This window comes from Hemitrygon akajei, chromosome 20 (assembly GCF_048418815.1).
Source record: "Hemitrygon akajei chromosome 20, sHemAka1.3, whole genome shotgun sequence".
NCBI classification, from domain to species: domain Eukaryota; kingdom Metazoa; phylum Chordata; class Chondrichthyes; order Myliobatiformes; family Dasyatidae; genus Hemitrygon; species Hemitrygon akajei.
The window spans coordinates 54,327,685-54,383,169 of NC_133143.1; the positions used below are offsets into that span (position 1 = coordinate 54,327,685).

At 40.1% G+C, this 55,485-nt stretch overlaps 1 protein-coding gene across 2 annotated transcripts; it reads right to left on the bottom strand.

Annotated features, from left to right (window-relative positions):
- Window positions 1–3,330: 3,330 nt before the first annotated feature.
- Window positions 3,331–51,546, bottom strand: slc6a3 (solute carrier family 6 member 3). Of its 2 annotated transcripts, none has more exons than XM_073024353.1 (15): window positions 51,440–51,546; window positions 48,857–49,270; window positions 47,931–48,062; window positions 47,091–47,310; window positions 40,458–40,596; window positions 37,311–37,445; window positions 23,448–23,551; window positions 19,813–19,937; window positions 18,947–19,059; window positions 16,912–17,040; window positions 16,556–16,655; window positions 13,827–13,927; window positions 10,160–10,327; window positions 6,796–6,867; window positions 3,331–6,091 (listed from the first exon to the last, which is right to left on the bottom strand). In XM_073024353.1, the coding sequence occupies exons 2-15, from the start codon at window positions 49,149–49,151 to the stop codon at window positions 6,068–6,070; spliced, it is 1,857 nt and encodes a 618-aa protein (XP_072880454.1). In that variant the 5' UTR covers window positions 49,152–49,270; window positions 51,440–51,546; the 3' UTR covers window positions 3,331–6,067. The 2 variants fall into 2 exon arrangements, with proteins under 2 accessions (XP_072880454.1, XP_072880453.1); XM_073024352.1 differs by lacking the exon at window positions 51,440–51,546 and adding an exon at window positions 50,048–50,152.
- Between the last annotated feature and the right edge of the window lie 3,939 nt (window positions 51,547–55,485).

The window sequence follows — 55,485 nt, forward strand, 5'->3', positions numbered from 1 at the left end:
GAGTGTATTTCCATGTTAAATTGACTGTTCTATTTATTATAAATTATTATAAATTACTGTGATTTCACATTGCACATTTAGATGGAGACATAATGTAAAGATTTTTTGCTCCTAATGTATGTGAAGGATGTAAGAAATAAAGTCAATTCAATTCAAATGGATACTTGGAAGAGGCCTTTTTTAAACATTGCTAAACCATTTTTAGAGAAATTGAAAAAACAGTGTTGTTAATGAGCTGTTGTTTGTCATATCCCATCTCATTATTTATGGTTTAGTACTTTAAAGGAGCTTTGTTTGATAGGAGACCATTATAATGACAATATGGATAATCTCTTCTGCCATTCAAAGTTTCTTCATAAATAACTGTGTCCTTTTTCATTCATTAATGTTCTTAATAGTTTTCTTGTAGGGTAAAATCTGCTGCAGTATACTTTTTAAATACTCCTATGTTCCATTGTTAACCACGAGTATGATAAGTGATTCAAAATTCAGTGGACTCTGGTTAATTGGGCCATTCGTTAATTGTGGCAGCCTCTTGTCTGGGTCAATTCTTAAAGAACAAAAACTAGTCGAGAAAATAGCCAGGATTCTCTTCATTTATTTGGGACACTGTGCCACTTAATTGCGACAGAAGACTGATACCAAACAGTTCCTAACCAGCACCAGTTGCATGTACTTGCGATGGCATTAGACACTTCATTGTGCTTTGAGTGAACAATTTTTAAATAGCGTCATTTGTGTGTGTTTGTGTTCAAATAAGCAGACGGACAATCCAGAACTGTTTTGCTCACGGTGGTTTCAACCATTCAGGCTTGGAGATGTGAGAAACGGCTGGGAGTGAAAATAAAGTGAACTATAAAGAATTTGAAGGTATTGGCAAACATCTTTAATGTTACAATAAAAATGAAGATTTGGAGGATGCAATCATTGAAAAGATTGTATGAAAGTAGTCCACTAGTGTCTGTACTGATGTTGTTTGTTTACCGATCCATCAAAAGAACACAACTGTGTACACTGGTAGAATCCCTATGTTGATAACTATTAGGAACTAATACACAGTTTTATAGTACTGTAGTAGTATTAATAGTATTCTAATTTGTTCTGTATTTCATTTAAATACATAATTTGTTACTTGGTTGAACAGTAGCTTGCCTTTTTTATACCTTTTTACCTATTTCCATAAAACTTCATCTAATTGGTGCAGCCACTTAATTGGGCCAAAATGTATTGGTCCCTGGTGGGTCTATTTGTGTAGGCTTGCATGTAAACTTGGTCTTGTTATTAGATTAGTACTGAAATTTCATTCTTACCATTAACACATAACACACTAAATATCCAAGTCCCTGCAGGCCCTGTTGGCTCAGCTGTCTTCCATCTCACCTTCTTGATAAATGATTATTGTTTCCTTTGTTACTCTATGTCACTTAAAAACGTACAATAAAGGGTATCAGCTGTAGTTTTGTATAGCAAATCCACTAAGTAAAATGGCTTTCCTTCCTCCATTTAGATCACAGCACACAGCCGAATTGACTACTCTTCAGCATTGCAAATTGATTATAATAAGGGTTAATGTAAATTATTTTGAATTAACATTTTGGGAGTTTTGCCAATTTAACTATCAAATATTTGACCAATGATCAGGACTTGTTTATTTTGTCCAAATTTTTTACAATGTGGCATAAAAATGTCATTGAATCCTTTGTAATAAAATACACATTAAAATGTGTAAAGAATATGTCTAGAAATTGGAGATGTATTACTAAAGGATATTGACGATTTGAAATTATACGCTCCTTCATCAGTAAAGCTAAAGTAATTAGTTCAAATGGTCGAACTACTTTTGAAAAATATAAACATGAAGTTTGGACTAGACAAGTACTAGCAATAGAGCTAGTAGAATATAAAACAGAGCAGCAGAATACAATACAATGGCTGGATTGTACACACCTCAGTGCTACAGGAACAGCTTCTTACCCTCTGTCATCTGATTTCCAAATGGACACTGAACCCATGAACACTACCCCACTACTTTTTTATTTGTTCAGATTTTTTTTGCACTATATATTTTTACTTAACTATTTCATATGTATAATTACTAAGTCAATTTTTTTTCTATACAGTATCATGTATTACTGACTCCATGGGGTTTGTGAGTGAACAACCCTTTTCAAGTCCAGCCACACATTCTCAATTGGACTGAGGTCTGGACTCTGAATTGGCCACTCTAGGGCATTAACTTTGTTGTTTTTAAGCCATTCCTGTTTAGCTTTGGCTTTAAGTCTTGTTGGAAAACAAATCTTCTCCCAAGTCACAGTTCCCTTGCAGACTGCATCAGGTATTTTCCCATGATTTTCCTGTATTTTATTGCATTCATTTTACCCTGTACCTTCACAAGCCTTCCTGGGCCTTGGGCAGTGAAGCATCCCCACAGCATGATGCAGCCACCACCATGCTTCACCGAAGGTGATGATGTGCGGTGTTTGGCTCGTGCCAAGTGTAGCACTTAGTCTGATGGCCAAAACGCTCAATTCAATCTAGGAATAATTTTTGTGAACATCGATGAGGAGGCATTTCTTTAGCCAGAGAGCAGTGAATCTGTGCAATTGGTTGCCACATATGGCTGTGGAGGACAAATCTTTATGTATATTTAAGGCAGATGTTGATAGGATCTTGATTGGTCAGGGCATGAAGCGATACAGGAAGAAAGCAGGAGATTGGGGCTGACAGGAAAAATGGATCAGCCATATTGGCCTAATTCTGCTCCAATATCTTATGGAAACGGGCACAACCAGTACATTGCTATCTCACTGCTCCACTAGCCTGGGTTCAAACTGGACCTCTGGTGCTATCTGCAAGGAGTTTGCTCATTCTCCCTGCAAATGCATGGGTTTCCCTGGGTAACTTCGTCGCATGCCCTAAAGAGATGTGATTTAGGAGGTTGATGAGTCACTGTTAATTGCTTCTCGTGTGAGGGTAACTTAAAATCTGGCAGAATTGAGGGGAGTGTGATGATAATAAAATGGGATTGGTGAAAATTAGGGGAAATAGTTCATTGATAGTTGGTCTGGAATCAGTTGGCTGAAGCTCCCTTGGCATAAATTGTCATAAATACAAGAATTGTGCCTGTGGTGAAGACATTTCTACCAATTCAATGAAATTGCATAATCACAACACTTTGGAAATGTTTTCAAGATCATTATTGTTTATTTTGAAGTTGATTTTCAGTATTACAAGACATTGTTCACTACTATTTCATAAATGAGATGTTTAAATTAGATAACAGAACAAAAAAGGAAAGCCGACAGCAAACACTGTACATATTCAAGACACTGAAGTCCATGTCATATCAGAGTAAAAACTAAAAAAAAACTCAGCATAGGATAATTGGATATGTATACAAGTCACACATTAAACCAAAGTTATTTGTAATCCACAATGTCACTCAAGTCTTTTTAGGGCACCATCATTAAGACATTTACCATAAGCAAAAAAGAGGTAAACTTATTTGCACAAGAGATTCTGCAGGTGCTGGAAATCCAGATTAACAAGCACAAAATACCAGAGGAATTTAGCAGGTCAGTCAACATCTATGCAAAGGAATACAGAGTCAACGTTTCAGACTGAGACCATGGGCCTCAGCCCGAAACATCGACTATTTATTCCTCTCCATAGATGCTGTCTGACTGCTGAGTTCCTCCAGCATTTTGTGTTTGTTACTCTAATTATATTTACAGCTGAATTTCGTTTTTTGAATTGACCTCAGAAAACTTGCACCTCAGCTGCTCTTCAGTTTTGTCCTGTTGGTGTCTCCTTGGTTGAGCATGTGAACATGTGTTTGTTTGGGATGTCCCTATACCTGTTGTGTCTGTACTGAAAGACATTGAATAGGGTGGTATTGGAGTCTCTTCATCTTTACAGACAGGCACGATCACCTTAAGGTAAGAATTCTGAAAGCACTTCATTAGGAACAGCAAAGCTTTGTTCATATTTAGTGTGCACAATGAACTTGCTTGAAGATTCAGCAGGGAATTAGATTGGAACTTTACTTGCTCTGGATGGGCAATGGCGGGGCATTGGTTATTGGAAAATTGTGAATGCATTTGATGTGCATTCACATATGTTTCTGAATGGCAGGTTTTTGAGTTCAACAGGGATATCTTGTCTGGGATTCTGTATGCTTTCAGCAATATGAAACGAATACCTCTTTCATCTTTTCAGTTACTTCACAAAGTTGTGTAAATGAAATGGTCTACAATAATATTGTTGAACTTTGATGAGATAATATCCTGATGCACCTGGTAAGGTGCTGTGGATGTGTAGCAGTGGGGTGCCAGTCTCCCGTTGACAATTTCAGGCCTTGAGTGCAACAGTCTTGTCGTTGCTTATTTTGTAAGTGAAATATGTGTCTGTCCATCCTCTGAGGATAGCCTGGGGAAAATGATGGGTACAGACATGAGTGGCTGGACATAATCATAGTGGGGACAGCATTTAGCGACAGGAGAATGGCAGCTGATGCTGTGGTTGGGATGTTAGAGGTGGGAAGTGAACAAGGATGTGGAAGGGGACAAACAGCACTGAGATGGTCTTGGCATTTTCACTGGGGGTTTAAGTTGCAGATCTGGTTTGTGAAAACCAAACTAAATTATTCACTTATCCTGCCTGCATCAGTAAGATCATGTTGGTTCTGTTGTGCTCACAGTTGAGTATGCAGGGCAGCCTGATGCAAGTTCCAAAAGTGCATGGAGAAGGTAATTTCATTTGCCTCAGTCTCTACATGGAAATCAAGGTTGTAGCTGTTGGAGAGACAAACTTACATGGACATGATTGTTATTATATTGGAATATTAAACATATGAAGTATTACGCAAATGGATTTAAAGGCTACTCCCTTTTAGTAGTCTCAAGCACTAAAACTCACAAAGGCTAACTTTTCTAAGTTGATCACTTAGGTGCTTTTGCGCTATCAGTGAAAGAGTTAATTTTTTTTGCTATAATGATTGGTCAGTTATTTCCTATTTAAGAGACTCATTAAAAATGATTTATGATCACTTGTGAAACAGCATGTGAGAAACATTGATTTAACAAATATTTATAAAGCTAACAGTCTTTTTCAGCATCCTGATGCTGATTAAAATAATTCTAAATGTAAATAAAGATGCACTTTCTCTGCTTTTAATGTGTAAATACTAGCTGCCTGGTTAGGATGGTCATGAACTTTGGACGTCTGTGACAGAACAGTTATTGTGCCTTTCATCATAGAATCTCAGTATTTTGAAGCTTGAGGTTGATAAAACATTGAATTAAAAACTAAAACAAAAATTCTTGCATTTATGTAGCACCTTCCTTGACAATTGTTGATAGTCCATGGGCTAATGAAATACTCTTGCAGTGTAGTCATTGTATTAATGTAGCTGCCAATTTGCTCAGAGCAATGGTGAAATTAGCTGGTTTAATGATATTGACTGGCATCCTTCCTCATAATTTATCCTTTAGGGAGAATCTTGCAATGTGGCTGTGGGTTTGGACCTAATCCACTTGAGAAGATGTAGGGCCTTGGTTTAGTATTTTATTTGAGAGAGAGCCATACACAAATAAATCATAATGACTAATAGTTACAGTCTAGAATGGAAGAAGAACCCACAATCTCCTGCTCAAATGTAAGAATGCTGCAAAGAGAGTTCATTAATGATTAAGCTTATACTTTAAGATCTAATATCTGGACTTCCAGTAGACGTACATATGAACTACAAGGAAAGCCAATGGTCGTATTCAATTTGTGGTGGGCAAGTTAAATATAATAATTAATATTCTCAATGCAACAATGGGGTGATGGCCTATGGAAAATGGATCTAAGTTGCAATCTCCTTTGACTGATGCTGTTACCAATGTCAAAGAAATAGAAGAATGCCCCTTTGCACACTATATGTAGCATCACTTACAGAACATGTACCACAGTTTAAGTACAACTTTCTGAGCTATTTTGTCCTAACTCAGTTGTTGAAGGGCGAAGGCTTTCATTCTGCCCCTTTCAGAGTTACTCTTGTGTTGTTAGCCTCTGCCTCAGGCAATCAGACCGTGAGCCAGTGGTGCAGCTGTTGAGAGAGGAGAATTACTCTTAATGCTAGGTAGGGTGACAGCTTTTGAGTGTTGGTAGGAGGAAGGGGAAAGGGACAGAGGGGAAGAAGAGGAGTGGGGAGGGGGAAGGGATGGAGTAGGGATGGGGAGAAGGAAGGGGGAAGAGGAAGGAGAAGAAATGGAGGGGAAGAGGAGGTAGGGGCGGGGAAGAGATGGGTGGGGGAGAGGGTGAGGAATAGAGGAAGGAGAGGAGTAAGAGGGATGGCGGGGGAGAGGAGAAAGAGAAAGTGAAAGGGAGGGGAAGGTACATGGGGGGAAGAAGAAAATGAAAGGAAAGGAACAGGGGAATGGGGAAAGGTGGGAGATGGGGAAAGGCGTAAGAGACAAGGGGAGGATGGAAAAGGCATGGTATGTGAAGAGGGAATAATGGGAAATATGGAAAAAGGAGAAATGGTGGGAAAAGGACAAGGAGGGGGAAAGTTTGGTGGGTGGGGGGAGGAAGAGGATGAGAGGAAGGGGAAGGGGCTGGGGGCGGATGAGGGAATTAGGTACAAGGAGGAGAGATGGAGTGGACGGTAATGGAATAGGGGGTGAGCAGGGGAAGGAATGGGATGAAGGGTGATAGGACAAGTTGGGACAGGGGGATGGTGATGTGAGAAAGAATAAAGTAGGGAATGGGTAGAGAGGTTGTTGACTTTTCTGTGATCCATTTGTTACTCACAGTGAACTGGTGGGCTTCACCATCTTCCACCAGGTGACGGTCCTTCTCAGATGTAATTGCAATTGCTAACTTCTGAAAAGATTAACACATTTTCAAGCGTTACTATTTACATACATCATAGATAATACTAAAAAACATTGTTCATCTACACTGATTACATTACAATGCTTAGGAAATTTATTTTTCAGAATCCTGCTCATTCGTCCAAATTCAGTTGTCCTCTTGCCCACCTACATTCAGGATTTAGTGATAGCGTCTCCACTGATCATACTTTCTATTTTGACGTAGCTTGGCTACTCATAGTGACCTTGAGAAGTTATCTTTATATGCTGAGCCTCTCTAACTAGAATCAGAATCAGGTTTATTATCAATGACATATGTTAAGAAATTGTTTTGTGGCAGCAACAAATATAGTGCGTCACTCTGATCTGCATGATACCCTTATAAACTTCAAAACAAAAAAGTTCTGCAGATGCTGGAAAACCAAGCAACACCGATGAAGGGTTTCAGCCTGAAACGTCGACTGTTTACCCTCCTCCATAGGTGCTGCCTGGCCTGCTGAGTTCCAGCATTTTTTGTGTGTGACCCTTATAAGCTTGTGTACCCTATGCAAGTCTTCCATTTTAATTTTCTACCTTGCAAATAAACAACAGCCCAGTTTGTTTATATCCATTTCTTAAACTGCAATATTTATGTCACTCTCTCTCTCACTGTTACCTTGTGCTCTTTCGTAACTCCTTTGTGCCATCACTCCTGGCTTATGGTCTTTGATTGTTCAAGACCACAAACTCATTTTCCTCAATACCATCAGCAAGCCTATTTATTTTAACAATCATCTTTTCTGTCCAATCTGTGTCCTTGCTATTTGATCTGTGCACCAAACCCAAACTGCTGCAACCCATATCTCTATCTGCACTAAAGCTCTGCATTTCCATTCCCTTCATTTCTTCAGGCTCCTGAAATGACTTCAGATGTCTCCACCAATTCAGCAGTCATCTTTAATCTTCATGCTCTGGTGTGGATCATTCATTCCTTTTTCCCTTTCCCTATATCTTCAACTATCACATTGAATACTGTCACAGGTACTTCCTAAGATAGAAAGATATTCTATCTTTCTCTCTCAAGGTTTTTTTACACTAATCTTTTCTTGCTTGATGACCATTCTTGGTATACTGTCTTGTTAAACAGTTTCAGATATTTCTGTACCAGTAGGGAGTTCTAGTGCAAAATATTCTTCATTTTTCCAATAAAATGCTTACAGTACTTACTAATGTTTAATAAATGCTGGCAATACATATCCGGAATCTGGCAACAAAAGAGGCCAATATCTATGATAAAAGTACTCGAATTTTGTGTGAGTGTGCTAAAGTAAACGTTGTATTCAATTTCGTTTGCATAAGTAAAATTTACAATTCTATAACTTTGTTACACTGAGATAATTTCCTATCACAAATTAAAATGTAGTATGGTAAAATTAAAATGCATTCTCCTTTGTTCTCTTAGATGGATATTACACTTAAACTCTGTCCAGGAAATTGGAAGCTCATCTGAGTCCCTCAGACATACTTTTGAGCTAGGTGCAAAGTAAGGTGTTTGAATGACCTGGAGTTACTTTCCTGTGATTATGTCTTGTTCTCGAGTAGTTCTGGAGGAGTGGTAAGGAAAATGATTTTTTTTTAAAGTGCATGCAGAGTTTTTCTTTACACTTCAGACTCCATAACATTTCCTCACTAAGTGTATTTGTTTAAATTCTTCTTGAACAATTATAGCTGACTGACCCAGTGCATATTTCTACTTTTGTACCAAATAGATCCCAACACCGAAAAGCTGAAAGATAAAATTTACTCCCAGGATCTTCAAGAATAGTTGTAATTTTAATCTAGTCTTATTGTGGGATATATAAGACATTAACTGAGTTTATACAGTTTGATTCATTTTAGTGAAGAGGTGGCCTTTGGTTTGTTAGTGCAAGGAGCCAGAGACAGAGTGGGAGTCTTGGTGTTCTAACCAATGATAACCAGACTTAGAGAAGAAGTAATGTTTAGAGTTAAAAGGATCGACCCCTAGAGGGAGAGAGGGACCAGCAGCTGCACTGAAGTGTTAATGTGTTAGGTAGAGCATATATGGGTCCTATTATCATGCAATTATTCACAACAATATCAAAAGTTCAAAGTGACTTTATTATCAAAGTACACATGTCACCATATACTACCCTGAGGTTAATTTTCAATTTCCATATTAAACCTTACATAATTTCATATAATATCAGAACAGTATAGTGCAGAAACAGGCCCTTTGGCCCATTTAGTTGTGACACAATATTATTCAGCCTAGTCTATTGACTTGAATCTCCATACCACACCCCTCCAATTTTCTCTTAAATGTTGAAATTGAACCTCCATCCATCACTTCTGCTGGCAGCTCATTCCACACCTACACCACCCTCTGAGTCCCTCCTCAAGCTGCACCTCTATTAAATCTCCCCTCATTCTCCTATGCTCCAGAGTATAAATTCCTACCCAATTAAACCTTGTCCTTTGACCCATGTTGTCAAGACCCAGCAACATCTTGTAAATTTTCTCTGTACTTTTTCAATCTTTCCTGTAGGAAGGTGAACAGAACTGCACACAATACTCCAAATTAGGCCTCTCGAATATTTTGTACAACTTCAATGTAACTGTGGTGAACTACATATACCTGTCTGGACACGCCCCCCTCCCCCGCTGACTGCTCCTGTGGCTCCTCCCACAGACCCCAGTATAAAGGCGATTGGGGCCTGAGCCCTGCCTCTCAGTCTCCAGGATGTATCATGGTGGTCAATTGCTGCTTGTTCTTTCTTCCAGTCAATAAAAGCCGATATCTCGCCTCACGTCTCAGTGAGTTATTGATGGTGCATCAGTAACATCCCAACTCCAGAACTTTATGATTTATGAAGGCCAATGTGCCAAATGCTCTCTTCACGATTTTATCGACCTATGATGCAACTTTCAAGGAATTGTGGAACTGTATTCCCAGATTCCTCTGTTCTTCCATATTCCTCAGTTCACTCTGTATGTCCTACCCTGGATTGTCCTCCAACACCTCACACTGGTCTGCATTAAGTTCCATCTGCCATTCTTCAGCCCCTTCTTTGTTGACTGTAGTGCTGTAGTGCTTTTATTTTATCTATAGCATTTGGTGAAGTATCATTAAACTGTTTAAAAGGATTCTGAGTTGCACCACTCTTTCAGCCTTATCTAATTTCCCATACAGATTCAGACAAAGTTTAGGAGAAACCAGCTGCAGAATATATCATTTAAAAACCTACTGTGAGAACAAAAAGTTATTCGCAAACTAATCAATAGTACTTTACAAGTGTACTCACCTCGCGCAGAGATCCACGCAGACTGACACACTTGTACACAGCATAAATGGGTACAAGTGCCATTGAAGATACAGCAATACACCATCCAATTACATTGGCCCAGTCTGGAAAGATGTAATTGTCGTATTCTGGGGCTTTAAATGTTGAAATGCTAATGACCACAACAAACTTGATGTAATAAGCGGCCAGAAAAGAGGGAAAGAGAAAGCAGTTGTCAAACAGACTCTATACCTTTGATAAATACAAGAGATTCTACAGCTGCTGGAAATCTTGAGAGACACACAAGATATTTCTGATCAAGATTTCAACTGTTTATTTCCCTTCATCGACGCTGCTTGATTTGCTGAGTTCATCAAACATCTTGTGAATGTTGCTCCAAAAACTTTTGCGTTATTAATCAAAACCTTTTCTGTCTGTGTTAAAGCCACTAACTACAGTCAATGCTAATATAATGTTTTAATTTTTGACATCTGATCAATAGCCAGCAATTATTGATCAATCTAATCACTGGAGGGAAAGTGACAGAGAACGATCGAGTCCTTCTGTTGAAGATAGTCCTATAATGCTGTTGGGTAGAATTGTGAGATTTGGATCCAGCAGCATTGAAACAATATTAATATATCCCATATTAGTCCCTGCCTCAACCACTTCCTCAGGCAGCTCATTCTGTATATGTAATACCCTTTGAAAAAAAAATGTCTCTCAAATGTCTATTAAATCTTTTCCCTTTCACTTTAAATCTATGCCCTCTAATTCTAGATCATCCAGAACTGGGAAAAAGACCAAGTAAATTCACACTATCTGTGCCCCTCAATTTTATACTTATCTATAAGATCACTTCTAAGCACTCCAAGGAAAATGTCTCTCCCTTTAACCTAGACCCTTGAGTCCTGGCAACGTCCATGCAGTGGACAGTATGTACAGGGTCTTTTCAGGATTTGGGGAGCTTCTGTAAGCTTGAAGGGCACCAAAGACCTGTTATGGATTTGGTCACCCAAGAAACAGAACAGCTGCTCATTACCTTTGCAAATGGCAGTGCAAGGAAGATTTACAGGACAAGAACAATTGTTTGGTTGTCATGACACTGTGCTTACCTATTCTACCTACTGAAAGCATTTGCACTTTTAACATACCCTCTACCCACCAAACCTAATCCGAAAAATCAATGCACTTTAGGCCACATTGAGTTTTTTTTTAAGCTTTTCACAGCTCCACATCTGGTCTCCACTGCAGCAGCTGTTCATTCCAAAGGTGCATCAAGAATAATATTTTGGGAGCAACATTAAAATACTACAAGATATTTTATGAAAAGTACGTGCATAGTTTAGCAATCCTTGTTTTGCAATGTAGGAAGAATTGCCACAATGGCAAATATGGGGCCAGGTGTTAAATTGAAATTTGCTTTTATAGAAATGGGTGCACAGGGTGTTCATAAATACAATGCATTATAAGCACAGCATTAAATTAAATTCAGTGAAAATTAAACTCTGCAAAAAGTATAATTGAAACTTACATTTATTTTAACATCTAGAAATTAAAACCTTGAGTTTTGTAATATATCAATGGCATTTACAGTTGGCAATTGTCTGATGCAGGCACTTATATAACCATATAACCATGTAACAATTACGGCACGGAAACAGGCCATCTCCGTTCTTCTAGTCCATGCCGAACGCTTACTCTCACCTAGTCCCACCTACCTGCACTCAGCCCATAACCCTCCATTCCTTTCCTGTCCATATACCTATCCAATCTTTTTTTTAATGACAAAATCGAACCTGCCTCTACCACTTCTACTGGAAGCTCGTTCCACACAGCTACCACTCTCTGAGTAAAGAAGTTCCCCCTCGTGTTACCCCTAAACTTTTGCCCCTTAACTCTCAACTCATGTCCTCTTGTTTGAATCTCCCCTACTTTCAATGAAAAAAGTCTATCCACGTCAACTCTGTCTATCCCCCTCATAATTTTAAATACCTCTATCAAGTCCCCCCTCAACCTTCTACACTCCAAAGAATAAAGACCTAACTTGTTCAACCTTTCTCTGTAACTTAGGTGCTGAAACCCAGGTAACATTCTAGTAAATCTCCTCTGTACTCTCTCTATTTTGTTGACATCTTTCCTACAATTCGGAGCAGATGTATAAGACACTTTTACCTTATGTGGATCAAAGAGACGTTTAAACATTAACAGTTATTTTCTGGCACATGAGTATAAACTGTGTGAAGTTGAAGGTGCTGAGGAAGGTAATTGAGTGTGCAGGGAAAAGAAGTCATTAATTTTGTGAAGAATATGGCCACTTTATAAGGTACACCTGCTCATCAATACAGATATCTAATCAGCCAGTCATATGGCAGGAAATCAATGCATAAGAGCATGCAGGCATGGTCAAAAGGTTCAGACCAAACACCAGAATGGGGAAGAAATGTGATCTCAGTGACTTTGACCATGGAGTGATTATTGGTGCCAGACAGGGTGGTTTGAGTATCTCAAAAACTGGTGATGTCCTGTTTCACACACAACAGTTCCTAGAGTTTGCAGAGAATGGTGTGAAAAACAAATGAAAAAAAATCCTTTAAAAAGCTGTTTAGTGGGCGAAAACACCTTGTTTTGACCTTGAGGTCAGAGGAGAATGGCCAGACTGGTAATTGTAATAACCACAAAAGGGAGCATGAAAATAAATTTCCAATGGATATCAAATCAATAAAATATGTTTACTGTAATATTGGATCAGGAGCTCTATGGGTACCTTAAACAGTTAACACTAATAACATTATGTAGGGGAATTGTGCATGTGTCTAATAATTAATTTATCAATACTTGCAGTGAAGATAGCAAGCCCAGAATCCCAAAGAATCTCTTATTAAGTTCCAGGTTGGAACATGCCAAAATTCTGGTTTCCATCCCATATTTTTGCTCTATTATATGCTCTCTCTTTGGCTTTTATGTTGGCTTTGATTTCCCTTCTCAGCCATGTTTGCATCATTCTTCTTTGGGACGTCTCTAACCCACGCCTTCCAAATTGCTTCCAGAAATTCCAGCCACTGCTCCTCTGCTGTCATCTCTGCCAATCATTCTAATTAACTTTGGCCAGCTCCTCCCTCGTGCCTCTGTATTTTCCTTTACTCCACTCTTAATACTGATACATCTGACTTTATCTTCTCCCTCTTAAACGGCAGGATGAATCCTTCATATTATGATCACTGCCTCCAAAAGTTCCTTTACCTTAACTAACTGTGGTTCATTACACAACACCCAATCCAGAATAGCTGATTTCCCCCTAGTGGGCTCAACTACAAGCTGCTCTAAACAAAACATCTTGTAGACATTCTACAAATTCTCCCTCTTATATTCCACCTGATTTTCCCAATCTACCTGAATGTTGAAATCCTCCAAGACTATCCTGACCTTGCCCTTTTGACGTGCCTTTTATATCTCCTGTTGTAGTTGGTAGTGCACATCCTGGCTAGAGTTTTGAGGCATGTATCTAACTCCCACCAGGCTTTTTTTTCACCTTTGCAGTTTCTTGGCTCTGCCCACAAGGATTCTACACCTTCCATCCTATGTCAGCTCTTTCTCAGTTTTTGATTTCATTTTTTTTACCAAGAGAGCAATCCCACGCCCTTTGCCTCCCCACCTTCCCCTTCGACACGATTCCTTTTTGACTCACCAGGAGGAAGCAGGGGCTGACAAACTTCCAGCACAGTCTCCAATATAAGCCGGGTCTTGTACCAATCATTTTCTCAATATCATTGCTGAAACGATCAACTCCTGGAAGAGAAACTTATGATCTCTGACACAAGCTTCGGTTTATTCCTCAGGTGTATCTTGTAAAATCCACTGATCATCAGTCTTAAGCTGAACAGGCATTTTCGTTTCAACAAACATCTTGCATTGTAATGGAATATCATAAGGTGATGCCTGTTGTTGAATATTTAAATGCAGCATATGCGGTACATCTTGGCTAAAGCAGAGTGTGATACAGCTGTACTATGAAAAATCTACATTCTACTGTCTAGCTGAAATAAACATCCTGCAGATATTGTCTCCAGTGCAGCTGATGACTGCTTAATGAGCAGTGACAGTGGCCTGGAAATTTTAATATGCGGACTTGACTGCACTATAGTGATGTATCAGAGCCATAAACAGAAGTGTTCAATGCACAGAACATCTTGGTCCAAGTGATGAACATTACTAGTGAATGATTTTCCCCTGCGGATGGGACAGTGACCAGAGTGGAATTGCATTAGTGAGCAATCTGAGACAGGAGTGTTGTGGTTGCAAAGAGGTTAATGATCAGGGTTTCAGAGTTGAGTCTGGAGATGAGAACCTGAGTGTTAAAATGAAAGTGCATGAGGTCGCCATCTTACAACAGTTCAGGTAACAGAACTTCACCCTTATGGATTTCATTAATTATCACCAACAAAAATCTGAGATCTAAAACTCCACTCGTAAAATTTTTGTAAAAACTAAATAAATAATATCTTTTTTTTTAGCTAGCTTTTCTTGATGTATCTGCAGATGATGTGGCAGCACATTACATACCATCACTATGATGGTAATCTGGGAACACCCTACTCCAACACCTTCCCCATCTGTAAGGGATTTACCTCAGTCAGGTTCCAGTCGAGTGTCATGGTACAAAGGCTGAGCTTGTTCAGAAATGCCCAATGGTGATTGGTCCCAGGACAAATGAGCCATTTTTCCTTTGCAATGTGCCATAAAGGATGTTGCACAGGGGATCTTCCTAGGCACAACTGCATAGGAATCGCATTGGACATTCAAGGGTAAATCCCGACCAGAGGAGCGTCAAAGTTGTGTAGCCTAATTCTAAATTTCTCAGCTGTTGTAGACCCAGAAACATTCACAATCATGTTTCACTTTGAGAAAGAAAACCCAAAACTGAGCGTCTGAGTTTCTAAGCCACTGAGTTTCCCCTTCCACGACAATGCATGAGTGTGGAGCATCTACAGCTACAAGCTTCAGTTTTGCTGTCAGTAAGTTCATTGTTATTGTCCTGTGATTTCAATGAAAGCACAGAGTGAGAGATTTTGCAGATGGAGTCACCATTGACATGCCCCTAACTTCTTATGTTAAAGGGATTCTGAGGGGCTGCCAGCCAATTCCAGTTAAGACAAGCACGAAACAAATAATTGATGCAAGATATCTAATCATTGGCTGCACACAATGCCTGGCTGCAAGAACCTATGGATTATGCAACTTAATATATTGGAGAGATCAGTTTTAAAAAGCGCTTAACTCACTTGTTCAGAAACTACAAATATTTTAATTCACTAATATAGGAGCTTTCAGTACGATGCCTTACAAGAGATTACAGGTGAGGAGGGGACATAGCAGAGCTCGGAACGACCTTGCCTTATGCTGTATTGACCAATGGTTGATTTCGGAATCAGAATCAGAGTCAGGTTTAACGCCACCTGCATATGTCATGAAATTTATTAACTTAGCGGCTGCAGTACAATGCAATATATGATAAATACAGAAAATAATGAATTACAGTAAATGTACGTGGGGTTCTCAGTAACAGTAACCGTGGTGTTAACTGTTCAGGCTAACAAAATGGCTTCTCTGTATTGTTATAATGAAATGGCTTCTCTGTAATGCTGTAATGGGATTCTGTGTCTGGGTTTGGGTTATGGCTGCTGATAAGGGGGAACATAACCAATGGAGAAGTGTTATGCTGTCTTGTCTGTGTAAGCTGAGCGGGAGTTGGCAGTCTTTTTCGGGAGGAGAGCGTGGAGGACGGACATGTGTGGAGCGGGCAGCGGTTCCAGAGTGATGGATACTGGACGAAGGCTCGAAAGGTCGTTGTGGAAGGAACCGGAAGTGTGAGCTCCAACGTATTAAAATATGTGCACAAACTGATTATTACTTTGGCGCCTTTAGGTTATCTGTTTCTACTAACCCATCACTAAGAAATAACTATAAAACTGCAATTATTTACTCGCTTTTGGGTATTGTCTGGTATTTATATTGTGAGTGTGTACTGGGGGGATATTACACCTTATTTACACCGAGGTATTGCATTATTGGCGGGGTGACGGTGGTTCACCTTAGGCGAATGGGGGTCAACTGGGAGCACGGAGGCTACATATATATATATATATATATATACAATATTTATGTTGAATTGTTAAATTAAGATAAATCATGCAAAAAAGAGGGGAAAAAACTAGTGAGTTAGCATTCATGGATTGAATGTCCATTTAGGAATTGGCTGGCGGAGGGGAAGAGGATGTTCCTGAATCGCTGAGTGTGTGCCTTTAGGCTTTAATTAAAGATCAACAAACAGTTGTCAGTAAACCACAATTGAAATAGACGAAAATTTCAGCTGTGGTGGCTAAAGTAAAATACATTGGCTGGTCAGAATTAACTTACCATAAAACCAGGCCACTCCAATAGTTTCCATTAGCACTCCAAACAAAATGGACGTCTCTGCTGCAAACTTGTCTAATAAGGTGAACACGTAGATACCACCCTAGAAACGAAAGACATTCCGGGGACAAGTAACAACAGATTATATATACAACGGATAAAAATCACTTAAAAGAAATATCAACAAAGGATCACTATCAAATCATGTAAAGTTTAAAACCACAGTGGTATCATTCACCTAAGCTGTCGCATTCTTGTAATACCGTGCACTAATTTTATTAAACAATAATGAGTATGGCTACCAGGAGCTCTGTTAAACTTGTCATTCTCAAAAACAATCTTTTAAAAACGTGACCTACGTCAGTTATACAGAAGAGAGACACCAGAAAGGTAATTATGATGATAAAAAGCGTGAAGATCTCCCTGTGGTTACGCAGGAACTTGAATTCATCAATCACTCCTGTGATCACTGATTCCATGCCGCCCATCTGTAGGAACAGGAAAAACATCATTAGGACTGTAGGTGCTTGGAATGTGTATTTTTTTCAAATTGATGAATAGATATATAATAATGCTGTTTTAGTTTATTATACAGTATTTGCATAATTACTGCAGATCTTCTATCAGATGCTGAAACTTCAGACCTGAAGTGATCGAGGTCTGACTGCATTGATGACTTCGTGAAGGTAGCCTCTATTGTTTTGCTGGGCAGAGAATTCCACAGATCAACTTCCACAAAATACAGCATGCTACAGCAGTGTAGTCATTAGTGAAAGGCTATTACAGCTCGGGGCGTTCCAGAGTTCAAAGTTCTGATGCTGTTCTGTGAGGTGAGGAGTCTGTGGGTCCTCCCCGAGGAATGCACGAGTTTTCTCCAGGTGCTCCAGTTCCCTCCCACAGTCCAAAGACCTACCAGGTGGGTTAATAGGTAAATTGCCCCGTGATTAGGTTAGGGCTAATCTGGTTTGTTGGGGGTTGCGAGGCATGGCTCAAAGGGCTGGAAGGGCCTACTCCGTGCTGTACTGCTGTAAAAAAATAAACTAAACTGCATCCTTGCATTGTGCACTGTTCGGGTCACCACATCCTCACTGTGTAGCTTTACTAATTCCTCTCAGAGCTCAGCAACCTTCACACAAGTGGCAGGAATGCAGACCTCAGTCTACACTCACTGGCTGCTACTCCACCATGGTAGCTGAATAATTTTTTAAAAAACACTGACGTATTTTTGCTCATTCTTGCAGGAGATGGTGGCACACAGCAGCAGATGGGTGGAGGAGGATGTGCCTGCGTCTGCACTGAGGCAGAGCTGACTTCCTCCTAATATCCCACACCTTACTTCCAGTCCCCACCTCCCCCGACATTTGGTGGGCAGGTTGAGAGCAGCTTCGAGGACATTCTAAGCTTTCTATTTCTCAGAAAAAAGGACGAATGATGATTTCACAGTAGGGAAATTAGACAAATTTAGGCCCTGTTTTTTTATGCCTTCTTTGGATTTGTTCCACAGCTTGCAGAAAACTGGAAACTTTAGAACATAGAACAATCATGGAAAACCCTGAACATCCTCTGCATAGCACCATCCAGAGACAGAGAAGCAGTTTCAGCGACAGGTTGCTATCGATGCAATGCTCCTCAGACAGGATGAAGAGATCAATACTCCCCAATGCCATTCGGCTTTACAATTCAACCGCCAGGGGCAAGATATGTTAAAGTGCCGGGGTTAGGACTGAGCTTAAGTTACCATTCAATGTATTTTAGTAAACTATTTAAGAACTTTTTAAAAGCTATTTATTAATGTTTTTTTGAGAGGGTGATTTTAGATGCATATCATATTTATACTGAGTTAAGTATTGTATGTAATTAGTTTTGCTACAATAAGTGTATGGGACACTGGAAAAAATGTTGAATTTCCCCATGGGGATGAATAAAGTATCTATCTATCTATTACAGTGCAGTACCAGGCCCTTCAGCTCACAACGCTGTGACGACCTTTTAACCTACTCTAAAATCAATCTAATCCTTCCCTCCTTCATAGCCCTCCTGTTTTTTCATCCACTTGCCTATCTAAGAGTTTCTTAATGTCCCTAATGATCTTCCTCTACCATGACTACTGGCAGGGCGTTCCATGCACCCATCACTCTCTGAGTAAAAAACTTAACTCTGACATATTTCTGCTCTTCCTTGTAAAAATGGGGCACTTAGCAGCTAATAACCCCCTTACTTTCCTCCAATCACCTTAAAATAATCCCCCCCCCACTGCATTAGACATTTCCTCTCTGAGAACATGTCTCTAGCTGTCCACTTGATCTACGCCTCTTTGATAAACGTTCTTTCACTGAATTGGTTAAGAGTCCCATTCATTTCATTGACTTTAAATTGGTAAAAATATTGCCTTACTGCACTGTCCAGTCCAAGTGTCAGAAGCATGATGAAGAAGATGACCGACCAAACTGACGAACCAGGAAGAGTGGCGATTGCTTCTGGGTAAATGATGAATACCAGTCCGGCTTCTGAAAAATGTAATGCGATGTTTCAATTTAAGATCAATGCTAAACACAAGAGATTCTGCAGATGCTGGAAATCCAGAGAAGCACACACACAATGCTGGAGGATCTCAGCATCCATGGAGGGGGATTAAGCAATTGATGTTTCCTCCAGCATTGTGTATGTGTTAGTCAAGATAATGCTAAGTCTATTAAGTGTGAGGCGCGTGACCAAGTGGACAAGGCGTTGGTCTAGTGATCTGAAGGTTGCTTGTTCACGCTGAAGGCAGCGTGTTGTGTCCTTGAACAAGGCACTTAACCACACATTGCTCTGCGCCGACACCCATGCCAAGCTGTATTGGCCTAGTGCCCTACCCTTGGACAACATCGATGGCATGGAGAGGGGAGACTTGCAGCATCCTGCCGGTCTTCCATACAACCTTGTCCAGGCCTCAGTTAACATCCGAAGAAGAAGTCGTCTATTAAAACCCAAGATAATTTTGCCCATAGAGGGTAAATTGTTCAAAGTCTACAGTAAGTTGAAGTATATGAATGATAAAAATACATATTGAAATGAGTGTGTAACTTGTTTGCTTTTTAAAGTTCTTTGAAACAAGCTTGTTCCTGACGCTATCCACACGCAAATTGTGATATAATTTCATTAATAGATGATAGGATTCTGGTAAAAACATTGCGAACTAAACTGGTAATTTCTTCTCCACACACACAGTTACCTGTTGGATAGCATATTCAGGCAAATAATCAGCTCCATGTGCTCACCTCCAGTGGCCACATCCTCCAGGGGAACTCCACGTTGCTTTGACATGTAGCCCAGGAAAGAGAAGACAACAAATCCAGAGAAGAAACTTGTCACTGAGTTGACAGAACTGGTAATGATGGCATCCCTGAAAATAAAATCGAGAGTTCTGATATGAGCAACGCAGAGAAATGGAGGGCCATATGTGATGGAGAATGATTTTGCTTCTAATGGGAAGGAAACACTTCCTGTTTGTGTTTCTAAATGTTTAAAGATATGAAGCAATTATATTGGACTTGCCAGTTAAAGGAATTGATCCAAGGCTTTTAAGGATAGAAGAGCTACAAGTTTTCATCAGAATCTTGCATGCCTCAGCAAGTCTACAAGACAGCGAACACACAAAGGGTAAATGAAACACATTCCAGATTTTGTTTAAAAACAGCGACTCAGTAGCAGTGTTTAGATTAGCGGAGTGACCCTCTTGTGGAGTGGTAATTTCTCAAACCAACCAGCACAACCCTAATCACAAGAGTTCAGCAACTCTATGACCACTTTGATCATATTGCACTAAAATGGACTTTGTTTCTTTTTGTTCTAATTGTGTTGAAGTTTTTCTTGTGACTGCTGTTTATATAATGCAAGGTGCCTGTGATTCTGCTGCAAGTAAGATTTGCATTGCACCTGTATGCAATGTAGATTTTCATTGAACCTGTGCATACGACAATAAACTTAACTTCGTCTCTCTTTCTCTCAATTCCAATATCTATCCAAATCAAGTAATTGTACTAGATGGGATTAAACAATTTTATTGCTCAGAAGTGGAGCAAGTAATCAAAAGCATTTTGGTGTACACCAGTAACGACAATGGCAGCACAACATGGGATCTTGTACAATTTGATAAGACCTGGTGGCAATGATAGTGGCCAGCACCACCACCCAGTAGCATGAAAATTGAAATCTCCCACTGATTATAACATCTTCTTGGTTGTTATTTGGTCCTGAGAGACTTTTCTCACCTGTATTGTCTACCCTCATCACCACCCAAGCTAATTTTACCTCCAGAGAAACAGACACAAAATGGTGGAGGAACTCAGCAGGTCAGGCAGCATCTACAAGAGGGGAATAAACAGTCGATGTTTAGGGCCCAGACCCTTCATCAAGACTGGAAAGGAAGGGGGAAGAAACCAGATTAAGAGGGCGGGGGAATTTCTCAGCACAGATCCTTTGTCACCACCGGCACAAAGTAATCCTTTTGTATTCACGTCCATTTGTCTGGTGGATGCAGTTACAGAATTATAGAATGCAAGACGTGGTGAAGTAGGAGCGGTTTATTTGAGTGGAAGAAGAGGAAATCAGGAAAATTCCTCAGAAATTCTGTAGTTTTGTTTTCTGAGTTTGTGAACTGCCTCTAAACTCTTCCTATTTTTGATCTGAAACTCACATGAGTCCAGACTGCTTGTGCAGTTTCCCAGGCTAACTAGGTCCATCAATGGCCTCACCGATGATTGTACAATGATTACTTTAATTTGCAGTTCCTCAGATAACGATGAAGTCTTTTGTATGGATGGCAATATTGGCACATGATTCTGGCTATATAGAATGAGTGGGATGTAATGCCTTCTCTCAAGTCCAAGGTAATGAGTGATCATCTCCAACAGGAGAGTCTCAGGGCCCCTCCCCAACATTCAACAGAATTCTCATTTTCAAGTTCGCAACATCTAGAATGTCACCATTGAAAGCACACACAAGTATTATGGCTACACAAGCAGGTCAGCTGTTGGATGGTCAATAGAAAGCAATTTCCCTGCCTGCCAACTCCCTGAAGATTTTTTTACCATCTGGATGCAGCCACAATTCTCAAGATCATCAGTGGAGTCTTGGACTTGAAGCATCTGATGATAGACGCACCGCCCTTCACTCTAACTATTTTTTCCTACACCTCACTGCCCTCCAAGACCATAAGACATAGGAGCCGAATTCAGCCACTTGGCCCATCAAGTCTCTCACTGCTACCTTCAGGAAGGAGGTACAGAAGCCTGAAGGCACATACTCAATGATTCAAGAACAGCTTCCTCTCCTCTGCCATCTGATTTGTGAATGGACATTGAACCCATGAACACTACCTCAACTACTATTTTATTTCTATTTTTTGCACTATTTATTTAACTATTTTTTATATATATATATATATGTTAAGGCGTTTGTCTAGTGATCTGAAGGTTGCTAGTTCGAGCCTTGGCTGAGGCTGTGTGTGTGTCCTTGACACATTGCTCTGCGACGACACCGGTGCCAAGCTGTATGGGTCCTAATGCCCTACCCTTGGACAACATCGGTGGCGTAGAGAGGGGAGACTTGCAACTTGGGCAGCTGCCGGTTTTCCATTTAAAAAAAACCTTGCCCAGGTTTGTGCTCTGGAAACTTTCCAAGGCTCAAATCCATGGTCTATCGAGACTAAGGGAGGCCTACACACACATACATATACACAGTATGTACTCAATGTCATTCACAGATTTTTCCTCTATTATTATATATTGCAATGTACTGCTGCTGTATAACAACAAATGCCAATTTCTGATTTTCATTCCACCGTTCAATCATGGCTGATTTATTTTCTCTCTCAACACCATTTTCCTGGTTTCTCTCCACAATTAGTAAAGGCATCAAAAGGTTAAGTATGTATCAACCTCTGCTTTAAATATACCCAATGACTCGGCTACTACAGCCACCTGTGACAATGAATTCCATTGATTCACCGCCCTCTGGCTAAAGAAATTTATTCTAGCTGCAGCAAAGTGCAGTGCACCAAAACACGACAGCTGCGTTTACAACACTAATATTCCCACCAAAGCTATGACTTTTTAAAGACAAGAATGACAGGGCTGCAGGTACACAGGGATTCGATTCTAAAATCCTCCAAAAGTTTGTCTTTAGCTCCTGTTTGGAAGAATATTGTGCAATCACTGATGTTGCCTCCTTTGGAGTTCCCTACCTAAGAACACGGTACCAAAGAACAAGCTTTACAGTAACAGCAGTCAAGGTTCAATTCTCGGCACTGTCTGTAAGGAGTTTGTACATCCTCTCTGTGACCGAGTGGGTTTCCTCTGGGTGCTCCATTCCCGCCCCCCCCCCCCCCACCCCCCACCCAAGTCCAAAGACGTACCGATTGGTAAGTTAATTGGTCAATGTAAATTTTCACCCGATTAAGCAAGGGTTAAATCAGGGGTTGCTGGGCGATGTGGCTCGAAGGCACTGCAGGGCCTGTTCCACACTGAATTTCAATAAATAAAAAGCACAGAGGAAGTACCTTCACCACAGATTGTATTGTTCCTGGAGGGGGTTACCAGAGCATTAGAGATGGGCTTTAAATGTTAATCTTGCCAGTGATCTCTGCTTTTTACAGACAAACAGTGATTGGGAAATCATCAGACACTCCTATTTCCATGAAAGAATTTTATAAAAAGTAGGCCATATGGTGCTTGTCTCTAAGTGTCCAAATTACCAGAGGAGGATTCACTTTTGGCTCTTGATAAGATAACAGGAAAGGAATGACCCAGATGGTGTTAACAAATAGCTGGCCAATCCATAGCAGACATTTTGAATACTCAAAAAGGCATTAGAGGTATTACACAAAGAAACCATCGCCAGCAACATAGCCTACCTGTAGCAATTGTTATTAAATTTGTTATAGCTTGCAAATGCTATTAGTACACCAAAACCCACTCCAAGAGAGAAACATATCTGTGTCGCTGCATCTATCCAAACCTGCAACAGCAGATACACAAAGGAGAGAAAAAGAGCTGTTATTAGAGATAATTGCAGGAACCTATTCAGCACAGAGATGAAAGACAATATTAAAATAAGGGCAATTTTGTAACTTGTGTTTTGCATCTGTAGATTTTTTTTTGTAGGTTATCTCTCCTTATTTGGTTACTGGCAAATTGCGAAAGGATGCATAAATTGGTATCATTTATAAATGTCTATTTGCACAAATTTAACATATTAGTTTAAACACAACCATTGATTAAAACATTCCGCACAGGAACTCGATAGATGTACTGACAAAAAATTTATTGGTTTATTCAATATTGATCGGTTACTGGCATTTAAAATATAGAGGTGGTATAGCTGCTATTGAAAAGCCAGGGACCATTTCCATGGCAACTTCATCAAGTAAGTAAAGTAATCAAAGCGAATGCCACTTTTCTCAGGATTATTATAAATATAAATTTTAAAGAATCTCTAATTTGTGTTTTTGAAACAACAATTTAAAACTGTGGCTATTGCAGTCACAAACCACACATTATTTTTCTGTCAACTTAATTATTTTCATCAAATTAAATAACCTAAGTTTGTACACAAATTACTTAGGCATACGATCCTCTTTCTAATCAGCTTTAAATATTAACTCATGTATGATGGTGTTAGTCCTTCTGATGATTTTCACTTGTTGATTTCAGCCTTGGTGAGATGGTGAAAGATCCAATTCTTAAGAGAATAAGACATAGGAGCAGAATTAGGCCATTCAGCCCATTAAGTATGCTCTGCTATTCCATCATGGCTGATTTATTATCCCTCTCAACCCCATTCTCCTGCTTTCTCCCCGTCAACTTTGAGGTTCTTTTTAATTAAGAATCTATCAATCTCCGCTTTAAATATACTCAAAGGCTTGGGCTCCACAGCCATCTGTGGCAATGAATTCCACAGATTCACCACCCTCTGCTAAAGAAATTCCTCCTCATTTTTAGCAATGTAGCCAGTGCTATTTTGGAAGGGTCACTCAACAGATTAAACCACCAATGTTGTAGCTGCACCATCTAACAACATGGAAGCTGTGGAGAGAGCCACTTGCAATGGGAGAGGAGAGTGTGCTGGCCCACACAAAAGTACAGTTACTGATCCTCCATCAAATTAAATCCTGAATAATCATTTTGTTTTTATATCCCCGAGCCTTCTTACACTCCATCACCTCTTAAACTAGTTGGTGTATGGCAGTGGATCTAACAATTGTTAACTGAAATGGCAATCTGATTCTAAGACGCTGATTTAAGGTTGTTCATTATCAGAATTGTGCCATTTGAAGGGGCGAGCACAGATATGTTAAAAATAATTATCAAAGACAAATGCTATTAAGTTAACTTAAGGTAGTCAGATCTGTGGGAGACACTAATTTAACCAGAAGGTTCTAGAGCAGGGTTTCCCAACCTTTTTTTATTCCATGTGGCCTTACCGTTAGCTGAGGGGTCGATGGATCCCACATTGGGAATCCCTGTTCTAGAGCGAAGCTAAATAAACAGTCACAACCTCTGGTTATAGTTCAGCCAATCTCTATAAGAACATAGGTTGCAAGTACAGTCAAGGCTGGGGCCTCGTATGGTGTGATATGTGAACCTAGTTGTTCAGTGAGCGACCGACAGGTTAGCTTGAAATGATGTGACGTATTTTCTCAGACAGTACCCAAAAGGAGTGCCGTATAGGGAATAATATTCTGTATGACTTTAATGCGGAAATTATACCATACATAAAACAGGGAGCCATTCCTGGAAATGGTCAGATCTCTGTTGTGGCGATATTTGATCCAGACATGTCTGCAAGTAACTTCTGTTCATGTAGAGCAGAGCAGAGTAGTTCCATGCAACTGAATTCTTCAGCCATTTGATCTTACATTGAACACAGAAGAGTACAGCGCACTACAGGCCCAAGATCTTGTGCCAGAATTTTAATCTACTCCAAAATCAGTCCAATGCTTCCCTCCCACGTAACTCTCCATTTTTCTTTCATGCATGCTCCTATCTAAGTCTCTTAATTGTCCCATGCACTTATCACTATGGGTAAAAAAAATCTACCTGACATCCCCCCCTCCCCATACTTTTCCTTGAAATACCTAAAAAGTATGTTCTCTCATATTAGCCATTGCTGCCCAGAGAAAAACGTGCTGGCTGACTATCCTATTTATTCATTGGCCCTCCTGGCCCGTTGAGCCACTTCTCTGAGCAATCCCCTGATTTAACCCTAGCCTAACCAGGGGACAATTTACAATGGCCAATTGCCCCGCCAACTGGTATGCCAAATTGCACCCGTGGAGGAAACCGGAGCACCCAGAGGAAACCCACACGGTCATGGGGAGAACATACAAACTCCCTACAGATGGCGGCAGGAATTGAACCCAGGTCACTGGTACTGTAAAGCGTTGTGCTAACAACTACACTACCATGCCTCTTATTATTTTATACATCCTTATCAAGTCATCTGTCATCCTCCTTCTCTCTAAAGAGAAAAGCCCTGCCTTGCTCAACCTTTCCTCATAAGACATGCTCTCTAATCCAGGCAGCAATCTGGTAAATCTCCTCTGCAGCTTCTCTAAAGCTTCGACAGCCAATCTTCCTTCAGTCTCCGGGAAACTCCACAACAGGAACACAGTTCTTTTAATTAGCAACTAAAATTACAGCAGCATTATGTAAAAACTGTCCAGTATGCAACTACAGCATGTCCTTCAAAATTATGACAGCTGATCAAATTCATTATGATAAATTTTTAAAAAGGTTATTAGAGAAACAAATATCTCAGAGCCAGTCAGCACAGATTTCTAACAAAACAGAATTCTTCAATGAAAGGATAAAAATAAGCAACTTACTTGGATGCTTTGTGAATTTTATCAGTAATAGGGAAAATGAGAGTCTATTGTAAAATATCAATGGTTTTAGATGAAACCAGTATGAATTTACAAAAGGGAAATCATGTTTGATAAACTCGCTGGAGTTTTTCTTCAGGTTGTAACTGGTAGAACAGATAAAGGAGACCAAAGGATGTGATGTACTTGGACTTTCAGAAGACCCTTCATGAAGCCACACACAAGTGGTTAGTGTGTAAAATTAAAACATGAGATTCGAGCCATACCCTAGAGTGTTGACAGACAGGAACTGGAGAGTAGGAGTAAAAGGGGACTATTTTATGGCTTTAGGTGACACCTAGTGGGGTAGCACATGGGTCGGTACCTTGGGTGCCAATATATTTAGGTGAGGATACTAAATGAAATATTGCATTTGCCACCAACAGAAACCTGGGTGGAACTGTGAGGAGGACTTGAACAGGCCTCAGTGCAATTGGGACTCTCAGTGTGAATGGGCGTACACATGGCAGATGTAGTGTAAAGTGGACAAGTGTGAAGTTATCCACTGAGGTAGGACAAACGCAGAGGCAGCATATTATTTAAACAACAATATTAGGAAATGTGTCTCACAGCGGAGTTTGTGTGCCCTTGTATTCAAGTGCCCAAAAGACAACATGCAGGTATAGCAAGCAGTAAGACTTCAAATGGAATGTCGTCCTGCATTGCAAGGAGTAAGGCTGTCAAACTGAAACTAGAGGTCCTTGGCGAGACCATCCCTGCAGGATTATGAGCAGTTTTCATCTCCTTGCCTAAGAAAAGATACAGTTGCCATAGAGACAGAGCAGCAAAAGGTTTACCAGACTGAATTCTGGGATGGCAGGATTGCCATATAAGGAGAGATTGGGTTGACTGCACCAGTATACACCAGGGATTAGGAAAGACTAGCTCTAATTCAAAAACGTAGATTCCTGTCAGGGCTTCACAGGTAGCACAAGTGCCTCTCCTGGCTGATTCTAGAAGATAAAGCCCCAGATACTTAGAAGGGAGGTGAGAAAATTCTTCATGCAGAGGGCAGTGGCAGCAACATCACTGGAGGTTTTAAAAAAGGTCGATGGAAAAAAAACACCAAGGGGTATGGCGAGAGAGTGGGAATCAGATATTGAGGTAGTGGATCAACTATGATTTTATTGAATGGAGCAGTTCAGAGTTCACTCCCTTGACTGACCCTTTATCTGTGCTCTCTTTTGATGATGCCAATAGGCATGTCATCACCTCATGTTACAGGTCCAAGCCTTTCAATTATCATTTTCAGTCATACTCACTGATTACTAATATTATTTAATACTGTAATGAGCGTTCTGTATGTAACATAACATGGAAAAGTTCAAAAGTCACGAGGTTATATTGCAGTTCTATAAAATCCTGGTCAAACCACACTTTGAGTGTTGTGTTCAGCTGAGATTGCCTCATCATAGGAAGGATGTGGAAGCTCTAGATAGGGTGCAGAGAAGTCTGACCATGATCTTTGGATTAAAGAGCATGTCTTATGAGGGTAGGCTGCGCAGGTTTGGGCTTTTCTCTTTGGAGCAAAGGAGGATGAGAAGTGGCTTGATAGAGGTGTACAAGACGATAAGAGGCGAAGAGTTCAAGTGGACAGCAGACTTTTTCCCTCGGTGGAAATGGCTAATACAAGGGGCATAACTTTAAAGTGCTGGGAATAAATTATTGTGGGGATGTAAAAGGCAGGTTTTTTGTAAAACACAGAAAATAGTAGGTGTGTGGAACATGCAGATACACTAGGGACATTTAAGATGCTCTTACATATATACTTTGTACGTGGATGAAAGAAAGATGGAGAGATGGGAGGGAAGGATAGGATTGATTTGGAGTATGGTAAAGGTTGGCACAACATTGTGGGCCAAAGGGCCTGTACAGTTCTACGGGAGTCATCTGAAACACCGGATTTCCGAAGACTCAGTTCACTTCTTCAGGGGTTTGAGGAAAGGCCAGGTCCCACACAGGCAAGGAGCTGTAATGAAATGATAGCAAGCCAGAGTTCCTTCTCCATTCAACGTTGCTGCTCATTGAGATAGTTTTTTGCCCACCTGCTCTTTGCATATTGGCTGGAGCTGCTCTTATTTACACCCCCCCCAACTCCCGCACAAGATAATGCAAGTGTTACTCCCACCACGCTGAAGAATGGGCACCAGAAATGAGTTCCTCAGACTAACAATGGCTTGAATGAACCTCTTTTTTTTTGCACAAACCATCCTTGTCACAGGGTCCAGATGTTCTTTGGAAAAGAAGATGGTAGAAGTGATAACAGAAAGTGTTCCGAAGGGACGGTTTACACCTGAACTGGAGCGGTACTAACATTCTTGCAGGGAAGTTTGCTAGTGCTTCTCGGGGGGGGGGGGCGGGGTTTAAACTAAATTTGCAGGGGGCGGGGATCCAGAATGTGAGAGAGGATAGCAAAAGGAAGAATGAAGGACAGGTGGGGACTACAAGGTTCCGGAATATTAAGTGTGTAGTAGAGAAAGGTGAGGCGGAACAAGTGATAAGGAGGACACATGTACAGAGGGATGGTCTGATGGAACATGGAGTTAAATGTGTTGAAAGAATAAGTAAATTTAGGAAGGACAACAAAATTCTAGGGGCGTATAGCCCGATGGGAGTTCGGGGAGCTGGGTTAAGCACAATAGGCAGCGATTCAAACAGAGAGAGGAGAAATGGGCTAAAAATTCTATATCTGAATGCACAAAGTGTCAGAAATAAGGCGGATGAGCTTGAAGCCCAGGTGCGAATGGGTAACTATGATGTTGTTGGGATAACGGAGACATGGCTGCAGGGAGATCAGACCTGGGAAATGAATGTACAAGGGTATACGTGCTATCGTAGGGACAGAAATGTGGGCAGAGGGGGTGGGGTGGCCCTGTTGGTGAGGAATGAGATTCAGTCCTTTGCAAGGGGGGGACATAGGATCAGGAGAAGTAGAGTCTGTGTGGATAGAACTGAGGAACAGTAAGGGCAAAAGGACCCAAATGGGTGTTGTCTACAGGCCACCAAACAGTAGCATGGATATTGGGTGCAAGTTGAATAGGGAGTTAACATTGGCATGTGGCAAAGGTAATGTCGCAGTAGTTATGGGGGATTTCAACATGCAGGCGAACTGGGAGAATCAGGTTGGTGCTGGACCACAGGATAGGGAGTTTGTAGAGTGCCTACGGGATGCATTCTTGGAACAGCTTGTACGAGAGCCGACCAGGGACAAGACTATTCTGGATTTAGTGTTATGTAATGAACAGGATTTGATAAGCGATCTTGCAGTAAAGGAGCCATTAGGAGGTAGTGATCATAATATGATAAGTTTTTATCTGCAATTTGAGAAGGATAAGGGCAGCTCGGAGGTGTCAGTGTTGCAGATGAACAGGGGAAACTATGGAGCCATGAGGGAGGAGCTGGCCAAAGTTGACTGGACGGATAGCCTAGCAGAAAAGACAGTGGAACAGCAATGGCAGGTATTCTCGGGAATAATGCACAAGGTGCAAAATCAGTTCATCCCCCGGAGAAGGAAGGATTCAAAGGGGGGGGGAAAGGGGCCACAGTGGTTGACAAAGGAAGTCAGAGATTGCATAGCATTAAAAAAAAGGAAGTATGACAGAGCTAAGGTGAGTGGGAGGACAGATGATTGGGAAGTTTTTAAGGAACAACAGAACTTAACTAAAAAGACAATACGGGGAGAAAAAATGAGGTACAAACGCAAGCTAGCCAGGAATATAAAGGAGGATAGCAAAAGCTTTTTTAGGTATGTGAAGAGAAAGAAGATAGTTAAGAACAATGTTGGGCCCTTGAAGAATGAATTGGGTGAAATTGTTATGGGAAACAGAGAAATGGCAGAAGAATTTAATGAGTAGTTTAGATCTGTTTTCACGAAGGAAGACACAAGCAATCTCCCAGATGTATGGATGGGCCAAGGACATAGGGTAACAGAGGAAATGAAACAGATTGACATTAGGAAGGAAACAGTGATGAGTAGACTGATGGGACTGAAGGCTGACAAATCCCCAGGTCCAGATGGTCTGCATCCTAGGGTACTAAAGGAGTTGGCCCTGGAAATTGCGGATGCATTGGTAATCATTTTCCAATGTTCCTTAGATTCAGGATCATTTCCTGAGGATTGGAGAAAGGCTAATGTTATCCCACTTTTTAAGAAAGGAGGGAGGGAGAAAACAGAGAACTATCGACCTGTCAGCCTGACATCGGTGGTGGGGAAGATGCTAGAGTCCATTATTAAGGATGAAATAGTGGCATATCTAGATAGCAGTGATAGGATTGGGCCGAACCAGCATGGATTTACCAAGAGTAAATCATACTTGACTAATCTGTTGGAGTTTTTCGAGGATGTAACCACGAAGTTAGACAAGGGAGATCCAGTGGATGTAGTGTACCTCGATTTTCAGAAGGCATTTGATAAGGTCCCACATAGGAGATTGGTGGGTAAAATCAAAGCTCAGGGCATCGGGGGGAAGACATTGACATGATAGAAAACTGGTTGGCAGATAGAAAGCAAAGGGTAGCGGTGAATGGGTGTTTCTCGGAATGGCAGGTGGTGACTAGTGGGGTGCCACAGGGCTCGGTATTGAGACCACAGCTGTTTACAATTTACGTCAATGATTTGGATGAAGGCATTGAAAATAACATCAGCAAATTTGCTGATGATACTAAGCTGGGTGGCAGTGTGACATGTGATGAGGATGTTAGGAGAATTCAGGGTGACTTGGATAGGCTGGGTGAGTGGACAGATACTTGGCAGATGACGTTTAATGTGAATAAGTGTGAGGTTATCCACTTTGGGAGTAAGAACAGGAAGGCAGATTATTATCTGAACGGTCTAGAGTTAGGTAAGGGAGAAATACAAAGAGATCTAGGAGTCCTTGTTCATCAGTCACTGAAGGTGAATGAGCAAGTGCAGCAGGCAGTGAAGAAGGCTAATGGAATATTGGCCTTTATTACAAAGGGAAATTGAGTACAAGAGCAAGGAAATCCTTTTGCATTTGTACAGGGCCCTGGTGAGACCACACCTGGAGTATTGTGTACAGTTTTGGTCTCCAGGGTTAAGGAAGGACATCCTGGCTGTAGAGGAAATGCAGCGTAGATTCACGAGGTTAATTCCTGGGATGTCTGGACTGTCTTATGCAGAGAGGTTAGAGAGACTGGGCTTGTACACGCTGGAATTAAGGAGATTGAGAGGGGATCTGATTGAAACATATAAGATTATTAAGGGATTGGACAAGATAGAGGCAGGAAATATGTTCCAGATGCTGGGAGAGTCCAGTACCAGAGGGCATGGTTTGAGAATAAGGGGTAGGTCATTTAGGACAGAGTTAAGGAAAAACCTCTTCTCCCAGAGAGTTGTGGGGGTCTGGAATGCACTGCCTCGGAAGGTAGTGGAGGCCAATTCTCTGGATGCTTTCAAGAAGGAGCTAGATAGGTATCTTATGGATAGGGGAATCAAGGGATATGGGGACAAGGCAGGAACCGGGTATTGATAGTAGTTGATCAGCCATGATCTCAAAATGGCCGTGCAGGCTCGAAGGGCCGAATGGTCTACTTCTGCACCTATTGTCTATTGCCTAAAATTTAAAGACACAAACCGTGAAAGAGAATATGTTAAAATTAAAATATCCCAAAAATGTTACATGGGGGAAAAGAGTAACAGATTCTAAGAGCTGAAGTCCCATTTGCCTGCTCTAGCAGTAAGTCCACACAGTACACGTTCAGCATCTTCTCTCTTTTGTGCCGCAGACTGTTGCGTTATCTATGTTTAAACAGCTTTAGTTTGATTATCAGTCTGTCATTTCAACATGCCAATGAATTCAATGCCTTCCCGTTGCCCCCTATAGCTGAACTCTGATAACCAATTCTGTCTAGCTATTCTGGAGCTGACAAAATGTTTGAAAGGGAACTTAATACTAGTCCATCCCTGGAAAGCAGAGTTGTGCTCTGTCACACTATTTTTCTTGTCCACATCCATCTCCTTTATTGCACCAGGCTATCAATTTTCTGTTCAGAATTATCTTTTAAGTATGGAGCAAACTGACAGGACACTTTTGAGTTACAATTGATTAGATTTGCCCATTTTAAAACAATTGAAAGAAGCACTTTAGCATCTCATTACTCTGCCACATAAATAATGGTAATTAACATATTTATTGTAAAAAATGGGTAGCAGATTGAAGATATATCTCTACCGAAGGAGATGTAAGGCGCTCCTTCCCTCTGCTAGCCTGCAGGTCACCTTTGAGCAAGGTGTAGCACCTGCCTAGCACCCCCCGATCGGGTCACGTGTGGATGGTTGTACGAGCAGCTAGCTGGTGGATATCACAAGTGCTGGTTATGTGACCATTGATGCCAGGCAGATAATCCCTGAAGAGTATTGATAATGGTCCATCTTCTAAAGACACTGCCCCAAAGAAGACAATGGCAAACCACTTCTGTAGAAAAATTTGCCAGGAAAAATTTGGTTGAATGAACTTGGCCTTTTCTCCTTGGAGTGACGGAGGATGAGAAATGACCTGATAGATGTGTTTAAGATGATGAGAGGCATTGATCGTGTGGGTAGTCAGAGGCTTTTCCCAGGGCTGAAATGGCTAACATGAGAGGGCACAGTTTTAAGGTGCTTGGAAGTAGATACAGAGGAGATGTCAGGGGTAAGTTTTTTTACGCAGAGAATGGCGAGTGCGTGGAATGGGCTGTTGGCGATGGTGGTGGAGGCAGATATAATAGGGTCTTTTAAGAAACACCTGGCTATGGGTAATCGTAGGTAATTTCTGAAGTAATTACATGTTTGGAAAAGCATTGTGGGCTGAAGGGCCTGGATTGTGCTGTAGGTTTGCTATGTTTCTGATTCTATAAGAACAATCATGATTATGGATAGAGAAGGAAGTCCATGATCGCCCACATCAGATGACACGGCATATAATGATGATGAGTAGTCCTACTCAAAGGTTAGTGACACCTAATAATCCCTGAGAAGGTGGCAGTGAGTTGGGGTCGGTAGTTTCAGGATTTAGACTTAGTGATAATGAATAGATGACTGTGCGCAACTTGGAGGGAAAGTGTCCAATGATGTTACTGACATGTTTGCTGGAGTTGTACTTCTTAAAGTGATAATGAGTGTGCATTTGGGAAATGTTGTCAGAGTAGCTAATGTAGGTAAACGTGATATATTTTTGTAGATCATACTGTAGCCCTGATGCACATTGTGGGCGAGAGATGTTTAGGCTGGTAGATGGTGTGTCAAGTTATGGATATTGTGGTGATACACTGGGTAAATTAGTGGGTCAGAAGTTGGTGTGAACTTCTCTGAAGATCCATCCTGAGCCCAACATATTAACGTATGTGATTACACCAAAAGCATGCCGGCAGCTATACTTCATTAGGAGTTTGAGCAACTTTAGTATGTCACCAAAGATTCTAGCAAATTTCTATAGATGTACCATGGAGAGCATTGTAACTGGTTGCATCATCATCTAGCATAGAAGCATCACTGCACATGCTTGGAAAACGCTGCAGAGGATTGTAAGTTCAGCCTGTGCCAACATGGGCACTAGCGTCAAGATGATCTTCAAAAGGTGATGCCTCAAAAAGGGAGCATCCATCATTAAAGACTCTCCACCCCCACCCAGGACATGTTCTTTTCTCATTACTACCTGAAGGTACACACTCAATGTTTTAGGAACACCTTCTTCTCCTCTACCATCAGATTTTTTTGAATGGTCCATGAACCTACAAACACCACCTCATTTATTGCTCTACCTATTTTTATAAAGATATTTCTTATTGCAATTTATAGGGTTTTTCTGTATAGCCTGCTACTGCTGCCGCAAAACAACAAATTTCACACAACATGTCAGTGATAATAAACCTAATCCAGTCTAGTAACCTAGAGGTTTACACTAACAATACAGTTAATACTAGGCAGTTGTAAAATTTAATTGCAGTTGATAACATGGAATTAAAGATAAATTTCCACTGTGACTTTAAAACTGCTGGGTTGTCCTGAAATATATTTGGTCCACTTCTGTACTCTAGGTAATTGAGGGAAGGACATTGAAATTGGCTGCTTATATCCAACCTGGCCTCAAGAGTGACTAAAGAACTGTAGCTATGTGGTGATTCTTAAGAGCCCTCTGAAATGTTTCTATGTCTGAAATGACTATGTTTCTGTGCTGCTGCATCTACAGGACTTCCACAATAAAACGTGGTACAAAAAATAAGAGCTGGGAAAACTGAATTCTGGCATGTTATATACAGCTTGATGTTATCAATAAGTAAGAAATTCACTTCCTCAACAACAGTGACTTATCACAAAAGATTGCAAATTTTTGGAAGGAACTCTGTTTGGATGTTGTCAGCAATGTTCATGTGGATGAGGATCTACAGAAATTGTAAACTTCAAAAACAATGTGGTGCAAGACTACATCCTCGATTCTTTGAGATACAGCCTTGCATCAGTAAAGTTTCTACCTTGCAACCCATTGGTTTGCATTTTTGACTGGATCACACTGCATAAAGGTTTGATGGAGCAATCACAGGCAACATTGCTCACCAACTACAGTGATGCTGAATTGCTAGTTTCTCTTTGTAATGGAGATCGTATAAAATGAAGTTTCTCATAATACCCAACAACAAATCCTGTTAGGAGTGCCAACACTCTTGTTTGAAGTACAAGTGGTAGGTTGCAAAATCATGGGGTAAAATTGGCTAACTGTAACCATCAATAGGATGTTATGTTGAAGTTGTATAAGATGTTTGTGAGGCCTAATTTGGAATGTTGTATGCAGTTTTGGTCATCTACCTACAGGAAAGGTGTAAATTAAATTGAAAAAGTAAAGAGAAATTTTGCAAGGATGTTGCTGGATCTGAAGGACCTGAGTTATAAAGAAAGTTTGATTGGGTTAGGACTTTATTTCTTGGAAAGTAGAAGACTGAGGAGAGATTCGATAGAGTTATACAAAACCATGAGGGTATATATAGGATAAATGCAAAAGGCTTTTTCCACTGTGGTTGGGCGGGACTACAATTAGAGGTTATGAATTAAGGGTGAAAGGTGAAAAGTTTAAGAGGAACATGAAGGGAAACTTCTTTACTCAGAGGATTGTGAGAGTGTGGAATGAGCTGCCAGTGCAGGTGGTGCATACAAGCTCAAATTCAAAGTTTAAGAGATGGTAGGGGTATGAAGGGCTATGGTCTGGGTGTAGGTCAATGGGAGTAGGCAGTTTAAATGGTTCAGCACAGACTAAATGGGCCGAAGAGCCTGTTTTTATGCTGTGATTTTCTATGACTCTAACAAACTGACAGCTGTAAAATGGGACTGAAATAATGATTATCAATTATAGGCAAGTGTATTGTACAACTTGACTGCTCCACTTTCCCAGCATCACAATAACTCAAATGATCTGCCTGTACAACTTCTATCTCCTCTATGTTCTATTTTATGTTTCAGAGACATTGAAAAGGACCATCTCTCTGAGAAAGACACTGAACGCATCTGATTAAAGATTCTGATAATGAGTATTCTACATTAACTTCGATGAACACCAAGTCCGTCCCCATGCAACATGACCACTGGTATCCATCACTGTCAGAGACGAGGGATTCTCATCCTTCCTCAGCTTTGTGTTTCCCCAAGCAAATGCACCAGGCAATCACGTTGGAGTCTTGCATACTATCATTTAAAGGACAGCTGCAAGATTGGAGCTGACATCCTGGATACACACAATTTGTTCCAATTTCAAACCTAATTGTCCAGCAAGTATGTGTCGGATGGGGTAGCTTGTAAAGTTGCACTGGGATTGTTGCAGCCTGATAGTTAACAAATCATGCAAGTAGTCTCTGACATTATCTTGAATCATTATTGTTTTCAATAGATGATTCAGAGCCTCCCTTGAGGTTCCGTAATTAAACTAGAGAGACTATACAACTCAAAATATTTATGGCAAAGAACAGAGCATTTTCTTCTGAGCCTACTAACAACATTTTTTGGTCAATCAGCCTCTGTAGGAAGAGAGAAACAGAATTTACATCTTAGGCCAATGATCTAGGACTAGCTGGCAGATAGAATGAGGTAAAGTAAGAAATTGAAGGATGTTTTAAGTTAGAGGAAAGGCGAAGGGGTGGGAAGGACAAAGGGAATGTGTATTATGGTGGAGAGACTGAGTGACACAAATGCTGTTGTGTTAGCTAAAAAGGTGGTGAAGGCTTTTTAATCACAACTGATCTGTTTCAAGACGATGAAAACAGAAGAAGAAGAATGAAGAGAAGAGGAAAATCAAAACAAATACAGGACCAGAGTATACCAACCGATGCCGTTGTGTACAGCTGAAATAAAACTAGTATATTGGAAGTCCTCATGCCAAGCAGCATTTACAGAAAGAAAAAGAGTTCAAATATCTTTAATTAGAAATAGCCAAACTGTAAAGGTTCTTAATTAAAAAAAAATGTTTCTCTCTTCACAGATGCTATCTGACTTCCTGAATATACGGTATTTTTAGATTTCTAGCAACTCTTGTGTTTTTGCCAAGAAACTACATGATAACTTGCACTGCAGTCCTTAGGTGCCCGCCTATACATTCCAAATGTTTTCCTTTTGTTTTGGATGGCTTTATAATATTTCGCTTTTCTATTGAGATTTTAATTTTAACTTTTTTAAACTTTTCTTTCACTTCCTCCAAACTAACCTTTTTAAGGAGAGCATTTCAAAATCTGCCTATTGTTTTATAAGACAGTCTGAAGCTATAGAATTACAATGGAAAATATGTACAAAAATAATTGCTGCCCATCTACCATTTAACAAAGAGAGGAATAAATGCCTGTAACTGGTGTCGTATCACTCTGATCTCAAACACTTACCGAGGCCTTCCGAAGCCGCAAGAAGTCAACACTTAGATATGCTTTAATTCCATCTATCGCTCCAGGGAGAGTGATTCCACGAAGGAGTAAGATCGTGAGGACAATGTAAGGCATTGTGGCAGTAATCCAGACAACCTGTTATGTATCAAGGTTAAACAAATTTGCCATTCTCATTATTGGATCTTATCAACGTTGAAAGCTTCAAAACTTATACTGCAACAATAATTTAAGTAATACATTACATATTTCCTTCAAACGGGGGTAGTTGCAATATTGTATTAGATGAAATTGCACAAACAAGTATATATTATAGTGATTATAGACAACACTAGTTAAAATGGTGAGATCCAAGAATAGAGTATTCTCTGCTGTTTTGTAGATACTTTAATTTCACCTCTGACCCAAATTATGCTGGTGTTCAGATTTCCTTATGATATCGAGAAGCACCATTCAGCAATAACATCTGTGCTGGCTCAATGTTATCTTGCATATTTAAAAATGTTATTTAATATCAGTTAATTATATCATAAGACCATAAGATATAGGAGCAGAAGTAGGCCATTTGGCCCATCGAGTCTGCTCTTCCATTCAATCATGGGCTGATCCAATTCTTCAGTCATCCCCACTCCCCTGCCTTCTACACATACCCTTTGGTACCCTGGCTAATCAAGAGACTATCTATCTCTGCCTTAAAATTAATCTGGATATGCACATAAATGACCATTTTAGCTAGACCATTGGCCAGACTGATCGCCCATGCTTACCTTTACTGTACATGGAGTAAAAGTAAGCCATTTACTTCTAAATGACCTAGCTGTCCATACCCTGGAACACTGTATGAGGAAGTCTGGGTTCCCATTTCTGACTGCTTTACTGGCGCAGTGAGAAACATCAATGGTGGGAAGCCTGGGTTCCATAATATACTCGGCTGTGTCTACCTCTTTCTGCCATTTCTTGTGATCATCGTTGTCAATATAAGTAGTGAATCATCCCTAAGGGATGATTTCTATGGTGCATTGATTAAAGATTGGAGAGTGTCAAAAGGGACACACCATATTTCTTTGGACTCCTGAGGAAATAGAGGTGCTGGTTTGAAACCATTAAACAATTAAGTTAAAAATCTGTAAAGTATTCAACTACAGTTAAAGGAAGGATTAGCTACCTTCCACCTTTCCACTTAATCCAGAGTGAAGTTCTGCACCAGATCCAATCTGATGCCAGATTAACAAGACACCTCACTAATGTCAGTTGTGGGACATGATGGCAAGACAGCTGTCCCTGCAGGGAAGCTCTGTTTGGTATGTTCATAATGTCTTTTGGGTTTGGATCTCAAAATTGCCAAGTTATTCCCATTTTATGACAATGAAATGTATGTAACAAGGTCCCATCTCTATCCAGTTGCATAGCACTTCTAAACTTCATGAAGATGTCTTCATCAGCTTTTCCCACAAATGATTGCCATTTTAATTGCTAGCCCTACTACACAATCCTTGGAAGAGAGTCCGATGTTTGGCTGTGGCTGTCTGCCCGGACAAAAAGATAAGGAAAGGGCTTTACTACGTTTAGTCAAATTGTAGAAAGCTTACTGAGGTGTTTAGTTGAAGACAGGGTCATTGTAATAATGTTTATAAGACATTAGATCAGAGCAGGAATTGCTTTGAAAATTAATTAAGCTACAGGGTATAATTACTTTAAATGTTACATTACTTATTATCTTAAAATTGTAGACTGCTTTTATGATTTATTTCAGATTCAGGACAGTAATTGACCAAAGACAGAGTGGTTGACTAGGCAAATGGGCAATTGATGAAATTTAATACTAAGAAATGGGAACTGTTGCATTTTAACGGGAAGAATAAGGCAAAGCAATAAAACCTAGACAACACAATTCTAAACAAGGTACAAGAACAGATACTTGGGGTTCATGTAAATATTTCGTTGAAAACAGCAGGCCGGATTGAGACAACCAATGTTGGTTGTTGGGCGTTGGTTGTTAATAAAAAGTGTAAGGTGATAAAGAGTAAAGGACGAAGAAGTCACGGTTGTCATTTATAAACACTGGCTGAGCTACAGTTGAAGCATTGTGGAATCACACCTTAGAAAATGGTTGTTTGGTGAGAATGCAGGAGAAATTTACCAAAACGATTCCAAGAATCATGGCTGCTTCAGTTAAGTCAAAATAAATTTATTGTCTAAGTATATATTTGTTGCTGTATACTACTTTGAGATACATTTTCTTGTAGGCATTTACAGGAAAATAAAGAAGATCAATGGAACTTATGAAAAACTTTACTTGAACAGGACTGATAAACAATCAATGTACAAAAGACGACAAACTTTGAAAATAAAAAATAAATATTACTGAGGACATGAAATGTAGAGTCCTTGAAAGCGAGTCTGTACATTGTGGGATTAGTTCAGAGTTGAGGTGAGTGAAGTTTTCCACACTGGGTTCAGAGCCTGATGGTTTCGGAGTAATAACTGTTAGTGTAGGATCTTTGGCTCCTGTAAGTGCTGCCTGATGGTGATAGTGAGAATAGAGCAAGACCTAGATGGTGGGGGCCCTTGACGATGGACGCTGCTTTCTTATGACAACGCTTCATGCAAATGTGCTCAAAGGAAAGTTGTGGAGACAGATGAGAAGATATGGCATTGTTCTTCCTGGGAAAGAGGAAGTTAGGAGCAGAATTAACAGAGCTATTCAGAAACAAGCAGAGGACAGATAGAAGAAAGACTGTTCCCATTGACAAAGAAGATAAAACAAGAAGGCATTAAAGTAATAGGCAAAAGAACCAAGAACTAAGTGCATTGACACACTGTCTAGAAACCATTGCTGACTGGATTTGTGGGGACAGATTCAGGTATTCTTAAAGGGTAGCTGCAGTATCACTGGGAGAGGCCAGGAGAGTGGAACTCTCCTTTCCAGTCCTGATGCAGAGTCTTGGACAGAAATGTCAACTGCTCGTTCTTCTTCATAGATGCTGCCTGACCTGCTGACTTCCTCCAGTATTTTGTGTGTGTGTGTGTGTGTGTGTGTGTGTCACTGTAAATTTCCAGCTTCTGTATTAAGTTAAATCTACCTTGTATGTTGCTAGTTGAATCTAGATGTCAGTGCATGGGTAGAATAGAACAGAATAATGAGATCACCTTGCCAGAAGTTCGAACTCCCTTCCACAGGCTGAAGTAAAGGATCACAATAACGACGAATAAGCAACAGGTGAGTTGCCACCTGAGCTTGCCGATGTCATGGATCCCCGTACTTTCATGAAGATGAAGCATTCTACGCCTGTTTAGAAGCAACAACAACAACATTCATTACACAGACAAGAATAGTTTAATAATTATTCTGCACTTGAATTTGGCTATCACAAACCTAATCATTAATTTTTGGGTGGTGGGTGGTGATGCATCTCTGCCAAAGGAGGTGTAAGGTGCTCATTCCCTCAGCTAGCACCCATGGGAAACTTGCAGCACTTGCTTAGCCCCATGCTCAGGGTCATGTGAAGCCATGGGAGCAGGTGGTGGATGGTCGTATGAGCAGCTGGTGCATATCACAAGTCCTGGTTATGTGACCACTGATGTCAGGCAGATAATCTCTGAAGAGTATTGATAATGCATGGGGGTCACCTGTCTCGTAAAGACACTGCCCAGAAGAAGGCAATGGCAAAACACTTCTGTAGAAAAATTTGCCAAGAACAATCATGGTCATGGTCAGACAATGATCGCCTACGTCATAACGACATGACATATAACATCGAATGAATGATTGATTTGCATTATAATTTACAATGATTGATCCTTCACTCTCCAGAGAGAGGGACAAATTACAAACTTTTGAAGCACTATGGAAATTAGTACTAGCTTATTTTAAGAAAATGCAGCTCCTTTCATTTCAAATTGTTCAAACAACTTCATCAAAGGACTTTTTTATTTGAGGCCAATTCTAAAAATCAGCAGATCTGCTGAAAACTCAGCATTCTGAAAAGCAGCACACAAAATGCTGTAGGAACTTAACGGGTCTGACGGCACCTGTGAAGAGAAATGGACAGGTAGCATTTTCACAGATACTGCCTGACCTGCTGAGTTCCTCCAGCGTTGTGCATTGCTCCAGATTCCAGCATCTACAGTCTCTTCAGATTAATTCATGACATGTACATCGAAATATCTCGTCTCCATTCTTCAGGGTAAGCACACACGTGATTGGTATAAATTTATGAGGAAGCATGAATTTCGATTTGCAGCAGGCTCCGCACCAAGTATTTTGGACAGCAGCAGCACCTTGAATCTGAGAACTAAGCAAAAAGATCCCTTGCAGTAGGGTAGGTTGCTGTCGAAATATGAACCCTTTGAAGGGAGTGACACAATGTACAGACCTCTTCTGGCCTTCAATGCAGATATGTTTAGCTTAGTATGATATATGCCACTGCTTTTCACTTAGGCATTGCAGTCAAGAGCTTTAGGTGACTGTCCCTCAACGTGCAGTCTAAAATTCTATTCAGCCAAATTGGTGGGAACTTGCCACATCCCCTTCTCTTTCTTAACAGATTCCAGAGGACCATAAGACATATGAGCAGAATTAGGCTATTTGGCCCATGGAGTCTGTTCCTCCATTCCATCATGGTTGATTTACTATCCCTCTCAATCCCGTTCTACTGCCCTCTTCCTCTAACAATTGGTGCCCTTACTAATCAAGAGCCTATCAATCTCTGCTTTTAATATACCCAATGACTCCCTACCTCATTTTTGTGGGCACTGAATGAGTTAACTTCACCATTCACTTTGTGTGCAGTTTGTTCAACACTGAAATAGTCAAACTACCTCTCTGCCTCTGGATGGTGGCTCAAGAAACCAGGAAACCTAGTTTGAGCATTTTCTCCCTGTGAAATTTCACTGGAAATCCTTGAATTTTGTTGAATAACTTTCAGCTGACTTATGTTTTATAGATGTGTGTCCAGTAACTGTTCTTTTGTAAAAAATCATTGCATATCTTCAATCTGCTATTATCTTTCTCCAGTTTGATTCAAACTTACAAATTCTGCTCAATTTATGAAATGTCAGGATTTTCATAAAATCACACAATTTTGATTTTGAAACAAGTAGATGTAGAATTTCATCTCTTTTGTATATGTACTTTAGTCAAAAATCACATTACCTTTTGGAGCATTGATGAGAATTGTAGGTAACAACTTGTCCATTTACCCTATAGCAAACAGATCAGCTTCTGTTTATGTAACACATTCAGCTGATAAAATGTAGAAAATAAATTCACGCTTATGATAAATGTTTTGAGCCAGTCCTGAAGAGTCTCGACCCAAGACACTGACTGTTTATTCCCCTCCAAAGATTGTATCTGACCTGCTGAGTTCCTCCAACAGTTTGTGTGAGAAGTGAGTGACTGTCCTTATCATCAAGGCTACATTAGACTGAAATGACATCAAAGAGCATTGTAAAAATGAACTCAATGGGCATTTGAATGCAAACACCCCAAAGGAAGATGGTCATAGTTATTTGATTCAGTGTTCCAAGTTCCAGGGCATCAAAGGAGGAGTTCTTCAGGGTACCATCCGAGGCCCAGTCATCTTCAGCTGCTTCATCAAAGGCATTCTTTTTATTGCAAGTTCCATAAGACCAGAATGAGAAGGAGCAGAATTAGGCCATCTGGCCCATTGAGTCTGCTCTGCCATACCATCATGGCTGGTTTATTTTCCCTCTAAACCCTATTCTCCTGCCTTATCCCCACAAACTTTGTCACCCTTACTCATCAAGAATTTATCAACCTCTACTTTCAATATACCCAATAACTTGGTGAAAGTGGGGATGCTCATTAACTACTCCACAGTCCTTAGCTCCACTCACAGCTCCTCTGTAAATAAAGCCATTAGCACCTGCATGCAGCAGGGCCTAGACAACATCCAGGCCTTGGTTGGAGTAGCATTGTAACATTCATGTCACTGATATGCCAGAAAGTGACAATTTCAAACAAGACCGAGCCTCGTTTGATTTTCAAATAAATTACCATCTCCAGGTCTTCCACTATCAACATCCAGGTGATCAGCATCTACTGAAAGCTCAGCTGGTGTACCAGAGAAGACCGGATGCTGGGAATCCCATAATGAGTGACCCACGTCCTGCAAGGTGCAAGTTCAGATCCAACAGCACCCAGGAAGCTCACCTCCATTCAGGACAAAGCAGCCTGTTTGATTACACCCTATCAAGCATTCCAAATCCTCATACATTAACTGCTATTTGAACCTTATACAAAATACATTGCAAATATTTGCCTATGCTACTCTGAAAGTACCTCGCAAATTAACTACCTCTACTACTGAGGATGATCAATCCCAGCATTCCTTTTCCCTCCACCCCCCAACCCCCCCCAAACTCCAATAACAGGTATGCATAGCCTCTGGCTTTCTGACTTACTCCATTGCTAAATAATGGCATTACATTGATGACTTTCCAATCCTCCAGCTCTTCCCCCAGAATCCAGGGAATTTCTAAACACATCCACCATCTCTGCTGCCACTTTCTATATGACCCAAGGATGCAGATCATTAGATCCATGGGGACTTGTTAAACCCTATTACTTCCGCTTGCACTTGTTCTTTATCGATAGCAATAATTTCTAATTCCTTTCTCCCCCATAACACTTTAATTACCTATTTTACAGGAACTGCTTTGGGGGTGTCTTTCTCTATGAAAACAAATCAATGTACTTAGAATTTCCACCACTTTTCTCTTTTGCCCCAGAATTAATTCTGTGATTGCATCCTCTGTGACCAGTAAATTTACTGTCGAAGTATATATACATGTCACCATATACTATCTTGAGATTTATTTTCTTGTGAGCATTCACAGTAGAACAAAGAAATACAACATAATTACTGAAAAATTATACACATAGATTGTGCAAAAGAAGATAAACTGTACAAATACAAAAAAAGTAATCAAATAATATGGAGAACTTGAATTGTAAAGTCCTTGAAAAGCCAACAGGTTGTGGCATTAGTTCAGAGTTGAGGTTATTCATGCTGATTCAGCTTCCCTCTTGTAAAACCTCTTACAGACTGGTTTTATATGTTTGCTAGGTTACTCTGATTACTTTTTTCCTCTTTACATTTTTTAATTATCCTTTGCCGGTTTATAAAATATTCACAATTCTCTAATTTGCCCACTAATGTGTGCATTTTGAAAGAAGATAATGAAAAAATTGAAAACACATGTTGTGGTGTCAGGAGATAGAAAGAGGGGATCACCTTACCATACACGCATCATTATTCTCTTAATTTACATGCCAAAAAGACTAATGCCTCCTACCAACCTTCATTTACTGCCTCAGAATTACAGTTGGATCCATCTTATAGAACCTTTTATTCTCAATGCAATACATTTTTGCCAAAAATTGTGAAATAAATATCTTCCATCTATTGATCTATTATTTTAATCTATAATGATTTATAATCTATTTTCCCGTCCACTTCAGCCAACTCTCTCCTCATACCATTTTAATTACCCTCATTTAGGTTTAGGATGCTACCTTCAGGTCAAAGTTTTTACTAATTTTTAAGCTGAATTTATAATTCTAACATGCTATGATCATTCCTTCCTCAAGGATCCTTTAGTGTGACAACATTAATTTATCCAATCCTGCTACACAACACCAGATCCAGAAAGCCTTTCTCTAGTTGGTTCCTCAACATATTGCTCTGAGAAACTATACCAGATACATTTCTCAAAACACCTTCATTAGCTCCCTTTGTTAATTTGATTTGTCCAATCTATATAGTTAAAATTATCCATGATTATTATTATTATTTTGGGCCCCTTATCTAAGGAAGAGCTGGCATCGGAGAGGTTCATGAGAATTATTCCGTGAATGAAAGAGTTAACACACGAGGAGAGTATGTTGACTTTGGCCCTGCACTGACTGGAGTTTAGCAGAATGAGGGGGGAATCTCATTGAAATCTCTCAAATATTGAAAGGCCTAGATAAAGCGGACATGGAGGGGATATTTCCTGTAGTGGAGGTACCTAGGATCAGAGGGCACAGACTCAGAATACAAGGATGTCCCTTAGGACAGAGGTGAGGAGGAATTCCTTTAGCGAAAAAGTGGCAAATCTGTGGAACTCATTGCCAGAGATGGCTGCGGAGGCAAGGTCAAAAGATATATTTAAAGCAGAGGTTGATAAGTTCTCGATTACTGAGGGCATCAAAATTTACAGGAGAAGGCAGAGAATGGGGTTGAGAGGGTTGATAAATGATTCATGACCGAATGGCTGGGCAGACTCAATGGGCCGAATGGTCTGATTGTGCTCCTATGCTTTATGGACTTATTGCAATCCATTTCCTCCAGCCCCTTCCTCTTTCTCAGTCGATATTCTATCACGTAGTATAGTGATTGTTAAGGTGTCCATATACTATAGCAACCAGTGAATTCTTACCCTTACTATTTCAGAACTCTACCCAGATTGATTCTGTATCCGTAGTTTCTGAGCCAATATCATTTCCCATCTCTTCCTTAGTTAGTAGAGCTACTCCATCTCCTTTCCCATCCTTTCAATCCCACATATATGCCATATATCCTTATTCAGGTCCCAACAAACCTACTCTGCAATGGCTGTCAATCATAACCATTTACTTCCATTTCTGCTGCTATCTCATCCATTTCATTATATATAGTATTATGAATGTACACACTCAGATAAAGAGCCCTGAATAATATTGATAAAGAGAAAGAGCTTCGTTCTCTTTACTTCATTTGCAAGTGGTCCCTTACTCTTGCATGCTCTGTTCTTTTCAGATTCATGCAGATTATTGTTACACCTCTCAAAATTTCTAGCTACCTTCCTAAATACTCTTTCACCTAAACACTGCCTTCTATTTCCAGCTTAGCATTTTTTTTCCTTCTGATTTTGGAAAGGGTTCTTAATACCTGAACAACATAAGCAACCTTCTCATCCAGCTCGGATGCTGGTCCCATACCTGCTAAAGTCAAAGTGATGGTACTTACACAAATCAGGTTGCCCTAGAAAACTACCTGATCGCTCAGGGAATTTAAAACTTTCTTTAAGTTTAGTGGCTCTTTAGAGGCTTTCTAAGCATTATTTCACTACACTGTCATTCTGCACATAGCCAATTTTAGAATTAAGAAGAAAACAAAATACATTGGAGTAATGATCAATATTCATGAGCTATGAACAGGGGGAAGAAAGCTTGTAGAATGATCAAAGTACAAAGCAAATTTATTATCAAAGTACATCACCATATACAGCTCTCTTCCGAGTTTCATGCTCTTGCAGACATTCACAACAGAACAAAGAAATACAATAGAATCAATGAAAAACCACCCACTACCCAAAACTGACGTACAGACAATATATATTAGTAATATATATAGAATGCTAGATGAAAAGCAGTCAGAACAAGGAGGATTGTGAAGCAATGATCATGAAAGTTGAAAAATGGAGAGAGAAAGAAGGAAAAAATAAACGAAAATGAAAAAAAATAGAAAATACAAGTTGTGGTGCCAAGAGACAGAAAGAGGGGATAACCTTATCATTATTCTTTTAATATGCATATCAGAAAAACCAATGCCATTTACTGCCGCGGAATTACAACCCCTATCAAACTACCCATGACCTCGTTCCTAAGTGGTGACGTTTTTTTCTATCTCCACCAATATCAATACCAGTATCACAGCACAGTAAGAGCAGTAGCCCCGTGCAAACACAGGCAAACACAATTACCAAGAGTAATCACGACCAAGCGTTTCTACTTACTCGTAATATTCAGCGGCAGGGTTGGTTTTATACTCGTAATATTTCTGCTGAGTAAAGTTGGTGACCTCAGAACAATTGGGACTGTTCCAGCTGTTGTTGCAGTGAATCCATGGCAGCTCCATTGTAAAGGATGAGAAGAGGTAATAGAGAGCCCAGGCGATGATTACATTGTAATAGAAGCCGACATACAGTGCGATCAAGATAACCGTGAAGCCAACACCTAAAACAGCGGAACGGATTACAGAGAATCAGGGTCTGGAGCAGTTTCCCCATTGCCATTTCAAAAATAAAACCAAATGCTGTTTCCTTAAAACTTCAAGCACCGTCATTTCTTTATATATTACAACGAATAGCAAATTGGATAACAGGGAGAAAGAGCACGCGTGACGTTTACAAGGGTGTAATAAGATGGAAGACTTTTACAGTGTCTCTGTCATCAATAGCATCGTTCAAGTATTTTGCAGCAGCATTTGATACTTGGTGTGATTGTTGCCTTAAAATCTCTGCTAGCTAGCAAGAGCACGTGTCTATATAGCACCAATTTTGAAGTGATTTTCTTCCATTTGGGCCCTATTCACTGCTCAAAGCGACCTCTTAGTGCAAATAGTGGTTGTTAGTCATTGGACATAAAAGGCAGTTGGCATACAACACTGATAACTGCAGTCACCAGCTGCCGGCGTTTAGCAGAATGAGAATAAACACTCTGATTTAACACAGCACACCGGGTTGTTCCATGAAGCGACATTCGACATTCCCCCGAAACTTTTACTCACGGAGGCCGATAAGGAATGACTGGGAGTTGAAAGTAGAGTTTGCTGCAAATGCAGAAGAGTTGCTCACCTTTAAATATGGGACAGATCTTCCAGACCCCCGCGGCGCCTTCTCGATTGAACTGCCCCAGTGCCAATTCCATGTAAAACAGCGGCATTCCAGCGATGAACATAAAGAACAGGTACGGGACGAGGAAAGCCCCTGGGACGAAAAGCATCTCTTTAGCACACGCACGGGGGATCAGTGGAAAATAAATCTCAGGGTAGTAGTATATGCTGACATATACGTACATTGATACTAAATTTACTTTGAACTTGCTGAGAGGCGATATTTTCGAGCCGCTGCGGGCTGAGTGCGATATCGAGGGCGACAGGTACGGGGGGCTTCAAATACTTCCATGTTGTTTATTATTTGTTTGTTTGTTATTTATTTTAAGTTATATATATACTTCGCGACTAATATAAATATGACATTCGTTTCTAAACCTAGATTCACTTAAGTAACTTCATACAAAGTAGGATGTGATCGAAAACTGAAGTATGCCTTGTGGAGAATGGTCTCACACTGCTCTCTCAGCCTCTCGGAAAATAGGTCAAGCTATTAAACAATCATTATTCTATTTAATGGCCTATTCCTGGACATTCCTATCTGTGGTGCCCTTAGCACTAATTTAAAGATGTTGCATGTTTTCTTGGCTGATTGGTAAACAGGCTAAATATCAGTAGCAATGGACTGCTACTGACCACCGCTTCGTACTATCGTGTGCTCGTCTCAATGTGTCTTTGCGTTGGCACTGAGGTCCTGCGCTTGTACGGTCTTTTTGCAATATATGATATAATTTTATGTACAATTCATAATCTGTGTGTTATCTGTTCGTGCCCGTGATGCTGCCGTAAGCAGGTTTTATTTTTATTTAGACCTCTACCTCACCGTAGTTGTGCACAAAACAATAACCTTGGGTTAGTACTAGAGCAAACGTTGTCCAGGCTTCCTACCTCCGCCATTGCGATAACAGAGATAAGGGAATCTCCAGACATTGGCCAAGTCCACCGCAAAGCCGACAACCGAGAGGAGGAAATCGATCTTCTTGGCCCAGGTCTGCCTCACCTGGGTCTCACCGACTCCTTCCCCAGCGGGCTGGGGAGAGCTGACAAGCGTCGAATTGGTAAACTGCACGCCATTCTGCTCCTTTACCAGAATCAGTTCCACCTTCTTGGTCTCCATCCTGTTGAACTCCTGAACTGGGGCCACAACTGAAGACATCAGGCCGAGGAGTCTCCCTTTGATCATGGGACTTCTAGCTCTTCAGATGCTCCAACTCCTCAAATGGTCTTCAATGGCAAGAATAACACAGCACGTCGGCGAAGAACACCATCCCAACAGGGGGAAATAGTTGTCACCAAAAACACCTACATATCGAGAAGCAAAGGCAGAGATCTACATTTTAAACGTTTGCACTTTCACCGACCAGGTTCTCGCGTAATTCGATAATATGCATGGGTGAGATTAGTTTCGAAGAACTTACACATCGTTTGTAGAATGAATATTAATCTCCACATATTTCTGCGATACTGCCTGTGTTTATACTGTGGACAGTATAGTGTAAGTATTGTTTACATTTTGATTCATTTGATAATACAAAATACAGTGAATATTATTTTTTTGATTTTCCCGGTTAATCATTATTCACTTAGCACCACCATTACGGGATACTCTCTCTAAATGCTCGCAATGTTTTAAATAACCTAATGCTAAATTTACACAAAGTAACTCAAATACATTGCGGGCGTTGTTGTAAACTTATAACAAATGACAGGTTTAAGAAGCGACCTTCAACTAGAAAACTAATCTACAGCTTTTTCCTTAATTAAACAAAGCAACGTCTAGAAATTTAGTTGCAATCTAGGAGCAGCAAAGTGAGCCGTTTGCCGTTCTAGATATGCATCTGTTGGCGATCTGAAAGTAAACGGTTTCACGGACAAAGCCGCCTTTAACGTCTGTTTGCCACCTTGAGAACATTTTGTTCATCCATTTCGGCTATTTGGAAAGCAAAGTAATCAAATTAGTTTTCGTCCCGACTCCAGTACACCGGCGTTATCATTCCTCTATAATTGGCAGTTTGCGGGATAAACCAAAGAACAACAAAGCTCGAATTGAAAAAGGACAAGAGATATTGTCAACTTCACCTGTACAACAACAAAGAACTGACTGTAGTTGCTGCAGTTTCAGCCTGGGATGTACACAGCGAACCAAAGGTGCTAAAACGAGATGTCGGGAATTCTTGCCAGTCAGATGCTGGCAGGAGCTGTCACAAGCCCGCCGGCTAAATGACTGACTGAGAGCAACAATAGAAAGGGGTCGCTTTCAAACCTTTCGGTTTTGGTATCAGAGGCACGAGGTTGTATTTATGAGACGCAGGTTACGCCGTCGCGGAGTGACAGCTACATCGCTGAACGCACCGCGAAGGTGTGGACTTGCAATTAAAAAAAAAAGCAGAGCGATTGTAAGGCAATTTTAATTGAAAGCAAATGTAATTCACTGGAATCAAAAAATTCAGCAATGTTCAGTCTTCCTAGGAGGACGGCATTTAATACGGATTATCCCTCTCTTTTAATGGAAATAATTCACCTTAGCACGTCTTCATGATCTGAGATTGCCTGTACTGATCTCTTCAAGTCATCTTGTTGGCTGAGGGGCACGGTACGTCCATTATAGTATAATGCATTTATTGTTTAGAGTACTGAGTGGAAATTAAAATTTTATTTCAAAAGAAACAATGTTTTAGGCAGTGGAAATTACGAAAATAAGACAACATTTTGGAGACATTTAAGCAGCATCCCCAAAGATAAACGATGAGGATTTCATTATAGCTTTTTAGAAATTAGAACAGCTCATTCTGTATTAAAAATAACCCACATCTACACAGACGACAAAACGACACGTTTTATGTGCTGTAATCTATTTAACGAAATCCTTAATATAATGCAAATCCAATTTGAAGTGAACTTGGCATTCAGAGGAAGTTAAGTTATTGATTAACCTACATCGAAGAGTGGATTCAAAACGGGAATAGCACCAATGAATCAATCAATTACGTATTCGTAACGTTTCGAACTTTGCGGGTTTATATTCTTTTAAAGTTTTCTTCAGGTTTACATTTGGTTGGCAAACATGAAACCAGTGACTTTAAAATACAGATCGAACCGGAATTCTTGTTCCTTTCGTGCAATTTACAGCTAATTTTCGTTCGCACTTAATATCAGCTAAATAATGCATACATTTTTAAACGTAGCACCGGACTGCATTACCCACAATTTTTAATACGCTAGGTATTCTAGCCCGGCAGTATTTGCAGGGCGGGAAAACAGTCTGTAGGATTCCAGTGGTGCACAACAAATTTTCCTTTAATAACACTCATTATTTTAAACTTTAAATTCAAACAGTATTATCAAGTATAGCTGAATATTGCATTTAAGGCTTGAAATTGTGATTTCTTCTTTAATTTCATAATAACACACGAGCATCCGATCTGTTTCGACCTTTGTCCAACCCCTTTATATCCTGACTACTGTACTTACCTGTATAAAATACTGGCACGAATCCACACATGATATCCCATATTCTGTTTGTCACCTTCTTCCAAGCTTCCACCAAACAAGGCAGCCATTATGCAACAATTATTTAGTGGCCACGGCTTAATTCTTACAACGTTACGTATTGCAAGAATTACATTTCAGAATGATGAATCGATAGCATCAGCTGTTGCTGTGGTAAATAATTAGCAGAGGCGGGACTCACGATAATGTATGAACAAAGCGGTGTAACTCCGCACAAAACCAATAGACAGGACTTCAAGAAAAAAGGCATCCAATATTAGATCAAACATTTTGGCTTATTTGTACATACAAAATGAAGAAATCTTTAATTATGTAACTGCAATGGTCCATATTGTACTGTTACAATTCACATGGAATACAACTTCGAAATGGAGGAAAGATTCATTGTTGTTTAACATATAAATAATGTAATTGCTGCAGTGAACTTTAATCTATTACTGTTTGGCGGCATCAGACTCTGGCTGGTTGATGCAGGAATTGTAACTGGGCTTTTCAGGGTTAAACATTCTGTCCAACGTCACAGTATATGAGGGAGGGAAAAGAGGGTCTTTAGTGAAGAGTTTTACCTACTGATTGTCCGTAGAGATGGAGCTTCCCAGAGGACAAACAGTGGTAAAGGTAAATTATTATCAGAAGGGGAGAAAGTGGGAAATTGGAAGATTTCTTCCCATGTAAGGCAAGATGGGGTTTATATCTTGCCAATCATAACTGATATTTCCAAATATGTTAATAGTGGAAAAGGGGTGATGGAGAAAGGGGAGATTGTGACTCTGTCGTGTATTCTAGTAAGTTAAAGGCTCATTACTAGCGAATTCAAAATTCAAAGAAGATTTATTATCAAAGTAGGTCACCATATACTACCATGAGATTCAGTTTCTTGCAGGGATTCAGTAAAACAAATAAATGCAATAAAATCAATGAAAAGCTACACAAAGCCACAACATGCAAAATACAAACTGCGAAAACAAAAAAACCCAATAAATAAATACGTAAAAAGGTAATATTAAAAGCATGTGTAGTCCTTGAAAGTGAGTCTATAGGTTGTGGAATTAGTTCATTGAAGTTATCTACTTTGGTTCAGGAGCCTGATGATTGAATTGTAATAACTGTTCCTAACCTGGTGGTGTAGAACATAAGGGTCCTGTACCTCCGGCCTGATGGCAGCGGAGGGAAGAGAGCATGGGCTGGATGGTCGGGGGTCCTTGATGACAGATACTGCTTTCTTTTGGCAGTACTACTAGTAGATGTGCTCAACGGTGGAAAGGTTTTTTTTTCTGGACTTCAACTCACTTTCTGTAGGCTTTTCCAATCTTGGACATTGGGAATTTGTGTTTCACTGTGCCCAAACTTGGTTGAGAGTGCCAGAGTGTGCAGTGAATGAGCCCAAATGAAAGGCATCTCTGCAGCATCTAGTCTACTGCTATAGAAATAGGATTACCTGCACAAATGACATTTGATATTCCACTTTTAAAAATTACATAATTAGTTGAGGCAATCTGTTCAAGTGATCTGCAATGCAGGAGAGGAAGCTGTACAGAGGGGTACAATTATTATTCCTGAATTCTGTATTCCAAGGCAAAATAAATTTAATAGCACATTTTTCTTACAAATCAAGACACTTCCTTGGTATGCAGAAATGTTAGAATAGATGATATTTGGGCAGCATGACAATAGAGTTGTTCTTAAGTTCATGCTTTTACTGGAGCTCACTGGAGATCTGCTTTTGGACAGCGCTAAGTATTGATCAGAATTCTTTCTCGAGAACAGGCAGGAATAGTCAAATGTTGGCCATGCCGGTGAGATCAATATACCAATTTGCCACTGTTTTAAAGCATTATTAACATAAAAGTGAAAATGTTTTGAGAAGTTCAAAAGATACAAAAGATCATATGTGTCACAAATAGCCTTAAAACAGTGACGTTTGTCAATTGTATGTTTACCAGTTGTCTATCAGTCAGATAGATGTTCAAGAGCTGGGTGTATTACCTTGGTTTACACTCTGCTGTAGCCTGACCTTAACCTGTTGCACAAAGTCAATGAAAAAACCAAACATGGTTTGGTCATCATTAAGTGATCACAAATCACAATTACTCTTGAACAATCTCTGCGGCATAAGTCACATTTGGAAAGAAACTATACCAGTTTTAATGACAAAATTACCAATGGAAAAATATCTTTTGCTACTATTACAATAAAGTGTATGATAGCTCATCTAGATCACCCTGGCTAACATTTATCCCTCTACTGATATAGTATTAAAATCATGGTCATTGATGCACTGTGCTAGCTTGTTGTTCATAAATTGTCTTCCATATTTTATTTATCAGCATTTGTTAAAGGAAATTACTTGACACAAAATGTTTTTTTTTTGTTTCTCCACAGATGCTGACCTACTTTCTGCGTATGTCTGGCGATTTTGTCTTTTACTTGATCAATTCACAACATGAGTTGTGCTCTTTTAGGTCAGACTGAAGAGGAGAATGAAAGGTAAACAACGAACTAGCCATTTAGAACTGACACACGGAGAAAACAATGCATTTTGATTCCTTGGGATTTCCTTCTCAAGAGGGCTTGGATATGCGTTGAGCATACAGTAGAATCATAGAAAACAACTTGGGAGGTTATTTTACATTTTGAGTTGATGCTCATTGCAAACGAGCTATTCAGCCAAATCACTCCTGCCAGCAGTGAGTCATAGCCCTGCAGTTTATAACTTTTCAAGTACATATCCAAGTTCTTTTTAAGTGTGATAATGATGACTGCCTTTTGAACTGTGAGTTTTAGACCTCAAAAACCCTTGGGGTGAAAATATATTTCCTCAACTCTTCTCTATTGTAATCTATCCGTACAGTAAATCTGTATTGTGTTTTTTTTTTTAATCTCAAGCATAGCGAAGTATTTAACAGATGTGGACAGGGAACAAGTATTTAGCTTTCTTTGACAGCAGAATAGGCTGAGTTAAATGAAGAATGTGATGTCCCAAAACTGGAAAAAATAGGAAGGATCCATTATCTTAGCAGATGATCAAAACCCAGAGAACTATGATCAATTCAACTGTGTTTTAAGAAAATAATCAGTATGCTAAACAGTGTAGAAGGTAATAAAAAATTACAGGGGCATCTTGATCAACTAGGTATGTGGGATGGGGATTATCAAATGGATTTCATACCAGCTGCTCTCCATTCCATGTTCACAAATACATTTCTGTGCAAAGGTCATAGGCATCCTGGCTATCCAAGAGTTTTGCACCATACTTTATACGAAACCCACACTATCAATTTACCATACAAGAGATTCTCCGGATGTTGCAAATCCAGAGCAACATGATACTTCAGCAGTTCCATTTAATATCAGAGTATAGTATACAACCTGAAATTCTCTCTCCACAGACATCCTTGAGTCAAAAGAAAAACCCCAAAGAATGAATGACAGGAAAAAGAGAACCACCCCAAATCCCTCTGCTCCCCTCCCAGGCATAAGCAGAAGCAAGCAGTATCTAGCACTCCGCCTTCCCCCACTATTCCAGCATAAAACATCAGCATTCCACCACCCGCCATGTGGCAGCAAAGAGACCATGATCAATAGTACCTCAAAAAGTACTGTTCACTCCAACACTTTTGATGTCCCACAGGCACTCTCTTCTCATTAACAAGGGAGTGACAGAATTCATTCCTTCCACTGTGACAGACACAAAAATCTGGAGGAATTCAGTAGGTTAAGCGGCATGTATGGAAATGAATAGACAGTTGATGTTTCAGGCTGAGTAGGAGAGTGGACCATAGAAGAAAGGGAAAGGGGCGGGGCAGCAGGGAGAGGTGATAGGTAGGTAATGGGAAGAGGAAAGATGCCAGAGCAGGGAATAGAAGAGTGAAGCAGGAGGGAGAAAAAAAATTACCAGAAGGAGATATCGATGTTCATGCCATCGTTGGAGGCTACCTAGATGGAATACGAGGTGTTGCTCCTCTCCCTAACTGTGACCTCATCATGGCAAATAGCATCAAGTGATT

Excerpts from the sequence above, each read along its gene's own strand:
- slc6a3 (XM_073024353.1), bottom strand. The coding sequence starts at position 49,151 with ATGATCAAAGGGAGACTCCTCGGCCTGATGTCTTCAGTTGTGGCCCCA. Across the intron at positions 19,938-23,447 it reads TTTAATAACAATTGCTACAG|GGATGCCATCATTACCAGTT; the intron begins GTAGGCTATGTT and ends TTTTATTTTCAG. Across the intron at positions 6,092-6,795 it reads GTGAAGCCCACCAGTTCACT|CTGCACCACTGGCTCACGGT; the intron begins GTGAGTAACAAA and ends CTCTCTCAACAG.